A 62,500-nucleotide genomic window follows, 5' to 3' on the forward strand; every position below is an offset into this window, starting at 1 on the left:
TTATTAGACTTTTTTTTTTTTTTTTTTTATTAACCAGCAATAAGTTAATGTAGGGCTTTTTAATGTCGTGAACTAGGAGATTAATCGTCTGCGATCTCTTTGCACGTGTCCCTCGTGGTACATTAAATGACGCTGATGTTTTTATGTATAGCTTCATTTGAAGTGTAAACTGCTTCAAAAGCAAGTTGTTCGAGAATAATATAGAATATTAAATCTAATATTAATATTAAGAATAATTAAAAAAATTGTTAAAAGCATAAAAAAGGAACAAAGGTAAACATCCGTCAGAGCATATAGATTCAATTCATAATTAATAAGTCACATCGTTATTTACCTGGGATTGATGATGAATGTTCATTGGACCAGTAACCGTAAGTTCCATTATACCTCGGAGTTACTGAAAAAAAGAAAAAACGCCCCGGAACTCCGAAGTTGGGAGGTTGAAAAAAAAAATCACTGCCACGATTTCGGAGTTCCGAGGTATAATGGAATTACATATCTGACTTTACCCCTTAAGGTTAAGACAGTGACATAAATTGCAAAATACACCCACACACACACACACACACACACACACACACACACACACACACACACACACACACACACACACACATTTACAATAGCAAACACATCATTCAAATAATCTTTTTCAAAATCAGCAGACACAGTTATGCAGTTATGCTGTACGCGATTCATCAGACTTGTAGGGGGAGGGGCGGTAGGACCCAGTGCATTCAGGTGTGCGAGGAGGCCCGACCCAACGGGTTCTATTGGACGCAGGTCGACCCGGTGTGGGTCCGACCTGACGGCGCCACCCCATCATCATGAATGTTGGTTGCCCAGCTGCGCCACCTTTAGCTCTTCCGTCTGGCAACGCTGTCGGCTCAAGCTCGCTCGCATCTTTGTGTTTGCAAGCGGTCATCTCCAACGTCGTGACGGGTGGTTTCTCTCGGGCGCGTGGGAGTTTTTCCCTCTGGAGTTCTTCTAATGACCGCGGACGTGCCGTTTTTTGGGGTCGGCCGATATTCAGGTCGTGGTTTTGTGTGGGGGTTTTTTGTGTGAAAAAGTTATGCATAAATACAATATGTGTGTGTATGTGTGTGTGTGTGTGTGTGTGTGTGTGTGTGTGTGTGTGTGTGTGTATGTGTGTGTGTGTGTGAGAAAGAGTTCAGTGTAAAGATGACAGGTTGTGCACTGTAGAAAGGTCACACAGGCAATACAGCTGGTAAAAGATGGCTGGATGGATTGAAGGGAGAAGCTCAGGAGGCCGTTGGAGGGTGTGTGTGTGTGTGTGTGTGTGTGTGTGTGTGTGTGTGTGTGTGTGTGTGTGTGTGTGTGTGTGTTGTCTCCTCTCTCTACACACAAACACGCTTCACCGCATGAAAACTGACATTACAGATCACATGTTGATCCTGTTTGTGTGTCAGTGACTTCCTTTCTTTTATAATCTGAGCTCGGCAAACAAACCTCGCGCCGAGTAAACACTTGTGCTCGCGCCCATTTTTCAATTTGCATAATTCGACACTGTACGAATGTGGCTGACGTTGCACTCTGCGGGCGATTCCTCGCCCTTCTAATCAGAGGACGGACACGCGGCTGTTCGTGCCCACAAGCCGGTGACCTTTTTGTTTTCCGCAGCAGCAGCAGCCGCCGCCGCCGCCGCCGCCTCTCGATGCTCGTGCTATCAGCGCCCTGCAGAAGAACGGCGCTGTTTGTCGGTGACACTATAGCGGCGTGTACGAATATGTTTAATGATTTTTTTCCGTGTACTCGACAGATCCGAGCCGCGTCCCAGTCGCAGGCGATACTAATGTGTCGAACAGGTTAGGCGAGTGAATTTAAAGAGTCCGATTTATTGGTTCGGGCTGAAACCATATTCAAATCTGAGTCACTGCAAAGATTTTGATAATATAATAATGATCAAAAATAGCGGTTGAAGTATGGCTATGAAAAAAGTTCCATCATGCATGACAAAATTGCTAGTGCAGAAAAAGAAGCTGACACAACAACGTGAGAGATTTCGTTTGGTGGAGGATTTCCTGGCAGTTCTGGAGTTATTAAGATTTTTCTTCCTTAATACATACTTGTATGGATGAATATGATGTCGCATGGATTGGAACGCACACTGTATAGGTCAGTGTGCGGCATGGGAAGTAAAGCTAAAATTATACGAGACGTAGAAGCTATTGGCAGATGCACAGTACGTGTTACAACAAACACTGTATATACTGCAAGACCATAATGCTCTGAATTATATTTCTAACATTGGGACAGAATTGTTTTTCTGCTCCAAAAGAAGTTGTGCCGCTTCAAACACACGACTAGACGACATTCGGTGGAAGTGACTGACTGACATCGTGATTCCCGGAGACGCAGCAGCAGCAACAAAAAACAACTGCATGTAAATGTCAGCGAACTTCTCCGTCGATCCCTCAAAGAAACGACTTTTGCAGACACATGCCCTTTTTTTATTCGTATTTTTCGTTTGCCGCGATAATATGCAGCACCACCCCAAACTCCAGGATTATTGTTCGCAGAGAGAAATGTGCCTCCCGGTTATCACAAAGGCAGCATGCTGAATGTTGGACTGTACGTTCGCCCGCATGTTTTTTAGAATTGAGGGACTTTAAAAGGAGGCAGAGAGTGAACAGGTACAGAGGAGGGAGAGCACAAAGGAGGGGGGGGGTGGGGGGTGCAACCTGTTTGTGCTCGTGTATGTGGCTTCGCCTCGAAACGCATCAATATCCCACGCAGTGCGCCTCGGCTGCGAGGGTCAAAGGTCACGTTGCGCCGGCACAAAAGAGAAAATCCTGCAGGACCAAGGAACATGGTCAACAGTATAGTCTCAGTTGCCCCCTTTTTTTTTTTCTTCTCGTTTTGTGGCAGAGAGATGGCGGCTGCACGGTGCAAAGGTGCTCGCAGCAAGAAGGTGCCGGGTTCGAGTCCCGGTTCAAACCAACCAGGGCCTTTCTTTCTGTGTGGAGTTTGCACGTTCTCCCCGTGTATGCGTGGGTTCTCTCCAGGTTCTCCGGCTTCCTCCCACAGTCCAGAGACATGCAGAACGGGGTCAGGTTCATTGGAGACTCTGAAGTGACCGTAGGTGTGAATGTGAGAGTGAATGGTTGTCTGTCTCTGTATGTGGCCCTGTGATAGGCTGGCGACCTGTCCAGGGTGAACCCCGCCTCTCGCCCAATGGCAGCTGGGATTGGGATTAAACCGACTCGGCCTTCTGCTGAGTGGAGTCTCCCGTCCTTTTGGAAAAGGGGAGATTGAACTATTTGAACTCACCGTGATAGCCCGCAGTGCGCCACCCTGCGGCAGCTCTGGCTGGCGGCGTACACGTGCTCACGCGGGGAAAAAAGAAAAATCTGCCACAGCCCGACGACACGCGGGAAGAAGCGGCTCACGTCCCACGGAATCGCGACGTGACACAAATGTTCCGTCGGCCGAAAGAGGTGTCAACAGAGACGAGTGGGCTTGGAGCGCAGTGATGTACAAAATGTGTGTGTGTGTGTGTTTGTGTGTACCTACAGTGGTGGGGGGGGGTGGATGCCAGTTTGCATGGCTGAAGGTGACTGTGACAGTTTTATCCTCGGGGCATCATTCTCCTGACACAAAGTCTGTCTGCGGCTACAGTCGAAGGTTGATGTGTGTAGCTGTGGCTGTGAATGCACAAATACTCTCACACACACACACACACACACACACACACACACACACACACACACACACAGAACACGTACACAAAGCTTCCTGTGACGATGTGGGGAAAGTGTGAACTCACATAATCGGTTCAGTTTCACGTACGGGGGCAGACGGGAGTTATGCACAAACTCATATTTGACTTTTTAGGCCGCGCAAACCTTCGTTGTTATTTCCCGTCAACAGATACTTCAGTCTTTGACTGTAGAGTGAGTAATGCACTTCATAACACCGCAACGTTGCCTGACGTCACTGTCTCATCGCGTGCGTCACCGTGAACGTCGGAGGCTCTGAACCCAGTCGTCTCTCTGCCGGCGAAGGGGACGCAGATTGCCGACTGTACCTTCACTGTAAATAGCCCACGGAGGAAGCTGCCTCCTAATCCTGCACACGCGCATGTTTGTGGCCCCACTTTTGACTCAAACAATGACGTTATATTCTTCTACGGGATCGGCTGCCACACACACACTTCATGTAGACACATGAGACACATCCCCCGACTCCTCAACACAAATACATATCATTTTTTCGTGTGCATACATTAATTGTGTGTGTGTGTGTGTAGTGTGTGGTTATCGTCTCCAACCACACGTCACCTTGGCTCCATAGGCAGCGTCCGTTGACAAAAGCCGAATAATTATCTGCCTTTTTTCCTCCTCCTCCTCCTCCTCCCATCTCTCATCTCTGCTCTTTTATTTTGTTTGTTGCCTTTTCGCTCTCTCTCTCACACACACACACACACACACACGAACACACACACACACACACACACACACACACACATCGCTCTCTCCGTTATAATTATTTCCACAACAATGATTGGACCAGTTGATTAAAAATGGTCTTGTGGGAGCTGTTTTCGGGCTAATGGCATCTCTGTTCTACACAATGAGTTCACACACTATACAAAACAGGCACACGCACACAAATACACGTTGTGCAAGCCTACACAAACGACACAAACACTTGCCAACTCATGGCGTCTGAGTTGCGCAGAATTCGTTTCCAGCGCGGACAAAAAAACGCGCGCGCACGCGATTTTTCTTGCTTATTACATACTTGTATGGATGAATATTATGTCGCATGGACATATCGGGAACGCACACTGTGTAGGTCAGTGTGTGCCGTGGGAAGTGTTTAGTATTTCTGCGGGTTACACTGTAAAAAATGTCAGGTCGATGACCGTGGACTCCGGGTGGAGGCGTTTGATACCAGAGTTTGCACGGCATTGATCTGATTGATCTGGTTTCGTCATCTTGTCCTTTTAACACGCAAATTCCTTTTATACGTGCATATAGAAAAAATGACATGAAACAATAAGACATTGTGTGTAAATATACAATAAAAAACAAGGCAATTTAAAATGCTTTAATACATTAGTGCTCCGCTTACTTTAAAGTACTTCATATTGCTTGTCTTTATGCCTCGAGGACACACACACACACACACACACACACACACACACACACACACGTGTTGTTCTTATTCCCTCTTTAGCCGGTTTATGAGTCCTCTGCGCCGCCCTTTTGTGTTCCCGCTGTCTCTCTTTATGTTTTCCGCAGCGCTCATCTCTCCGCGTTCCTCCTACGAAAACTCCGTCGACACATAGACGTTCGGGTGGAGGTGGTGTCCTGCTGAGCAACTGATTTAAGGAGGAAAAGAGGCGAACACCTCCTCCCATTCTTCCCCGATGCTGGATGTAGGGCTTTTTCCGATTCCTCAACTGCATTCCCTGTTTCTTCCAGATTTTGTATCCTTTAAGCGTCTACCAGATTCTTTTTCCCCCTCAGTTTTTTTTCCCTCTAATCTTTATTCATCTTCCCTCCTTATGTTTTTCTGATACACCCCCATGGAAGCCATCACTCCACAGTGCGCAGTGCTGCACTTGCACTTCCTTCGGTCATCATGGCGCTGCTGACTTGCATACCGTACATCGGATTATTACTTGCGAGAAAAGGAAAGAAGAGCAAAGCAGAAAAAGAAAATAGATAAATGAAACAATAGGGGAAATAAATATAGCGAAAAAAACCCTGCAGGAAGTGCAGAGTGATGACCAAGCGCAGGCATCCGCGCAGATTTGGTTTGGGTGTTTGCTCAGATTTGCGATTCAAATTCGGCTCAACGTTTGCATTTCTGCTTCCGATTCTCGGCAGGCGTTGAGAGCGATGCCGATATCAGGCGTCCATACATTTATGCATACAAATTAAGATGGCACGGTGGACACCGGGCGTAAATGCACGAGCCGTCGCCGCATAACAAGGAGGCTGTGATTAATATTTACCCTGTCTCCAATTTACATGAAATTCATTAATGTGCTTATTATGCAAATTGAGGCGGGTCATGTCGTCCGTGTGCTCGGCCGCATTATTTTCAATTTGACTGCGTAAAACGGATCATATTTATTAAATTACCTTTTCATTCTTTTTTCCCCCTCTTTATTCTAAATCATGATCATCTCCAAATGATCATCTATTCAATTTTACAGTGATAATGCATGGAGCTATCTCTCTGTCCACCGCCCGATATTGCAGTTTTTTGTCTGTGCAGCCCAGGTTTGCTTTGGTCCTTTAATTTATTCATCTATTTTATTATTTGTTCGCACTTTTTTCTGTGGATGCGTATTGGGCCCGAATTTCGGATCTCGCTTCCCATAAACTTTAGGGGATAAAAAAAAAGTTTAAGCTTGAGTTTCCTTCCCCTCCTCTTCTAATCAGCACTTTTAACAGTAGTAGCTCTGATTTGACTCTCATTTCCTCCGAATTAAACTCTTGCAGGGACATGAATTCCAATTCGTTTTTAGATAGAAGACCAATTCGGAGGTATCGGGCGGGGGGAATTCATCCCAACACTAAAGCACATGAGCAATCTTTTGACCCTCCGTCCAGTCCAGATTGGCAGTTAAAGAAAAAACCTTCAGAATGTTTTGGAGACTGTACTCTCCAGAAAAAGGTATTTATTATTGTTTGTTGAGACGTGGAGTTATGTGACTATTGATTCTCCGTAGTAAAGCCTGCACTCTTGCTATGTCACCCCATCACTTCACAGGAGGAGGGCGGTGTGAATGGTTTGGCATACACAGTGTTTACTTGCACTGGCATGCTGTGGCTCATGACCTTTTCTTCTTCTTCCAATAGTCAAACATGATTTTTATTTCGGGGGCTCGTGAAGGTACTATTTCACCGACAGTGATGTAGAACTGGTTGCCTAAACTGAATTCTTACTTCACCGTTACGGTGGTCGATCGGAAAAAGACTCTTATGACTTGGATTAATAACAGTCAGACAGCTCTGGGTGATTTATTCTACAGCTACTAGTCCAAAAAAGACAACAACAACAAACAAAAAGACATCACAGTAACACTGTGTTCTGTTTCTCGGTGTGCAACATCTTGAATAGGGCCTTTTTAGATGCTAATATTTCCACCTACCCTTTGAAAAACCGACCAAAACACCCATTAATAATGCACAGTAAATAACAGTGCGCCAGTATGAATATCAACCAGTTATTTTCTCAGTATCTGAGGTGTTTACTTGTAGAAAATGAAAGGTTGGATTCTGATGCACTTTGAGTTTCATTTAGGAGAGCGCTTCAAAGTACACGCTGCAGAAAATAGCCGGCTTAATGATGAGTAAAACACAGTGGGCGATGCAGTGAGATCAGAAGAGGCCTGGTGTCAAAGTCGTACGGGTAGACATTCTGAAGAACACTTGCACATACGTGCATATTTGCACCTTCGACAGCAGTCTTGGCTGAAAGGGGGGGGCGGGGGGGGGGGAGAAAGTAAACAGCAGGAGACGAGGAGATAAAGAAAATGAGAGGGTTATTCAAAATGGCTACCCGAGTGCCACTCTGACTGATCCACTCTCTGTGACACTCAAAGGTCAATCAATTTGAACTTTGACATTGTTTCTGAAAGCTTCCAGTGCGATGGCACCAGACCTCGATGTGACCTGAGAGTGATTGTGAGGGGGAAGAAAAAATTCTGTTTTCTTCGACGCGGTGTCATGCACCCCAAGATATTTCCACGTCCACGTCCATTTTTTCCCCCTCAGATGAAAGTAAAGCATTTGAAATTTCCTTCACTTTCCTGCTACCAGGTGCCACAGATGTGTTCAAACCATAGACTGTCTATAAAAATTGGACGTAGTGTCCGGGTCCGGAGAGTGAAAGCCAATGCGGAAGTGCCCAAAGCCTGTACTCTCTGGAATCACCACCAGAGGGCGACTCCACTGGCTGCAGAAAGAAGTGAGTTTCTTTAGAAGTCTATGAGAAAAAACGACTGTGTAGCGTCAGTGAACATTTTCCTGAGGAGTTCATGGACCAATCTCTAGTTTCAAGTCAGCCGGTACTGTCCAATCGGTGCATGGTTGCAGGTGTAGGTGGGCGCGCAGTGGACGAGTTCTCAGTCAGACCCACCCACAATTTTACGTCTGCTTAAAAAAAAAATGGCGCTGGTCAAAATGCTAAACTCGAGACTTCAAAACTGCAGCTCGCAAAACAAGGGGTGGGCTAGCTTGCTAGCCTAGGTATCATGGAAATCAAATACCTATGTAATTGATGTAACAAATTCAATCTCCAAATCTAAATTAATTCATTTATTATTAAATGAATGTTTAGTTCTATCTTGCACGTAAAATGTGTGTCTCTCCTATAGCCAGCGTCATAAGAGCGAAGATATTTTATCATACACTAGAAACCTAGGAGTCACTATTACCTGAAATAACAGGTTTGGGGGGGAACGCTAAGGAGTCGAGAACCAACTGAAGGTCAAGGGATTACGGTGTGTGAGTGTTTCTTCTCATTGTGTGTATGACTCCTCTCCATGGAGAGATATTTGAGAGTGTTAGAGACCACGGCCGAGTTATGAGATATAGAAGAGGAGGCTACGTTACGTTAGTGTAAGTAATAAACTGGTGATAATAGTTTGAAACGAATTACGTATATATTAATGATTGAGAAAAAGGAGAGTGCGTAAATACAAGAAAGAGGAAGATGAAGAGGGCAGATGCAGAATAAAGTTGCATCTTGGGAGCTCGCTCATCAGCTGGGACAAAGGGGAGAGGTAAATGAAGGTCGCACAGGAAAACGGGGTCGAGCACACAAGTGTGAGAGAGCAACTGAGATGAAACCCCTTCAAATTAAGGAGTACAGATGAGCGCATACAGAGGGAGAGCGGGGGTACGGCAGCGCACATTAGAGAGCAATCGAATGCTGGTTTGACATTACCCGAATCCCTAATGAAGGTGAGAGGAGACGATTGGCTTGGCGCACATTCCGATGAGGTCTGCCGCGGCGATAGTTGCCGGGGTGACCTCGGCCCCCAAAGGACAGACGCCGACTCATCCGGCATTTCAAATTGGTTGCATGGACGGCGGCCAGGTAGAGTCGCTCATGTATAGATGTGGTGACGTGCGGTGTTCATCAGGGTGAAAAGGACAAGAAACTAGAGGAGGGTTTGCGCGGGAAGATCGGGAAAAGTTAAGACGGACAAGTGAAAGAGTTGAAGTTAGATGTAACAAGCAAAATAAAACGCTGTAGATGAAGATGTATTTCCTTGTTTTCATATGTTTTGTTTTCATATGTAAAACTTCCCCTTCTTCCAGATTTCTGAATTGGTCAGGTGTTGATGACCGTTCCACACAATGGAGCCAATCGGAGAGTTGTAGGTGAGATTTAAAACTTTATAGTTATTATAGTCCGGGGCCAGAGCTAGAATAAATTCACAACTACATTATCTATCGCCAATCAATTGTTGTACTTCCTTTTAAGGGAATAGTTTGACTTTTGGGGAATACTCTTTGCTTTGTTGCTTAGAGTCTTTATAATTTAAATCAATAGGACGCTACTGCCAGCCGACAGGCAGCTTACCTCCGCATGAAGAATGGAAACGGGAGAATGTCAGTCAGCATTGACTACCTGGGCCAAAATAACCGTACCACCCTGAACATATCATGGCTCAAAATGGCAATTCTTTTTTGTTATTAGGGCTTTCTGGTTTGCAAAGATTGAAGAATTCAGCACAGAAGAAAGATTTTTCTTTGCCGAACATCAATTTTTCTGATGAAATTCACTGCTAACTATTATTTATAAATTTTTGGAGTCTGACACATGAAAGGTCAAGAGAAGTTTTCTCATACACAATTTGCGAAAAAACGGATCGTGGCGAAAGTTTTCCCGACGAATGTGTTCGCTGAAACATTAGTTTCTCCAGTCACTTGGATTCTATGGGAAGAGAATATACTTAATAGAAGAGCGGGAAAGTCCAAAGCTGAGCAAGAACAGTTCAAGTGCAAGAGTTGAAACCAGCTAATCACTTCTACAGACCACGAATGAATTTGGCTCAACCAGTGTTTTTTTTGGTTTTTTTTGTCAATTTTCACTTTCACCTCCGCTGAGTTCTCGTCTCCCGTGGCTCAGTCCTGTCACATAAGTAGCAGAGCAGAGGCCTTCTCCTCATCCCTGACCAATTAAAAGAGCAATTCTTTGGTCTGTAATTCACTAACAAGAGCTCGACTGGCTGATGATAATGATGAAACACCCCGGCTCTTTCGCAAGTTTTCACTTCTAATTTTTCAAAAGGAACGTGTTGGATTAAACTGTCAAAGTAAAGATCCCGGGCGGACGAGTTTCCCAGCTCGTTCTGGGCATTGAAACTTACAAAACACTCTCACTCGGTGAGACTTTTAGACTTGGGAGAGTCGGGTCTCTGAGTTTTGGTGGCTGTCAGTGTAAGCTCAAGAATTTCTCTGTCTCACGATAAAAAACAGTCACGATTCCCTGTCCTGGGAAACTTTTATCAAGGAAAGCCATGTAATATATATATATATATATATATATATATATCTTTTCTTTTGGATGTATTAAAGGTTGATTCCTATTTTTTGCTACGGGTAAATGATGCCATGAAATATGCTGCGCACAATTCTTCCTAGAAGATTAAGCCACAGGTTTTTATCTACAGCTTTACACTGACTCTAAAGCTGTAGATGCCTCAGTTCAGGGGCCACATCCTTCCCAGGACTTGGGTCTACCCGATCTTCGAAGGCCAGACCAAAGCGAGACGGTCTTACCATGGCATTAGCTACTTTGAGGTGCTGCACTCGCGGCAGCTCGGCTGCCCGCGTAGCTAGCACTTGAGCTTCGTCGTTGGCTCGCAATAAATGAGGATCCACCCATTGGTGCCTTCGTTGCTCAGGGGTGGAAGGACGCATTTGTTGGCTGCATTTAAAAGGAGACATATTATTCTTTTGTTTTCCCTTTTCTTTAAGAAACACCTTAAAGCATGCCTAGCGGCTAGTCTGACAAGCCCCCGACAAAGCCGAGTAAAGCGAGAGCGAGAAATCTTCCTGTACGCGCTGGACGCTGTTGACCAATCGGAGCAGACTGAGCTTTATCGGGAGGTGGGCCTTAAAGGGACAAGCGCTAAAACCAAGCGTTTCAGACGGAGGCTGGTAAGAGCAGATGCAATACGAGGAAACTGATGTGTTTACTGAACATAAGATCATGTAAACCTTTTCAAGTAGTCATCCAAATTAAAACCACAAACCTGAATATGAGAATCAATTGTCTCCTTTAAGAAGTATTTGAAATGGGACAGGCTAATCCTGCCGATTTGACCGATTCGATCAGCCTTCAAATGCAGCCTCCGAAGGATCAGGCTGGCGAAGGCCCTCTTGCTAGTTAGTATTGTACTTCCTGTTTGCTCCATTCAACACGTTTCATCCCCTAGCCGCTGCAGGCAGAGCCGGAGACGGGGGAAAAGGCGGCTCGCAGACACGGGGCCGCCAGTTAAGTCTGGGCTTTTCTTGGCAAAGTTGAAAAGGTAGACGGAGGGGGAAAAGTGAGGGACTCCGACAAAGAGACGGAAATGAAGAAAGGCAGGAGTGACTGCATCTTGTCAGTCACTCTCATATGGTCTGACCCCGGAGGAAGAGAGAGAGAGAGAGAGAGAGACACTGTTTCCATGTGTTGGCCAGTTCACCCTTAATTCTCCCCTCGGGAGTCTGCAGAGAAGAAAGCTCCCGACTCGACTTGAATGCCCGATGGCCCCGTCCCACTCCTGATCTCTCCGTCCCGATCTCTTCCCCCTTTTTTTCACCGTCGATTTGACCATGACACAGAGGTTTTGTTATTTCCCTCTTCAGTCTTTTCTTCCCCCTCTCTTTTGCCCTCTTCCCTCCTTTGTTTTTCCTTTGGTGGTTGTCCGGCCAGGAAATGAGCGGATGATAAACCGGATATCCTGCACTGTTTAATGGTCATATACATTCATGGCAACCAGCGATGAACACCGCGAAAGCACACAGTGCCTCACGTCATGCATGAAGATGGAGAGGAAGGGAAGAGAGGAGAGAAAACAGTCCTTTAACCCGACGCAGATGTACAACGCTTCCTTTACGTGTGGTCACTTCCACGGATTTTCAAGACCCCAGGAGACGTGAGGCGCTTGAAGTAGAGATATTTATATGTGGAGTCACAGTTTGTATTCAATATTTGCCTGCCGGGGTAATTGTGAACATAGACAGGTCACAAAACTTAAACCACGGGAAAAGGGATAGCTGCCTCATTTCTAAAGGCAGATCTGAAGACAATAAGAAAACCAGAAAAAGAAATTGATTTCCATCTGTCAAACCTTTCAAAAGCAAAGTGTGAATTGTTATTTAAGATACAGTGGAGGAATTTAAAGGTTGTACTTTCCACTCTAGGGTTTCTAGAGTGTCGCAGAACAACTCTAATTACCCTTAAAGGGTCTTATTAAGGTTTTTGCGTCATTGATTAAAACAAGTTTTTGAATGTTAATCTGCCCTCCAACTGACCTTTGCCTAAAATGGCACTTCATATATATATATATTTTATTTTTCATTCTTTCTTTCCAGAGAATTGGAAATATATAGTAATGACACTCACTTATATTTTAATTTCATGGTCCAAGTAACCCCAATATATTTTAAATGGGAGAGACAGAAGGAAGGAGGACAGGGCTGAGGGAGAGAGGAGAGGAGAGAAGAAAAGGGAGGCCGGAGACAGAGAGAGAGAGAGAAAGTAATGGATGGAGAAAGAAAGGAAGGCTGAGACAAAAAGGGATGGAGGGATACGGTGAGTGAATGGAGTGAAGAAGGAACGGGGAGAATGGAAGGCAAGAGGGCGGAGAGAGATGGAGAAGAAAGAGAGTGGGACAGAAAGAAAGAGTGAATAGGTTCCATTAGCTTTGCTTAGTTGAGCCCAAAACAGTGCTAATTAATCTGGAACTTTCTTTTCAAAGTTTTTTTTTCTTTCTTCTTATTATTACTTCATCACCACCTTGTCTCTTGACATTGACTTGCAGGCTTTATCCCTGACTCACCTCCACCGACTCTCTTGTCCTCAGTAATCCCAGCGAATGATTTACTCATTATGTATTAATGTGGTTTACACTGCGTGAGCGTCCTGTACTTTAGGTCTGTTTGAAACCTTTTTATTGCTTTTGAACTGTTTCCATTCACTGCTGTGACATGTGGTTGTCATGTGTCCTGCATTAAACAAGCACTTTACTTTTCCCCTTTTGTTTTTTAAAGACTTTCTTTAAGTTATTTCTCTAATTTTTTAAATACAAATGCCCAATGAAAATAGCATAAAAGTGTATGCAAATTGTTTTATTAAATTGTCTGAGATTCAAAACAACTATAATTTGTCTGAAGTCTTGCATGTTAAATTCTGACCACAGTAAACATTTTAATCAAGAGATATTCATAAGGAGTTAGTAAATTAGAAATAAATTAGATGTATCGTGAGCAGGAGCAATAGACTTTGGTGCTTAGACCCTGGCAGGAAGTCAAAAACCATGGAAGCTGTCCTATGCATGAGGTGCCTCAGATATGCAGGGGACCCCTGTCTATTCCTATGTAGATGGTTTTCTCCAGACATATGGAACATACCTTACCGGATTTCATGCTAAAAGACAAGTGACGTAATAGTCGGACAACGGTTCAGTCAAAGTCCTAGTCAGCTACTTCATAGCTCCACGTCTTATTTGTATCTTTCCTTCATTTTCTTCTTTCGGCCATCGAGAACAGATGGGCCACTCCGGAAAACCTGTGTCTGACACTTCCAGTGTGTTCGCCGGCTAAACGGAACAGCAGGTCCGCGTGCACGGGAGTACAGCAGCCAGATTCTGTTCAGTCTGGTCGCGGGCCAACTCCACAGTATGTAGGGGAGCTGATGTGTTGTCGGGAGCTGGTGCTGGCTCCACACACCGTCCATCTGTCTACCCCCCCCCCCCCCCTTTTTTTTTTCTGCACGGCGTCAGGATTCAGACAAATCTGTGGAGGACACACGGACGGAGATCCATGACCGCGCTCCGTCCAGCCAACAGGCATAAAGCAAAGATACCACACCGCGACGCTTCTCGGTGTCTGTCTCCCCCTCCTCTCACTTTGCTTCTACGGGGAGAGAAAAGAAAAAAAACAGAAGCAGAGTTGTTTATCTCATGCAGACATATATTTACAGCTCCACTGAAGTTGTTGTCTGTTTATAAGATTCCGGGATGTATTTACAGCCGCACTGATGTCGTTCTCTGCCTGAGTGCTCCGCTGACAGGTATACTGCAAGACTCTATTGTGACGCCATAAAACATATCCTGCATCGCCGCAGGCTGCGCCGGTCAATATGTGAATACACACACACACACACACACACACACACACACACACACAAAGAAAGCCCCATCACAGCACCGAAGCTAATACGGTGCTAAAATTATAACTCCTCCATACCCAGATGATATTGGGTTTCTCTGCTAATGGACCAGGTGCCTATTACTGAGATCAAATCACATGGAATTTAACCGCAATCACTATTTCCTAACTTGGAAATATCATTCACATGAGCATCCATCACGACAAGGGATGATTAAACTCCGAGGCGTTCAATTTTGGCCGAAAAAATAATGCGATATGTAAAGCGTGTTAAAAAAAAAAAGAGTACGGGCAAATATGGATGCTGAAGGTCAGTTTCTTTAGTATGCGCCCTGTGTTCCAGCCCCCAAAAGACCAATTCTACCTATCGCAACAGTTGAAGCCCAGATCTAGATTATTCTTTTATTATGCAAATTTACATTGAGGCAATCACCGGCTCAAGCTGTCCAATCACACGGACACTTAAAAGTCAAAAACCATGGGAATTTTTCGCCGCCGCTCCGTGTGGCCTGAATGCGGATTGATGTGTATCGGTCCAGTGGAGTGACTTCTTTTATTAAAAAAAAAAACAAAACGCTCCTGTCGTCCTGCACATTGACATCAGAATAGTTTCGATCTAACTTATTCAGAGTTCACTGGTCGTTTTGGTGAAAACACTTCTATCAGTATAATGTGCATATAAACTGTCATAATTTGCTGCGTGTTCGTTTTTTTGCTGTACATGTTTATGTGCTTTTATTGGGGTTGGGTACAGAACTCGGTGCTTTCAAGGGTACAGATGGAATTACGTCGGTACGACCAAGTACCAATTCACGTTAAATTAAACACTACCAAATTTCAGTGGGTGAGAAAGTACCAGATTGCGGAGAGCAATTTTTGCGATTGCAAAGCGGGCCAGCGCAACTTATCTAACCCAAACGAAAGACAGCGGCCGCGAGCTAACGTAGCCAGCGCATAAAATCGAACCTTCCATCGGAGGGTGAAGTATTGAGTAAGTCCTTAACAGCTTCATCACCATCTTCCGGTAATGAATTAGCTGTTTGGATTGACTTGTTGTTGATGCATTTTTATCTTTGGTTTCACGGTTGTCATTGGCTTAGCATTTGTACTGGCATCTTTGGATAACTGCATTCAAAATTCCATTCTTTGTAATTGTATGCGGCCTGCTTAAACCGTGACTAGAAACAATAGTATGAAGACAAATAGAATATGAATTGTATACTATTTAGAGGGAAATGGTACAGTATGAACAACAAAACAATAAAATGCAAGTGTGATATCAACAGAGAGGTTAAAGTACCGGTGGACACCAGCACTGATTCCGAAGGTTCTGTTACCGGTACCATATCGGTTCACGTGTGAACTATACTCAACCCGATAGCTTGAACATGTGCAGTAACACGCAGTGACTACTACAAAACGTTCACTTGTTCAGACGCTCTTGGGGGGAATGCGTTTCACGTGGGCGCTCGAGCGCTGCTCTTCGGGGTGCCAAAGTGTGTTATGCCACAAGGCTCTTCCCTTTCGCGAACATGTTGAATGATGATGATATAACATTCAGGCCAAGCTCAAGGGCTCCTCGGAGAGGACACACGGTTTTGACACTGGCCAGCATTTTCTGGGCTTCGGAAAATGAAAAACGCCAGCAGCCGAATGGGCAGAGGCGGGAGTTTGGTCAGACCCGTCTGACCCCGGTGACCCTATGCAGTGCTGAAGTTTGGCGAACATTTGCCAAGCAACAAAAGTTTTTGGGGGAAGTTTAGACTTAAACTCCAACTGGTTTAAAGATTACAGGTAGAACCGACCTGCCGCTGCTGACCACAGCAGTTTTCAAAAATGATATTTAAGGTCTGTGTTGAAGTGACATCATATTTTTTTTAACAGCCAAAGCCAGATTGCAGGTTCATCTAGTGAAATGTTCCCACATTCTACATCTTTAAACTAGTACTACTTCGCTATATTATTCCAACAATCATTGTTGGACTGAAGCTGGATTGAAGGATTGAAGCGCAAACCAATCCCCTCGCTCTTTCTCGGTGTCAAACTGTCTGTTTCCATTTCAGCCCTTTACATAATCATGTAAAAAAATATCTCCATTATTTCCCTTGGTAGAGCACATATCTGCTTGTGAAAAAAAAAAAAATAGAAAGTTCATTACACATAAAAATGAGGGGACTAGGTTTTCCCATCTGCTTGTGAAATATGGACAGTGTTGAGTCACGCTTTCCCTGACAAACATTACCAATATTCTGTCCGCCAAGTCCGATTTGGAGACTTTATATTCCACAGCGACGGAGAAATAAATCAGCAGGCTGCGGGTGTATATATATATATATATATATCAGTTTATTTTTCGTATTTTGTTTTATTCAGCTCAACAGAAGCCATAAAACTTTCTGCACAAATAGCCCATCTTCCTTAAAACGCCACGAAAACACTAGCAGCTGAACATACAATAGAGATGTATAGTGGCGAAAATTATTTTCATCAGAATTATTAGTGGCACATATTCCGCTCCACTCCCAAAATGAATCTCATGTTCTTCGGATGCCCCAGGATATCCGTTATACTTCATCAAACCAACTTCAGACCTCAAAATTATCCCAGTATTGATGTTATGTCAGAGGGTATTAACAGTCTATATCTACATTTTGCCACAGCTACGTTGCCCCAGTTGTGTGAGGTGCGCAGTCCAGTGCGGCTGCCAGAAGATGCACAACATCGCCCGGATGTCCAACCTTTGACACGAGTTGCACCCACGTGAAGGTAACTGAACAACACTCTGTACATATGCGGCAAAGCGCTTTATTCCGTCTTCTTTTTTGAAATCTTGAACGTTTGCCGTGAGCCTCTATCCAAACAAACGAAAATCAAACAGCTTTGCCCCGTCTCTGCCTGTCTGGAATTTGAAAAAGAGAATATAAAAAGTAAAAATAAAGACACCAGCGGCCGGCAGCCTTCCTCTCTTCGCTTCCTCTGCATGTTTTTGCCTCTCCCCTCTCCTCCGGAGGTCAGACAAAGGGCAGTCACTTGTTTCAGTTTGGAACCACCTGCCATGTTCGGCCCGTTAGAGCTCGGTGTGTTTTGTCTGCGTCCAACACAGTGTCTGTCCTCTGTAATGTGTATGTGTGTGTCGGAGCGTGAACGGCCGTGTGCTCCGGGCATTATTTTGTGTAAGTCTCTCAGTGTGTGTGTGTGTGTGTGTGTGTGTGTGTGTGTGTGTGTGTGTGTGTGTGTGTGTGTGTGTGGAGGTGAAACCATCACCAGTGTGTCATGCCTTCCAGTTTTCTTCACAGAGATAGATATTGCGTGTCAAAGGGCCAAAATCCCTCAACGGTAGTTCTGTTCCTCTTCGCTTCAGTTTCATCTTTTGTTCTCATTCCCTGCCTCCATCCCGTCCACTCCGTCTGTCTTTCCTGTTTCTTTCCCCTTATATTATTACATTTTTCCTCTGCAGACACATCCCCTGTTTCCACTCCTTTCACCTCTTTATGTTTACGCTCGAATAAGTCCATGCAACCGCTTGCACAAAGAAACAATTATGTTCTACATAAAACATATTTTTAAGGGGTCTCTGTTATGGGCATCCAGGCGTGCATTGATTATTGAACGGCCACAAGGGGTCAAGTTGCCCTTGACTGTTTTCCCTCTGTTTCAATTGGTTTCATGTTTTATTTCTTCATTGTTCTTTCAAACAGAAAAAAAAAATCAAAGCTTTGCGGCAAAGAAACGCGTTGGAACGGTCACAAGATGCTGTGAAATTAGATAAACCTGAAGTAAATGCCAAGTGTTTTTAATATAGATGTCTTTGAATGTTTAATATCATATACTTTTACTTTCTGAACTAGATGTTTGTTTGGTCAATTCAATTACATTGGGGTATATTAAAAAAAAGTGCTACAATTCAGTGTTTTATGTTTTTGTGTTTGTGCCACGTTGGGGAACTTAAATAGTCTTGGTCCTAGATATCACAGAAAGATGATACTGTCTGCTACAATAAATGCTAATTATGATGATGCTAATGGATGCAATGATTCTCCGGCTGGTGCTCAATCTTCCTCGGAGCAGGCCACAAGGTTTTTTTCTTTTTCCCGCTGGCCAAGCTGAGCCGCAGCTTGTGATTGCTCCATCTCCTCCAGGACGGTGGTTTTCCTCTCGGTCGTGATCGGGAGACAGTTGCTCCCCGAGCATTTCTTTCTCTTCGTGTAGCGATGCTGTGAGCTGGTTGCTCCCCTGTCTCAGCTTTTAAAGGCGAGCCACGTTGGACGCTCCGGAACTCTCCATTTCAATCCGACAGGGAGGTTTTTCTACCCGCGGCCGCTGGAGACGCGGGTCGCCCTCCACCTGCTCTTCGACCTTCGTCAGCGACGCCCTCAAACTTGTTTTTCCACTGTGTCCCCCATCTCCCACTGGGCTACATGTGTGCCTGGGTAAAAAGAACTATCCTCCTGCTACTTGAGATCTGCAGTCCTCAACTGCTGCTGTGCCTCCTTCAGAGCTGCAATCAGCTTATTTATCTCATCTCTCTCAATGTCCAGTTGGATTTTTGGTCTCCAGCAGATCTTCTGCCTTTTTAAGTGCAGTTTGCTGGTTTCCTGTCCGTGTTCCTCCAGCTGGGCTCGATGGGACGCCCTGGGACATTCCCGCTGTCTTCTTGGCATCCTCCTTGTGCTTCTAAAGAGTTTCAACGTCCTCAGCAGCTTCCTCAGTTTGAGCTCTCTCAAATACAAGATCTGCCCGTGAACGAAACTCTGCGGCGTCTTTGTCCACACACCTTTAGGCAATGAGTGTTCGAGGTTGTTTTCCGGCCCCTTTGTGCGGCTGCTGTTGAGCTTCATTGCCTCCTTCATTTTGAAGGACCTCTGTCTCTCTGCGTCACCCCAAATTTGAATTGAAGGTGTCCGGTGTTGGATGTCTTTATTGCTCATGATTATTTCTGAACTCTCTGCCAATGTCATCCTGCTCTTTCTCAGCTGGCCTTCTGTGTGAGTCTGTGAAGAGTGGACATGATTCCGCCTCTGTATCAGCTCTGGCTCTGCACTTCTTATTCTCTTTCAGTTCTTAGAGCTGTTCGAAGAAAATTGGTCTCCAAATCCTTTCGGATTTCCAGCTGGACTCTCTCCCCTCAGATCTACTTCAGGTGAGTCGAGCCCCGCTGGCCTTTAGCCCGCACCTTGCTTGTACTTGAAGGATGCAGTAAATCACTGCCTCGTTGTTGTTTGTTAATAAAGGAGACACATTATGCAAACGTTTTCAGTATTTCTGCACATAAATGTGTGTATCTGTGGAGCCAGCTGGCCCACAAACTGTGAGAAAGACGACCCTGTCGTTTTCTTGTGAGCTGCTAAACCCTACAGCCTGAAGCTCTGAACAACTGGTTCAGATTTCTGGCCCACTGTGATGTCACAGTTGGACTCTTCTGAGTTAACCCCGCCTGCAATCTGAGAATCTCTGGTGAAGGGGCGTGACATTTCCTACGCATTTTTGAAATCGTTTGACCAAATCGCAACAGACTGGGCCACCTGGCCAATCAAAGCAGACTGGGGTTTACCAGGAGGGCGGGGCTAAACAGAAACCCTGCCGTTTTGGACAGAGGTTGAAAAGAGGAGCTGCAGGAATGGGCGGTATGAGAACACTGATGCCTTTTCTGAACATCAGAGCATGTCAACCTTTTCAAGCGGCAGCCGAGATTTAAAATGATGCACCTGAATATGAGCATAATATGTCACCTTTAAAAATGAATTGCCGTGGCCTGTCTGCACTACACTTTCCAGAGAGTTAACACCCAGACACTGGGTAGTTTTATTTAAAGGTCGTCAGCATTAGCAGAATACATCGAAAGCCGAAACATTTATCTACCTGAAATCCTTTCAATATCCACCGTACTGTATATTTTGGGCAAAGCCAAAAAAAAAATAAAAAATCATGCAGCAAGTCATGTCAGTTTCTTTACGAAAGGGAAAGAGCAGGGAGGTGGGATGTAAAGCGAGCGATAAGGTGCAGATGGAGGACGGTTTAGAGAAGCCGGCAGCCGCTCAGTCAGAAATGTATGTGACAGATTGCACCTCTGCTCAATGCTGAATTACCACCCTGAATTATTGCAGCTTCTCACTTTTCTGTTCTAATCTCTTTATCTGCCTTTCAGCCTAAACCCCTTTCGTTTTTCTCATTTCTTTTCCGGCTCCTTCTTCTTCATTGCTCCATCAGCTTCATGCAGTTTGAATTCTCCCCCTGCCATTCGTCCACGCCTCCTCCGTTTCTCCCTCTCCCTCGCTTTCCTGCAGCCGTTACTGTAAGTTGCTGGATGTCAACAGAAGTTCTTTATTTTTCACTAATTTTACCCGTCAATTTTTTTCCATCCTTCATTATCTCTAACTGTCATAAAAATAAATTAATGTTATTTAAAAAGAACGCGTAATCAATAATTTTAATTTGGGTTATTTCTCTTTGATTATTATCATTTGTTACGGGTCGAACTTCACTCCTCAAAGCAATGAGATGAAAAAAATCATCTTTCAACTCATGCGCACACTTCTTCAATAATCATCATGACCAATGAATATGAAAATCTTAATCACCCTGAATGTTTTAAAGGGTCAGGAACAACTGCTGAAAATGTGTTATTTCTGACCGTTGTCATTGTCAAGTCATTGTTATTCTTACGTTTCCACATTCTCCAGCTCACAAATCTCTCTTTGTCTTTTGATTTACTAAAAGAATTATGAGTTGCGGTATAATTCATTGATTCGCAGAGTGGCGTATCAAATCATTTCCCCCCATAATTACCACCTTTGGTTCTTCCCATTAAGTAGTTAAGCTCCATTTACTCAGATGATTGAATTTCTGATACAGATAGTTTTCTTAAGTTGTAGTTTTCCGTGTGTGCGTGTGTGTTTTCAAGTCATTACGTCCCCACACATTGATTTTCTCTTTTTTAAATTCCCCTGGTGTGTGTGTGTGTGTGTGTGTGTGTGTGTGTGTGTGTGTGTGTGTGTGTGTGTGTGTGTGTGTGTGTGTGTGTGTGTGTGTGTGGAACACGATCTCAGACTTGGAATGAGCCTTATAACAACTATATCTCACCACTATATGAATGTGATTTTGGATTATAACTTTTGAAGTAACCAAGTGCTGCGTAATGTCTGTAAGCCTGAGTTGGCAGTAAAATATGGCAATGGGCAGATGCTTCATCCCGAGATTCTGCCAGGATCATTAAGTGCATTTCTTTTACCTCTAGTCATATGGCTCTGGCTCGTTTTGTACTTGTTTTACTTTTGGACGGCGAACATAAGTTTCTCCCATAACGATGATAATGTGATGAAGTTGATCAGTCAGTTACGACTGCGGCGTGATCTGCAGTGACTCGTTCGTCTTGAAGGGGAGTCGAGGAAAATGGAACCAAACTCTGTCGGGAACAAAGTCGCTCACAGCTCCCAACAGAGCTGAGAGATGGCTCACCTTGGGTATCAGGCATGCAGGCCTTTGCACTGTCATACGTGCGTAATAGGACACCCTCAGCTGTCAGAGTCGGGTCTCCGGTGTCAGATGTAAAAGCACCAGGGAAAAGGAAAACCTTTGTCGAGCCGGTGGAATTGCACGGTCCAACGTGACACGGAACGGCCTCCGACAAAAATGCTCTCAGACAGAATGGCCTCAGGTTAAACCAAAAAAGTGCAGACCAAAGATTGTGCTGTATTTAAAAATGGACGCTGTCGCCAGGTCCAGAAAATGAAGCCATTTGCAGAAGTGCCTGTAAGCGGCCGGTATACTCTGGGATGACCAGCAGAGGGCGACTCCACTGGTTCGAAATCTTACGCATAAGAAATGTGTTTCTATACAAGTCTATGAGAAAGTGACTCTCACTTCTCACGTGATTTATAGCAACTTAGAAAATGAGTTCATATCATCTCCTCGCGTCTCTATTACAGAAATGAATCATGGAGAGGATCTGCCAAACAGCCAAGGAAATACGGCCGACGTGGATGATGAGACGGAGTCTGAAAAATGCTAACCGTCAGAAATGAGCCTGATCACTGACGAGCGAAAAGGAGAGTGTGACTGATGTAGAGGCGCCCTCCACGTATTACCGTATTTCATGTTTCACTTCTACGAGAGAGCGGCGTCGTGATAAGGACTATTTTTACCCCTCAGATTAATGATGTCTCGGAGAAACTTTCGCAACAGGACGAGTGCGAGACATTGCAGTGCTTATTATCTGCGTATCACCTACTTATTATTTCCTCTTGAGGCAAAATAGAGGTCTGTTCGTCTCGTTTTGTGGCACGGTAATTGTTTAATTGCATTATGTACCACACTTATATGGAAGTATGCAATCAAATTCAAGCGATGCATTCGCTGTCCATTCTTGCCAATTCCTGTTTTTGTAGGTGTAATAAACCAATATTTTATATATCTGTATTTTGAAATTGTGATATAAATAAATGAAATAAAAAATAATAATAATAAATATATATAGAGATTTTTTATTTTTTCTATTGACCTGGGCCAACCTTTGTCCCCCCTTTTCCATCATTCTAATCAATTCCAGCCCAAATCTCATAACTTGCTTCAGTGAAGACATGTTGCAAGGCTGAGTGCAGCTCTCCGTTACAGGAGAGCAGAGGACACCACCACCCCCCAAAATCCCCAAAAGTATATTGATGGCACATGCTGAGTGAACATGACCTGGATGCTTTTTAACCATCTCCCTGCCACGTGTGCCTTTGCTCCGAAACTTTTTCTCGGGCTTTTCGTTGGATGGTTGCTTTTGCCACACATCTCGCGTGGTTATAATGCGTCTCGGTGAGTTAGAAACATGAGAACAGTCAAAGATCAAACTAAATGTGAGAAATTGTGTCTCTATTGAACAGTAAGGAAGCCAGAGATCCATAACATACGCATGTATCTGATTTATAGAAGGACGGATTGGATGGACGATTCAGTTGCAACATGTGATTGTGCCGATAGAAAATCTTGTCTAATAAAAATGTATTCACTGTTGCAAATTACATATACATTTAATTTAATAAGAAAAAGTTGAGTAGGAGGATTTAAAATATGATTAAGACCCATGACCAATCAGATATTAATACAGGAATATCAATAAAGTTCCACGTAACAAATATACAATCCCAAATAGAAAAACAAAAAATCATAAGTATGTGACTTTATGACTCTTATATTTTAGCACTTTGAGATTGCTTTTAGCAATGAAAAGTGCTCTATGAATGAAATTTATTATTATTATTACTTTATTACTGTTATGAAGAGCGCTACAGTGATGATATATTTAGGCATCAAAAAACTAAACTTGTTATTTTTATGATGTGTCTATGCTTTGTTTGGCAAAATAATCGTCACAAATGATAACCAGGTTAATGATTAATTGTAGTCTTAATGCTAACAATTCATCAGCAACAAAAAGCTAACGCTAGCTTAGTGACAAGTGAGTCGATAGGTTCATATGGTCGATATGTATTTTATTGCATATAATCCAAAAATTCAAATGCCTTTAGTCCAACCACCGGCCTCATTTCAGGCATCTAACCAGAAACCTGTTTTAAAAAACCCAAAGCAAGCAGAACTTATATCCAGGTTGAAGGACTAATCCCTGCCGCTCTCAGATCACAAATACTCGCAAATGAGGACTCGATCTCTCAGACAGGCGTGAATCAAGGACGTGGGAGCACACAGTGGGCTGTTTTTCATTTCAACACAGAGCTCACACAAACCTGCAAAGTACCAAATTGATTTGAGGTGCGCACAATAATACACTTCATAATGACAATTTAGTTTAAAATATCCAAAGAGCCAGGCGGTCTGTTCGGAGTTTGACAGGACACGTCAAACCCGTGCGTTTGTAATTCAAGTGTCGGAGGCGGCGGGTTCATGCAAACAAAGACGGAAGGGGTGAACTCACACGGCTGATTTGAAGAGGGGTTCGCTGGAGGAGTTCAGCGGCAGTTTCCTCCAACCTATTTTTAACAAATTTAACAAGGACAAAAAAAAGCAAACGCTCCTGACGCTTGTAATCAGTGACATTGGCTTCGAAACAGCAAGACGTTCTCCCCGACATGTACGTGTGTTCCCCGGAGAAGCTGCTGATACAGGGTTTTTTGTACAGAAGGCCAGAAAAGATGTCGGACAAAGATGTGGCAACATTTCCCTCACGTTTGTGTGTCTTTGTCAACTCACGATCATAATGCAGGTGAAGGGAACCTACATCCCTGAAATCACTTGGAGGGGATTATTAAAAAATGAAGTAAGAGTAAGGGGGGAGAAGTGGAGACACTGAGATGATTTTAAATTTCTCCACAGGTCCGGCACTTACTGCAGGCGTGAATTAATCAGGCTGAGGCTGGGAGACTGGGAAGAGGCGGTGGAGAAGATAAGTTGAGTCAATTATCGTCCAATAACAATGTGGAAGGAATAACATTGTCGTCCCCCCTAAACCAGAACAACCACCCGGTAGAGATTAGTGTATCGATAAGGAAGGACCACAAGCCGAACCTGAAGATGGGGCGGGACGGAGCAGAGGAGGGGGAATGAATACAGCACAATCCATGTTCTTCATTCTTTCCTCGGAAGAAAGGAAAATGAGAGGCCGAGAAATGTGGGAAAGGGGACGACACGGAGACAAACTTAAAATTGTGGCGTTCATTAATTCCAGCAATAGATACGGTGGTATTTTTCCATAATCAGATAATAATGGAGGCAATACTATAAAACAAAAACAAGACAATCTATGATCTCTGTCTGCGTAAGAGTTAAGATGGAGGGATGTCTTGTGCAGCTGAAGTGTGTCACAGATTTAGCGGTTATTTAAAATTGACCTAAGTTAGAATCTGGTAGAGATCGGGCAGAATACGGGCAGCCGATGAAACTGCAGTGTTTCCCAAAGAAAAAAGAGACTGGTTACACATGTCGTAGCTGGTTTTGGACAGGACGAACCACGCGCACCAGATGGTTCGTTACACCGAACCACCGGGGACGGTTTCGTTAAGAACTGTTTGGAAAGGGGGCAGGCGCCTTTTCCAGAAATTCCTTGGCAGGTGATTGGAGGAACCATCTGTCTATCAGCGTCCACCAGCGACTGCAGCCAATCGGGAGACGGGCGAGATCATCTTCTCCAAAAAGCCACTTTCGTTCTTTGCTCTTCTTTCACCGTAGGAACGCTGCTCCGTTCTGATGTCGCCGTTGCCATAGCGGCATCTACGCTAACCACTAACCACCGTTGTTGACGGACAGTTGGCCGCATTGCTGCCAGCAGTTCCTCCCTCGAAGGACGATGATTGGTCCAAACCGATCCACTACACGCAAAGAGCGTGGCGCCTGATAAAAATGGATTGTCGCTCGTGATCAAATCCAGTCGCAAGGTTTGGACGGGGACATAACCGGAGAGAGCGAGAACGGAGAGAAGGTAAAGTACCGCTTGTCAATATCACAACCTGATGTTTAATTTAAGGGAGAGAAGAAGAGGAGGAAGATGGGAGAGTTAATTAATGTCCACAGATCGCGCTGCGGGATAACACTGACTTTGTTTCCCATTAGTTTGGAGAATATGGATGGATGAATTAAGCCTCTCCAGTTTTTTCTGTTGTTCGAGACGAAACGTGACTCGATTTTTTAATTTGAAGTTGAGGGGAAACGGTGGGGAAGAGAAGGAGATAAAGGACAGATGGAGTCATGGATAAGTAATGAGCTTTTAGAAAAAAACTCCTTGGTGAGACAAGAAACAGATAAAGGATAATAATCGTCATAAAGTTAGTTGAAGTCTACGTCGATTTTAATATGCAGTGAACGGCGAGAACCGATAAGGTGACTCTTTCCCCGGTGAGCTGCTGAAATTCTTCCTCTTATGAATTAAAAAAGACCTAAAAGAGAGAGAGAGAGAGTCTGGAGAAGAAATAAGATATATTAAGCCAATATCAGGATAAGATGGCTACACTTATTTCAATAGATGGAAATGGACCAAACAATAGAAAGGAGAAGACAGAAGAGCAGTCCCGACAGAAACGGTTGATTTTAGTTAGACGTCAATTTTATGAGGGCGGTGAGGGAGGGAGGGATGGACGGGGGCAGAGGGAAAGATGAAAGAGAGTGATGGGAAACAGCTAGAGGAAGAAGAAGAAGAAGAAGAAGACAGGAGCGTGTGAATAAATCTTAGATTAGGGAGAGGAGACAGTAGGAAATGAGGAGGGAGGGAGCGCCAGACGCTGGCTGAAGATACAAAATAAAAGGTATATATTTGGTGGGCAAATCTCATTATAATATATTTATAGAGGTTAAAAGAAGAAGGGAGGCTGGAGGGGAGGGACGGGAACATTATCGGCTAAATGTTCACCCGAGTAGATAAACAGAACTTTAAATCCCATCTGGGGAAAACTCGACACTTTAATTTCCACCTAATTTTTCTTCAGCGGAGTCCCGGATATATCTGTAAGAGCAGGGAGATGATAGCAGGGAAACTGCAACAACAAAAACGACAACTCGAGGTGCACGTTACGTCTTTAAAGACTCTCCTGACATTGCAGCGCGTTGCTTAATAACTGCCTTTTCCGAGATTATCGCTTCATTACTTTCACGTGACGTGATCCCCGAACGCGCTCCTGCAAGAGAGCAGCGTGGGAGACGAGACCGGCGGGGGAAGCGGCGCGCCTAGAACCTCACGAGCGTTCGCTTTCGGAACGAAGGCGGCGTCCATCGGTCCAACAGAGCACGTCCTTTAATTCCCTTTTATCGCCCGCAAGAGTTGGCAACGTGGAAAGTGGTTTGATTGCTCCTCTACCCAGTGACAAACATGTCAATCTCCCGTGACGGCTGTGCACGGGGTGGGGCGAAAGTAAGAGGGTGATGCGACTGGACAGGTGAGCAAACTGCAGGAAGATACCAAAAGAAAATACAGAATAAATACGATGCGTCTGGACTCCCCGCCGGATGAAAGGCACCGCAGTTGGACGTCGTCCGCAGAATTTGTTTGTGCGCAGAAAACCTCCTCTTGGGAGTTCTTCCATTTAAACAAGTTAGGTGAGACTAGCAGAGATAATAAATTGTGACAATAAGTGGGAACATTGTTAATTAATGCAGGTTCCTATCAATTCCCATCATTTTTTTTATAACATCCTTACATTTTTATAGCATCCTTAAAAGGGCCATATGTTTACTGGATGCCTCTATCACAACAATCTCTCTGGTACGACGGCCGACACCGTTTCTCTTTGGCGATGCATCTGATGTCAGATGGCGGTGATGATGATGTTGCTTCTGACAGTCGGTTTCCCGGGTTTGGGTCAGTCGGTGTGTCTTGTCTTTGCAATGAGTATTCACAGGCACGCACATCCAAACTTGACAAGCACTATAGGTGCTGGACAGAAGTAAAGGGGAAAAGAAGATGATTAGAATTGTCCACGCACCAGTTGATGTTCCCACAAAAGGTTTGAACAATGGGACATACGTACATACAGTCGGTAGACCTCGATGGAATCTTTAGCTGGTTTCACGTTAAACGGATTAACACTTTCTTCTGTTTTCTTTTCATGTTCGATGGACCAAAAAAAATAACATTGTCATCGGCCCATTACATAACTTTTTGTGTATCACAAAAGTGTGTGGGCAGATTTTTTGGGGGAGTTATCCTGCTAAGTAACAGGAAAACAAACAGGCTCAACATCTTGACCCTCCCCTTCGAGTTAAGTCAGTGTTTACGAGTCCTGGTTCACTTGTAAAAGGTTGGTGGGACCCAAAGGGGGGAAGAGAAGTTTGAAAAATACAACAAACCTTCCCCACAAACCCAACTCCAGGTGTGATTGAACACCCGGCTCAGTTACAGAAGTAGAGGAATCTCAGGAAGATCTTCTGCTTAACTTTAACCTTGATCGGCCCTCGCTCTGTTCCGCCGTCTTCCTCCCTCAACCGCCAATTTATAAGTTTCCTTCCTCTGCACTTTACCCGCGACCTCTGGAGGCGTCGCTGTGGACGACTCCTCGGGCCAAACAACTTCAACAGTTTGGCTGGAGTGAAGTCGGTCAAAGAAAGAAAACACCATCGTGTTCGTGTGTGTGTGTGTGTCCGTACCCACGGCTTTGTCTCCGTGGGAAAACCAATATCCGATTTTAAAGTGTACGTAAGAGTATTGTTTTCGTGTCGCTGGCCTTCCTCAGCACATTATTCCATTAGAAGCCACTATTCGTTACCTTCACACCGTTGCCTGAGGTGAAGCTGCATATTGTTTTGATGCTGCAAGTACACACAGAAAAACCCCCACCAAATGAGATCATCTTGGTCTAATCTGCAGTGTTTGTTGGCGCTACCAGGAAAGGAAAAGGAGGAGGGAGACGTACAGTAGAAGTCTGATCAATTTCAGAAACAAGGAAGTTTGAAGTTTGGTTTTTAACAAAAACCCCACCAGACTCATCAAGCTCCATCATTTTGATTCAGCTGGGGTTGCCATGGAGACATTAGGGGTGCAAAGCTTCACGCCACTGTCATCTTGGCTTGGATTTATTGGAGGTGTGCTGTGACGTCCAGACGATGAAAGCCATCTCTCCTGTTTTATAGCAGACTGCTCTAAGCCTGGATGCCTGAAGATGAATTTAGATTGACTTCACTCTTCGTCTCATATGGGAGCTTGTTGAATTTGATACTCAAGTCTTGCTGATGTTTCGCCACCACCAGGTTGTTATTCGGTGGCAAGGTTTCAAAGTATAAAGCCTCGAGTTTAGCATCTTGGCCGGCGCCATCTTGGTTGTTTTGAAACCTGACGGAGAGCTCGTCTACCTACACCTGCAGCCTTCACCCATTGGATGGTACTAGGTGCCACGTACAGGGCGCGGAGTCCTCATCCATCATCCATAAGGAATTGAAGTCCACGATCCAATCACAGGGCACTGCTCCTCCACAAGCAGTGGACGACGTGTGACTCATGCACAGAAGAAGCAGTCACCGCGCAGCGTCTCCGCCGCAACGCGCCGCGTGTTGACATCATCGCGCCTCTCTCTCTCTCTCTCTCTCTGTCGGTGACGTCCCAAAATAGTTATCAATTCTCGTTTTGCCTCCGCTGCGCCTGTGGCTTCGGAGATTTGTAAACAACAGAATCAGATGGATTTCAGCCAGGGAGGAGATGTGCACACGGGCCAGAAATCAATACAGAATTACAAAGTGGACTCTAAAAGATGTTATGGAAGCTGGAAAAACTGTGTATTCAACGAGGCCGTATTGACGGCGTGATCATAATTTCAAAGTACCAATTATACAGTGGGGGTTAAAAAAAACACTAATGTTCTGGAGCTAGTTATTGATGGACCTTTTTTTATGTACATTTCACTGTCCATAAATATACTTAATGTACCTATACTGTGTGTGTGTGTGTGTGTGTGTGTGTGTGTGTGTGTGTGTGTGTGTGTGTGTGTGTGTGTGTGTGTGTGTGTGTGTGTGTGTGTGAAAGCCCAACAAACAGACTAATAATGTTACCTGCAACACTCGACAGCATCAACGAGGTTGTACGTCTCTCTAGCACAAACACGCACTCCATCTTGCCTGTTTATAGCAGAATGGGGCTTGGTGAATTAATCGAGACACACACACACACACACTCGAACTCACACACACACACACAAACACACACACACTCACGAACGAACACACACTCACTCACACACATCACTCTCGAGTCAGACTCAATAACGCGGTAACCCAACAGCTCTTTTTCACCACTCAGGAAATGGAATATAAATCCGAGCTCGGAATACAAGATTCCACGTTTTAATTCATCGCGCCTGCCTCCGATGCCCACCCCCACCCACCAATGGCTAACATAACACACATGTACATCCTCGTTTTAAAGCAGTAATCTTTCAGAGGCAATTTGGCCCTATGTCCGGCCAGCCACCGCCGCGCCCTGTGCCACCTGGAAACAGCCTCTCCCCGGCTCTCTGATAGGCCAAGATGCCAAGATGGCTAACAATGATGGATAGTTTATTCACTGAGCCGAAACAAGGTTGTGAGAAGATGTGGAGGAGGGGGGGGGGGGGAAATAAACCAAACGATTTCTCCCCGCAAGGCGGTGACGGCCGTCTTTGGTTTTTCTCGTGTCCTTGCTTGTTGGATTGCTTCATGTTTGGTTTTTGGTTGAATTCATTTGCTCAGTAATTTTCTGTCTTTCTTTCAAATGTTATTTTTTGGCATTTTTCTGCTTTTTCAGACTTTTTCATCGATGGCAAATATTTTTTCAGAGCTGTCCAACCTGCATCTTGACGTCCTTACATCTGGAAAACATTTTTCGATCATCTTTCAAATTGTTCCGTTTGAATCCCACATACATTTTTTGGACAGCAGCTTTATCCTTCACCCACCGTGACGTCACCCGTTGCTTTGTGAGCTGCCGTTTTGAAGCCTCGAGTTTCGTGTTTTGACCCGCGTCATGTTGTCGGGGGTTTGTTCTGCAACCGGATGTAGAATTGGGGGTGTGGTCTGACTACGACCGCACCCGCAACCATTCATCGATTGGACGGACCAGCTGTCAATCACGCTGGATCCACGTTCCAATGTCTAGCGTGCTTTAAAATGAACATCGTATTCTATTGAAGAAGACTTGAAACTTCTAAGGAAAATGTTTGCTGACGATAGATTTAACAAGGAGTCTTTTTCCTTCCTTCTGCTAACGTCCTTTGTTAGGTTCGTGTCTCAGGAGCGTCGTGGAATTCTCGGTTGGGCATAAAACGGAAACACTCAAAAGTTGTAATTACTCCAGTAAATGCGCTCGGTTACTTCCCAGCACCGCTCGTTGGCTGCTAATTAGTTTGCGTCTCATTAATGGCAATCACAAAAACAAAATACAAAAGTTAATTATCTGCAGTTGGTCATCTGCGCAGTTGTTTTTTCTTGTTGTTCTCCGAAATGAATTTTTATCTACTGCACAATTGGAAAGGAAATGACTTTGGCTCAGTAACTTTATGCCCATTTCCCCGTAGTCAGATGATGCAGTCTGCATAAATTATCTCCACGACGACGACGACGACGCGACCATGGGCTTGTACACAAGACAAGAAAGAGAGAAGAAAGAGAGGGAAAACAAACCAAGGGAAGACAGCATTTACCACCTGAATACAGTAGGAGTTAGTCAGCTAGTCACTATTGCAACACACAGAATCATAAATGAATCAGCATCATAGCAGCGGGGGGGGGGGGGCACGGAGACTGCTCATGTATAGGGCCCAGAATTTGGTGCTACGCCCCTGTGATCTGAGGGTGACGGACCCAAAGGCCTTTAAAAACGCAGTGAATGGTGCGTTTCGTGTGCACCTGCAGCAACGCCGGTCTCTGCTCATCCAGATGCAGATCACACACTAATTAACGGCGCAAGTGGCCTCCGACCAAAACTGCTCAATGCCGATGGGAAAGGCGCAGGACAGTAAGGGGGGGTGATGGGGAGAGGGGGAGAGAGAGAGAGAGAGAGGGGGGAAAAGAGAGAGAGTGGTGCTGTCGTGCAGCGGCCAATTGGGTTAAAAACAAAAACAAACCAAAAACATGGCGACCGCTGATTACCACTCACAAACTCTCACACACAGCGACACACAGCGACACAGCGAGGGCCTCAGGTAGTGACAAGACACCAGGACAAATCTGCACACAAGTCCGCTGGGACTAATATGAAAGCTCTACCATGTCAACCTGTCTCTCTCACTCTCACACACACACACACACACACACGCACGCTCGCTCATCCGCTCACAGACACCCCGTGTGCGGGACTTAATTGGGTCCTCTCAGTTTACCACTGAGTTGACAGCTCAGAGCAATTACACACACAGACGGTCCCCGGCGCACCACTGAGGAGCGCTTGATTCTCTTTCCGACAGACCCACATGAGGGCTACTTGTCGCCCATAACCCCAGCGGCGGAGGGGCGCCTGTTTTGTTGACAGGCGCCTCTGTCGAGCCACTTGTTTTACAAAACACTCCGTGAGAGTGTGTGTGTGTGTGTGTGTGTGGGGGGGGGGGGGGGGGGGGGGGGGGGGAACAGAGAACCCTTTGTTCTCTGTCCATGTAGAACCGCCGTGGGACAGTTGGAGTTTCAGTTTGAAGGGGCGTTTATTAATAACAATAATAATAATAATTTGATTTATAAAGCACCTTTTAGAAGTAGCTTCACAAAAACATAAATCACAGACAATTAAGATCAGTGGTCCAACAATGATACGGTTTTCAGGTCACATATCTGAATAAAAATATATATATACTGTATATATAGTTACATATATTGTTCTATATCGGCCACTGCAGGTTGAATTTTTTAAGCCACTGCTCGTAAAAACGTATATTTTTTCCTATGTTGGAAGGCGTAATCCAATTTTCAGTCGCGAGGGAAAAGCCGCGAGCGTGCAGGTAACGTTTCCTTCTGAGGAGAGAGAGGAAACTCCCGAATGTCAGCGGTGGGCGTCGTGCGACGTGAGCGCAATGGCGACGGCGGCGAGAGAACGGAGAAGGAGGAGCCGGAAAGCTGCACCGTCCAAGTGAAGTATCGCCGTAGACGTCTCTGGACGGGTACGACCGAGGGAGCGCTCGATGTGTGGAATCAGTTGTTGGACTCATATAATTAATTATATAACTTAAATAAAAATATAATAATCATCGTGCATGTTGTAAATTGACCGGTCTCCACTGGTTTTGTTGGACCCACTTAGCACGCAGGCTACTTGGGAAAGACCGACATTTGAAAACAGAAATGGTTGAGAAACGTTGCAACAGTCATTCTCATACAAGCCTTCTGACTGCAGGTGGGAACAACAATGAACACACTGATTTATACAAAAAAATTAATATATATATATATATATATATATATATATATATATATATATATATATAAGCATCATTTCGTACCAGGGTCGTTCTCGCTTGCCCTGTGCCAACACTTCATGTGCTCGGCCGTAAAAGGTTTTGTTCCTCGACTGCTCATTTCTCCGCCGCACCCGAGGAATGTCGGGCAGTAAAACTCCGCCGACGGTGTCCCGCGGCGTCCCATTATCGCTAACGACGCCTGCGGCACACACGTCGGACCCCTCAAGTCGCTGCGATGCGTCCGTCAGGGGAGGTGAAATCGAATGACATAGGTGGTGATGCTGTACCTGCGTGGGCCACAGTGTGGGGCCTTACACACAGTGCATTGACCAAAGATAGTGTTGCGGTCACTTGACCCTCACGGATGACACAGGTGTTTTGTACGTTTGCCACGCCAGATCAGCATTTTCCTTTCCCTTCCACAGCGGCTATGGCTACAGACGAGTCGGTGAAAGGTTTCGGAGTCCGCCCCTGCGAGTGTTGCGGTACGCTCCGAGAGCCCCGGCCGTCACTTTCAGCGGCTTCTCTGTGGATCAAGAAGAAGAGGAAAAAAAACCTTTGTCCCCGAGATAATGGCCGTGCCGCACGCCGCGCCGGGGGCGCCACCGCGGCCACAAAGACTCATTGACGGGAGCCGAGTGCGGGGGCTCGGCCCCCCTGAAATGAAAACCTTAATGTAAAAGGATTACCTCTCTAATATTTATCAATACAGCACGGGGGGGCCATGCATCAGCGGGGAAAGCCCGGCTCTGCGGCACTTTGTCAGGGTTTCACGAGCGTTGGTCGGCCTTCCAGCGACAGCCTCCACCGTCCCACAGCCGATTTAACTCCCAGTGGAGATGCAGTCTGCTGCACACACACACACACACACACACACACACACACACACACACACACACACACACACACACACACACACACACACACACACACACACACACACACACACACACACACACACACACACACACACACACTACCTCGAGGCCTTGCGCTCGTTCCTCTTTTCATCATTCCCCTCCCATCTCGTTTTCCCCAAAGTGCTGATGGACAGAAAAACCCAAGCTAGGCCTGAGGGGAGGGCTGTGAGGCAAGGCAGGAATTGGGAGCCGCCGCGGAGCGAAAGACGGAGAGAGAGAGAGAGAGACACATTGGCGGAGACGCTCCCCCCCCAAAAAAAGGCGAATGAAAGGGCAGAGTGCGAGAGAGGCTGCGGAGAATGGAGATGGACAGAGTGTTAGATTGACTGATGGCCTGAGAAAGAAAAAAAAAGTTCTGCTGGAACGAGATTGACAGAGGAACACAATGGGGGCAAAGACAGATATTGTCCAAGAGCAAGAGGGAAAAAAAAGAAAGACGGCGGGTCTCATTTGACAGGGCGGCACGGCGGTGCAGTAGTTAGCACCGTCAGCGTTCCCCGGTTGGAGCCGGCCGGGTCCGTTCTCCGTGGAGTTTACATACTAGCAGGTGCGCGAGGAGGCACGCTGTGCGGCAGGGCGGACGGATCAGCGGCACCTCGTCCCCGCGGGCCGCACCACTGCAGCCGCTCGTGTCCGGGCCGCGTAATCGATGGATTTTCATTTCGCCTGCACAACGCGGAATGCCGGAACATTTTCCCGTTGGGGTTGGAATTCAGCGGCGGCCAGCGAAGCAGTGTCCTTGATCAAACCGCGACAGGACCGGGCGACTATACACGCCTAATAAATAGCGTGACATTTAAAAGTGGATGGTGTAGTCAAGGGGGCAGCGTCCTCTCGACATTTTCCTTTGTGATACAGATGTAAATCCTTCGAAAGAAGGATATGAAAGAAAGACAGGCAAGAGTTTTGCATTGCGGCGCCCTTTCTACGTTGCCACATTTCTAAGATTTCTTTCAAAATTAGGCCCCTTGTTCCCACATTTCCTTTTTTCATAAATTTGTATCAGATTTGATCCCCCATCCTCCCACTTTGTTACCCAATTACACCCAACCTATTATCCAGTAGCCCTAACCCTAACCCTGGTTTTGAAAATGTCCTAGACATGTGGGAACATAGGGCTGACCCCCCTCAACCAGCCTTTTTTGGTTTATCCGGTTCTCCTTCCCCACTCCTTCTCTCCGCCCGCTCTTGACCCTTCCATCGATCTGCCCCTGCAACATTCACCCCACGTCCCGGAATCCCCCCTTTATCCTAAATCTTACTTACATGTGTCCCCTGCTCCACTTATTCCCCCTCTTTGTCTTGCTCTCCGGGGCCAGAGGAGCGTGTGTGTGTGTGTGTGTGTGTGTGTGTGTGTGTGTGTGTGTGTGTGTGTGTTATAGGGGGTTTAATGTCCACCCAAGTAATAAATTCTGGAGCAGCCGACTAGTCAATTATTCAATTAGAGGACTGCCATTCCGGGGCCGGGAGAAGGGAGAAGGGAGAAGGGAGAGAGACAGTTGAAGGTGAATGCAGGAAGAAATACACAGGACTGAGAGAGAAAACGAGTCGAGACGGACGTCGTAAACCTACATGGTCCGCATTAGACAACATGTTGCATCTGTGAAACGTGTCCTGTTTCCCTGGCACACACTCGTCCTCAACACGCTGCGATGACGCCAGACGCCATCATGAAACAAAAGAAAGTTTTACTGGCTGAAGAAATACCTGGTTGGCTACTTGAAAAGAGGTTTAAAGTCCCTTCGCTGCTTGAACACAACTTGAATGAACAGACTGTTCTCTTGGCCAGGACACCCCCCCCCCCTCCCCCGTCGAAGGGGCCTTGAGCAAGACCCAAAATGGAACTTACTGTGGGGATCGATGCGGTGCCACATTATCGCCGACACTCATTGCTTCAGGATGTTTGGATGAGGGACGGTGCTGCGAGCATATTCCACGACACTTATTATTTACATTCCATATTGAGGCCTGAAATTATGCCACTGATTACACACTGACGCACAAAATGGCGGGATAACATTTGCCACGGAGAGGAAATGGGTTACACACACACACACACACACACACACACACACACACACACACACGACTTCAAAATGACTTATTAGCTCCAGAGAAGAAAACAATTAAGTCGTCTCACACCTTCCCGGTGAAGCTGCTGTCAGCTCCTCGTCGCCCTCATTCCACCTCCACTATCACAAACAGACACGCAAATATCGCAGGCACACACACACACACACACACACACTCACACACACTCATCCCGGAACCAAACCATCCCACACCACCCGAGCCCTGACACACACACACACACACACACACACACACACACACACACACACACACACACTCGCTCACACACACACACTCGCTCACAAATAGAGGATATTGCAATGATGGACACCAAAGCTGGACGGTGAAAATTGAGGCCAGACGTCACGTCAAACCGAGGACTCATAACAGCTCAATACATCAGCCGGTGTCGTGTGTGTGTGTGTGTGTGTGTGTGTGTGTGTGTGTGTGATGACACTATCCACACACAAACACACACTGACTAACAACTGCACTCCCCATCATAGGCTCCTGCACTTGGTAAACACACAATCCAACACACGCTCCGTCCCAGATTGCACCTGACGAAAGAGGCACTTTCTAGATGCGGCGGTGAAATATGGCGAGGCGGCGTGATCGCTGTCACGCTCATGTACTGATGCGCCTCCGTCAATCCCAGAGCTGCTGTCCGTCGTTGCAGAGATTCAGCGCGAGATGGAGGTGTGACCTCTCTCCGATTCTCTTTTTTTCCAACCCGCCTCCCCATGCAACCGTCTGCCTTCTCCGCTCTCTCACTTCGACTTCCCTTTTCCTGTCCCCTCCCTCCTTGTGTTTCTACCTCTCCCGCCTCGTCTCCTGTACTCTCCCCCTTTGTCGCGTCGTTGACGCAACACTCCTGAGCGGCGGCGCAAGGCCTTTTTTTTCCCGCGCCGCGGGCTTCGGCTGTGCAGGGGAGCGCCGCCCCCTCTGAACCCCCAGCGCAAAGCGACATAGTAGACACGCAATGCAGAGGGCTCCCGCGTCACTTTGAGATGTAGTGAACAGGTAACCCGGGAGAACCCGTCACAGCTGGAGAGGTCTCGAGCGGCGCCGCGTGAGCTCACCAGCTCGGGCTGGTTTTTTCGTTGGCACCGTATGAAAAATTGAAAAGGAGTGAACGGCTGCGGAATTTCACAGCGTCGAAGGCGCCTGTGAGGCTGGTTGGAAGGTTCAAAGATGATGAACAAGGTACCAGCAAGATTTGTCCTTGGAACAATTGTATAGCTCGGTTCCGCTGGGATACACCACAACACATCTTTGGTGTGGTTTGAACAAGATCATCTGTGCTCCGTACTGCACTGCATATGCGCAGAACTGCATATATGTGGTATGAACAGAAGTACAGTCATGGGGATTGAACCACATTTCGCATGAATTCTTTGCAGGATGAAGACGCTGTGGTGGGCATCGCTGCGGCGTAGCCAGACTGATGCCTCGGGCGTTGCCAACGGGCGCAGGCCAAAACGCCTCCGGACGCAATCGGATAGACCTGCGACCAATAGGAGCAGCGAATCGCGTGGCGTCTGCCGAGGGAGGCGAGACTGTCGACAGATCTAGAGCAGAGAGGAGACGTCTGTGATGAGGATTCCGCAACGTCTGTGGTTCATCCGCGGCGGCCATCTCGGGTGTTCACAAAAGTCGCTTCTCTGCGCCTCACCGCGTAAACCCCGCCCATCATCTGATAATAACAAGACTTATTGAGGACAGGATTGCCAAATGAAACTGAGAAGTTGGAATGGCAGGTGCCTGTTGTGAGCGCATCGGACTCAAACGTCGTCCTGCTGCCATCGTCATACGTGAACGGCAAAACTTCGGAAAATGTCCGGACGCAGCGTTGCGGACGTTTTTTTCCCGAGGTCGTGTCTGAAAACACCTTCACTGAATCAGCCGGTGCTGTCGTGTTTTTTTCTGGGCGTGACAGTCGCGTTAACACGTGCGGGAAACTCCCCGGCGAAGCAGCGGTGTCAAACACGGGATGTCCAGCACTCCGGGTTTGCGTGCGTCACCCCCTTTTTGCAAGTGTAACAATAGTTTTGCAAGAAACTGGCTGCGCCGCGCCCCTGCTCCACGGCTCGGCTCGGCTCGGGCTTCTCAGCTCGACTGTGGCGTCGGCGCGAAAGCGTGCGCCCTGCACACATCGATGCAAACTGACAGAGAGCTTGTTGAATTTACATAGTCGGGACCGAGCACGGAATCCAGTTTGACTCGCCGACAATCCCGGCGAGCGCCAGCGTACGTGCGAGATCTGACCGTGTGGTATATTTGCCGGTTGGTATTGAACTCACATGTCTCTCGGCCACTTCTTCATGAAGCAAAGGAGACGCAACAATGTACCACCCTCCAAATGTGATTTGTTACACATGATCAAAAGCCTTCCTCTCTCTCTCTCTGTCCGAACCATCTCTCTACATCCCTCCGTCCAGTTCCTCTCCTCCTCCTTCTGTTCCTCCCTCACATTGATTCAGTGTATCCCTCCTTTCTTCTTTCTCTCCCGCCGCCTTTCCTTAAACTCTCCCGCCGCCTTCAGAGATGCTAATCTGCCCCGTGGTGTGGTATTGTCAGACTTTGATCAGAAAGCCGGCCGGTCTCATATCACTCCCTGCTTCCCCTCAGACCCTCTCCTCCTTCGTGCTGTTCACGAAATACTCTGTGGACTTAATGAGTACTACTACTGCTGCGCACACACACACACACACACACACACACACACACCACGCGTCTGCACGGGGATATGGTGACGCAAGAATAAAGTGCTGACTTTTTCTTTCAGAAGAGAAGTGAGGCAACAATTAGCGGCCTGTTTCAGTGTCAAGGAAAGATGATGTAGCCGAGCATCGTCGGCATCGTCAGCATCGTCGTCGCCGTCGTCTCACAGGCACAACAGCACCCATCACATTTGATTTGCAATGAAAATCAGACTTATGTGTGTGTGTGTGTGTGTATGATAGGGCCGGGCGATAAAACGATAATCAATATCAATAGAAAATGTTTCAATAATTTTTTTTTCCTCGTTGGAAGAAACCGGAGCAAAGAGTCGAGCTACGCCGCCACTCGTCCTCTGGTACCTAGCAACGTATATGGAGTGACACGCCTGATAGCCAATCATGTACCAGTATCACGTTTGGTTGCGCCATCTCGTTGGCTCGTGTTTGTGTTTCTTAGGTCATGAAAATTATCAATAATCATCGATATCGACCGATATGAAACACTCATATCGTGATACAGTTTTCCGCCATATCGCCCAGCCCTAGTGTATGAATATATTCTGCCCCGTAGAACATTGGAACTCGTGTGAGGCGGAGGCAACACTGTGCAGGCTTCGTTCGTCCCGTCGCGCCTCACTCCGCGGGTGTCTGAAGGTTCATTTTTTTATTTGAATGTATTTTTGAGGAATAGCAAACCGCATTACGATTCTGCCACACAGGAAATGTGAAGAAGTTGTGACCCTCGGGGCTCATTTACCTCGCTTCGGGCACAAACTCATGAATAGAATATTAAATAAATATCCGTGGCTAAGTTAGATTGTGATTTATTAATGCTGTCACGATTGGCTTTGAGTATTTTTGCAAAACTTCAAGAACAGGGGAACAAACTAGTGCCTGTGCGTCGGACGACTCCGTCGGACGTCTGTCCGGCCGGTGCCCTCCGTGTGTCCAGGCCCCAGCCAATCAGCTGACCCTGCTGACACACCCATCCCTCATCCCCGGTGTGATGCCCAGCCACTTGCCCTCTCCTCCTCTGGCTCCTATTGCAGCCTCTTCGCCCTTCACGGGGGCTGAATACTTTTTCGATTCGGCTGATTCAGCTCTCATGGCTGCTAATATTCTAAGTTCTCTACCCGAATGGGAGATGGCGTGATTGTCGGAAGTTCCTCACATCCGCCGCGAAGCTCGGCTTTCCAGTATACCGTCGACACGTTTGATATCGCTCGGTGTACTCTGGCGCGAGGAGACGCCCGCGTGGGCTGCGCCCTGCGAAGCGCGTGACACACCGCCGCGTTGTTAGGAGCCACATCGCGGGGCGGCGCCGTCGCTACGTGACTCGGGTAAACATGTCGAGCTCAAGACACAGGCAGGGAGGACGGCAGACCCCAGCCACGGCAAACAGGCCCCGGCGCAGCGGGGGAAGCTATGGATCAGTGAGGTGAGGCCTGCGTGCCGACGGCACGAACGCAGGCGGGTGGACGCAACAGGATGCAGCACACGCGGAGAACGCACACGGGAACACGGGCCGACGGTCCGACAGAGGCGGGTCTATTTACAGACTGGGGAAGATGGGCTCGTGCGTGTGTGTGTGTGTGTGTGTGTGTGTGTGTGTGTGTGTGTGTGCGGGAGTACGACGAGCATGTGGAAGGGACGTCGGCGAGACAGCTGGAGGCACGTGCGGCGAGATGTGGGGGAGATCATGACTTGGTATAATTTAGCGCGAGCTGCAGGGAACTGGAAAACAGAGCTCTGGCAAAATATACATTGGGAAAAAACAAAACCTGTAGTTTCTGTAGCTTCGCAGAAACTACTTTAGCTTGCAGTGTGACATATGTACAGTGTTGGAAGTAAATCCTCAAATTTTCAATTGCCCCCTCGCCCACAGGATCCACTCTTCACCTTATCACACTTACTCAGACCCCCCACCCCAAACTCATACTTTTCATCAATCCATCCCCAGCTGTGTAAGTGTGTATTGATTTGCCAGAGGTATCTGACCCATTGATTGCTGGTCGGTCACACACACACACACACACACACACACACACACACACACACACACACACACACACACACACACACACACTTTCCAGCTGTGATTTGCACAGGATTTGAGACCACCAACCCTCTTTTTCCTTTCGGGGGGGGGGGGGGGGGGGTTCTCTTCAGAAATTGGTTCCTTTGTTTCACTGCTTCTTGCTCTCCGGTTCTGGTGAAATCAAATAAAAAAACCCTCCATTGGTGTTTGCTTTCTGTACTTAGTCTCCATCTTTCTCACTGGCCAGTTTCTCACAATCTGTGAGACGAGAACGTTCCCGACAGCGTCCACTGGAAAACGACTGAGACATTATCAGCTGGGTGTGTGTGTGTGTGTGTGTGTGTGTGTGTGTGTGTGTCTGTCACTGACATTACAATCCAAAGCCTGGTAAAGTACATAAGCAATTCTGTATCTGTCTCTCTCTTCTGCTTCTGTTCTATCGGGAAATGGGGATCTACGAAGAAAAAAATAGTTTGGTGAATAAAACATTATGCTGTCACAATCCAGAGCCAAATTAGAAAGCCCCCTTTTGACACCCTGTGTAAAGTTAGTTATAGTTCGCTTCATGCGCGATCCTTGGTGTGTGTGTGTGTGTGTGTGTGTGTGTGTGTGTGTGTGTGTGCTCCTACGCTGCGCTCACCTCGACGTCCCTGCCTCCACGAGCAGCTACTTGTGACACCACAAAGCAGCCCCTGTTTATTTATTTATTTTTTATTTTTTTTAAGCAACGGCACGAATCGAGTCGATGTCATTAAAAATGACAGGATTTCAGTTAGAGCGTTGAAGACGTGCGCTTGTGTGACTTTGCGTTTTGTGTCTCAAATTCAAAAGGAGCATGATGAGTGTGTGTTCTCTCTGAAGGGGCTTATATATATATATATATATATTTATATATATATATATATACACAGCATTTAATCTTTTTTGAAATTTTACATATCCTTTATTTAACTGCGAACGTCCGACCGAGATACAATATCTCGTCTGCCGGGATCCGGCTCAAGATTGGCAGCAATGAAATAAAAAAAAACAATGACATTCCATGAGTTATACTTTCTTGCAGCTTATTTACACATTCTCCCCTGACCTTGATTCATACTGTCCCCCGAACATCGACCAGGACCGCAGGGAGGATTCTTCGCCTCGTTGGTTCCGCGCTTTGGTTCCCATGAGGACGACAGGTCCCGACAAGGTCGGTGTGGAAATCGGTCCCAAGTAGGTAACAGAAATGTGTACACACACACACACACACACACACACACACACACACACACACACAGCAGGCCTTCAGCTGTTGGCTGTCAACTGAGCTGGAGAGGAAATGTTAAAGACTGTTGGCATTGAACACAGCTTGTCCTTTCGTACTGACACACACACACACACACACACACACACACACACACACACACACACACGTAGAAACACACACACAAGTTGGCATCCGGTTGAGAGATGTCATGTGACGTAAGGGTTAAGAGTTAAAGCAATAGTCTTCTGACACGCGTGGTTACTTAGGAACACACACGGATGACTGCGCGCGCGCACACACACACACACACACACACACAGTACAGTAATCTCTGATTCATTAGAGATCTGCTGACAGGTCTCAAGCAGCACAAGTGAGACGACTGCAGCCACTGACATCCTAAACAGCCCTGAACACACACACACACACACACACACACACACACACACACACACACACACTTTGTATACATAGGCTGACTCGTGCACACGATAAAGTCTGTTAGATGTCTGTCAAAATGCCTAGAGGAGACGCCTGCACACACACACACACACACACACACACACACACACACAGATGCTGACAAAGATTGATGGTAGAACAGGAGGAAGTGTGTTACACTCAAGATCACCTAGGAGACTATACGCGCGCGCACGCACACACGCACACGCACACACACTAACACACACACACACACACACACAGATTGACAAGAACCAGAGCAGAGCCATGCCAGAGCAAATGAACCCATCTGAAATGCAATCCCCGTGGTCTTATAAACACACACGTACACACGCAGGCCAGCTGAGCAGTCCCCGCTTTCTCATTACCGCAGATGGATCGAGAGATATACTGTAGACGGAGGAAGGGTGAGAGGGAAGGAGGAATGGAAGTGATGGGGCGGGGGCGGGGGGGACTAAATAAAAGAGGGGAACGATGAAAGGAAAGGTGGAGGAAAATAAGGAGGAGCGGGAGGTGGGAAGGGAGGAGAGCGAAGTGAGGGGGAGGGATGAGAGGATGATGTGAGATTGTGTTGAGAGCTATATTAGACAGAGCAGGTTGGGTGGCTATATGGCAGGGGAAATTGGTGTGTGTGTGTGTGTGTGTGTGTGTGTGTGTGTGTGTGTGTGTCACTCTGGTGGTGGAAATTGGTGTCGGCAGGACCCCAAATGGCTGTTTTCCTGCCTGACAGAAGATAAGAGAGGGAGAAAAATATAAACAAGGTGCCGAGATCACAGGAGGGAAGGAGGGGAGAGAGGCAGCGGAGGAGAGGAGATAAGAGGACGCCGAGGGAGAGGAGGAGTGGCAGAGAGAGAGGGAGGCGGGCGAGTGAAGGAGAAGGAGAGGAGAATTCAAAAAGCCCCTGGTTGAACGTCGCCGTGAATCGTACGTCGTACGAGAGACAAACACGACCGCTCCCGCACTAACGTTAATCAATAATACATTATTCCAGCAATCAGAGTCGATCGATTGTCCATCATCTCCCTGCGAGGGAGCTCCTCAGCCAGTCTCTCCACTGTCTCCGTCCGGCCCCGAGGCGAGGTGCGACGAGGCCGTCGGTCGTCTCCCACCACGTCCACTCCTTTCCCCCCGGAAACGCCAGCCAGCGTAGGGGCGGGGCCTTATCTCGTCTGACGGAGCTCTTGGGTTCCAAACACACAGGACACCCTTACCTGGAACCGGGTCCAAGCGTCACCCCCACCCTGCTCAGGAAAAAACTCCAACACTTCGCGCAAAAGTCCGGGCCGCAGTCCCTGCCGCCTCGACTCCTCCATCGCCGCCAGTGTGTTTGCGGATTGAACACTTTAACGCAGATCGTTTTTTTTCCCCCGAAGATGTCAACTTGTCCGAGGTGAGCGATGAGCTCTGGCACCCGTCCTCCCACTGGCCAGACCGAGTGCACTCTCCTCCGCCACAGCTCTCAGCTGCCGGTGTCAAAAAACCAAGATGGTTGGAAATTGAAATCTAAGATAACACCTTCATTAGTCTCGCGGGGAAAATTTGCAAAAACCACGTGAGATAAACAATGTTTCCCAGTTGGATTTTTTAAGGCCTCTGACCTACACGTTGACCGCGCGGGTTGCACAGCTCTGACTTTGCCTCCGCGCGCCGATGAGACGGCAAACGCCCGGAGGGAGAGAAGGTGGTCGGTGACAGCGGTCAGGGGTCGGATCCGATCCCAAGATGCTCTGTGGCATGAGGCACAAGGAAAGCTGCCCCCGTGTTTTTCCTCTGTCAGCCTCTGTCCGGCTTCAGTCTCACCTTACAAGTTGACCCTTGTCTCGGCGCAGTGATGGCACAGACACACAGACGGAGACACACACACACACACACACACACACACACACACACAGATGGACACACACACCATGAAAGGTGAATTAAACAGCAGCTACTCACGCGGCCACGCGTGCATGTGGGGCTGGTTTGTCACGCGAGTAAAGGCTCTTGTTCAGCACCTTTCAAGAGCAGACGTCGCACAGTGCTTCAAAAAGTGCGGCAAAAAGGAATCAGACAAAGCAAGTGCGAACTAATCTTGAGCTGCTTTTTGAAGATGTGTCCGCGGAAATTGTAAATCCAGTTCCAAAGTGCGGGAGCTAATCTCAAAAAGCGCACAGTCTCCGTTTGTCTGGAGCCTGGAGCGACAACAAACACCCCCCCCCCCCCCCCCCCCCCCAATCAGAGGACCTCAGATTTTATAATTCTGTTACAGTACATGGCTGCGGTAGCGCCTCAATGTGCGCAGGTAGCCGCCCCACGCAAGGCCGCGAACGCGATGACAAGAGGCCTTCCACCGGATTCCGAACCGGATGAGGAGCCGGAGTGAAGGCATGTCAGTTGTTCAGGGATGACTTGCTTAGAAAAGTCACAGTAATCCACTAATCCGCTAAACTACTATTTGGTTGGTTTGGGCAACGGTCCTAGTTTGGGTCAAATACAATGAGGACTTGGTTAAAAGTTTAGCAAACACGATTTGGGTTTAATCGACGATTTGGTCTTTACTGTTAATATCCATTTGACCCCGAGTAAGAAGCCGGTAGGGGAAATTAATGAATTGATATTTAGGCGTCCACCTCCTGTCAGTTGACGTACTGGGAAGAAACGGAACACCTGAGATAATTCAGATTGTTACTTCAGCAGCAACTCACACTCCCAACCGTGTTATTGTCAGCACTCGTCTTCCTCACGCCGCCAAGCTAAGTCATCCGAATCAATTTGGTCCCAGCCAACATTCCCCGCCTCTCCCGAAAGCAACACAGCACCAACTTTGAAAAGGAAAAAAAAACAGACCTCCGTATGTTATTGCTGTGAGGCGGAGGAAGGAGAGGGGGGGGGGATTGGTGCTTTCCGTCTCTTTCCACGGTGGTTAGATTGCCCTTCACAGTCTAATGAGTTCTGAAGGAGTTGAGCGTAAAATGGAGGAAGAGACATTCACAGGCCAGCAGGCTGACTCATAAATAACACACCTGAGAGCGGAGGGGGGGTGAGATGGAGGGGCGGGGGGTTGGGGCGGTGGTCGGCCACAGACAGGGAACCTTTCAAAGAAGTGAAATATATAAATCAATGGCCTCAAAAGCAAAGGGGCCGGCCGGCGTAGAGTGCAAAAAATAAAGAGGGCGGAGTGAAACACCTTCAGCAAACAGAAAGAACAGTTTTTCAAAATTGTGAGCGACCTGGAGCGAGAGATCGACGGAGCCAGATTTACCGTAGAGGTTCATGTACGGACGACCGGACACGTGATTAGGACCGGCTGTAACTAAACTAGCAAAGAGACAGTTGTGGCCACTGGGAGGAAGAGGAGACCCAGCGGAGAGATGAAACAGACACAGCTGTGATACGTTTTCACCTCATGTGGTTCCCATTCCTAAAATGAACCCTCTTTTTAAAATCATGTTTCTCTCCAACTGAAGTATTGAAATAACTATTCACTCTGCTTTTAGCTCTATTTTGGTTTCCACCAGTTACTAAATTTGTCTGTCGTGTGGCGCTAAGCCACTATACTATGAGTCTGTATATATCCTGCCATTTCAAACACGGACTGTATTGATGTTCAGGGAATAATGTGGAGGGGGACTGCGCACGTATACTGTACACGCATCCAATGCATTCAGATGGAAGAAGAACGACAGCATGCTGGGTAGTTTACATCGAGGGAGGAGGGGAGGAAGTGGGAGTCACTGAGGCAGAGAGAGAGAGAGAGAGAGCATGATCAGCAAAGAATAAAAGAAGGTAGGGGGACTGGTTGGACGAGCTTTCAGTCGTATGACGGGAGACAGTTTTCACATTTACACCATCAATATTTCAACGCAGTGATGTAGTACAGTGCAGCGTGGTGTTTGTATTTCAAATGTGACTTTGTTTTCTCCTAAAACACTCGCAGTCAACTCTGGCTTCTTCATTTGCATTCCAATTCACTGAATCCAATCAATTCATCATTCAGTGTGCGTGTGTGTGTGTGTGTGTATGTGTGTGTGTGTCTTCTTAACAGTATACAGGGCTGCCAATATTGGGTCATTTGTCCCAGGGGGCTAGATAAAGAGAGCGCCCAAAATTGGGTTTATAAACTTTTGAAAAAAGAAAAAAAAACACCACTGCAACTAAAATACACTGTAAATTCTGTGCTGATTTTATATCGGCGGTAAACTCCGGCTAAGCTTTTTTTCTGAAGACTTTTTTTTTTTTTTTTTACCGGCCTTTCTGATGCTGCGTGATAGTGTGAGTGAAAATATGAAAAAAAAATCTACCTGCCCTCATCATCATCCCTCCTTTTCATTCCTCTCCAGTGAAAAGAAAGCGGATAATGACCTTTCCATCGTCCTTTTCCTTTTTTCCCTCTTGCCGTCAGGTTCAGACACACGCACGCACGCACAAACACACGCACACACACACACACACAAAAAAGGTTAGACGAGAGAAGAGAATCAGCACTCAGATGCGTTCTTTCTTTTTTTTCCCCCTCTCCACAAAAGGCCTGTGTGACATGAATGAAGGCCTGAATTGAGACGGAAAAGGTGTAAATGGCCCCGAAGAGAAAGGGAGAAATTCAAAGTGAATTACAGACGGGGCAGTGAAAAGGACAACTCCGACTCTCGGCTGGTGGCCGAGGGTGCACCTGTCGGCTGCTCGGTCAGGTTTGCACAAAGGTACGTGTGAATTATGAAAAACAAAATGGAGACGCAGCGGATGACACGTCGGTGCGGCTGGCTTTTTCTTGTGCCTGTTTGCATTCGCGTAAATTCCATTGACAAGGGTCTAGGAGCAGTTTTGGGAACGGCACGGGAGGTAGGACGTCCTGCTAGTAATCGGGGGGTTACCGGCCCTCCAGAGAGTATTCTGAAGTGTCCTTGAGCAAGACACTGAACCCCCTAACGGCTCCAGACGCTTCGTCATCAGTGTATGCGAAGACCTCTTGTGAAACGCCGTACCCATGTGGTTCACCTGAGCAACTGTCCAGGACTCTTGCACCAGGTCTTGAAAAAGACCGGCCCGCCGAAAATGTTACAACTCTCTCGCTCTTCAGTTCTAACGGCCAGTCACGCGAATACAACCGTAGGTTTTTGTTAGTGACACGTACAATGGAATCATCACAGGTGTGTGGGTAGTAGGCACATAATGCTCAACATTTGGTATTCCTGTCTTTACTACAAACTCCGCAGCCCCACAAATAAATCATTTAAGCCCCCAACTTGATCCAGTCAGTGCAACGGAGTCCTCGCAGACCGAGACGCAACTAAACTGACCAGCTGGCGGCGTCAACCGTCGACTGATTCGACTCGACCAGTGGCCTGTAAGAAGAAAAGGTTAAGGCGCAGTGGTGGAAGTAGGTCAGGCGGACTGACAGGTGTGTGTGTGTGTGTGTGTGTGGATGACAGTACAGGCTGGCTGACCGCCTGATTAAAAAAGAGGGAGGAGTAAGAGGAGCAATTGAAGACGGAGGATGGATTTGCAGGATTCAGTGTAAGTGGGTCACGTAAGGAGGTGGATTGACAGCAGAAGGCAGGGGGGGGGGGGGGTGACGGGTGGGGAGGGGGCAGAGAAACGAGAGAGGAGAGGGGAGGGAAGGTGAAGTGACAGGCAGGGGTTTGCGTGGCTGTAAGAGAGGGGTTATATAGGAAGGAGAGAGGGGAGGCTTGAGGGATGACAGCGGTTAGGGAGGAGAGAGGAGATGGAAAGGTGACAGGAATACTTGGGGTGACAACAGTGGAGGAGGGGGCGAGGGACGGGGGGGTGACAGAAAGGGGCTACAGGGGGTGTAGCTGCAAGAGGGCGAGCTGAAGGGAAGGAGGCGAGGGAGAGTAGCAGGTGGGAGGCTTACGGGAGGTCAGGAGGAAAGGTCGGAAGAAAAGGTCGAGGCGGAGGGGAAACTGTAGGCGAGAGTGACTGGGGGAGAAAGAGAGAGCGAGTGGAAGGGGGATGCTCCGGCTCCAGCTGCGACAGCGCTCGCCTCCTGTGATCTCTTGTTTCTCCCTCAGCGAGCAGGTATGTTTGCCCGTATATGCCTGTGCTCCGAAGCCTCCCGGGACGCCTGCCCTATTGTGGCGCTGATGGCTTTCAGGTGGTGCGGAGCTGGGAGGCCTCTCCCAGAGCGACGGGCCTCCACAGTAACCTTTTACCCCCGCGCCGCCTGTCACTCGGCGTTATCTCTTGCCACTGACGCCACGAGGAAGACTCGGAAAGCAGCGAGCCTCCTTTACTGGGTGCAAACGCGACGAGTGTCTCCTTCCTTTCTGTTCTGATCCGCGGCGCCCGACCCGAAGGGGAGTGGGACGTTTGCGGAGTATCTTTCGACAGTTTTTCACGTGGGGGCACCGAATGAGGGGGGCCAGATCTGGCCCAGATGCGCCTTCGAATTGGCCAATAATAAATCATATTGATCGGGCCCCCTGGTGGCTGGCCGCAGTACAGGTCATAAGCCCATGTGAGCAGATGAGGCATGGACAAAACTGAAAACAGATCACAGTATAGGTCAAATAAATGTTCTCTAAAAGATGATTTTTGTCATTTTAAAAAGTTGTTCTAATCACACTGATGCATGTTTAAGTGTTAATGTTTGCGGCAAGTTTGATTTTAAAATCGTTACTTGAGGCCGATGTCAGTGACGTCAAAGGCACAAATGGCGGCACCCGTATCCGGGATGGTTAAGCTTGATTTTTTTTGTACGACGGGACTAGAAAAAGTGTTCATATACAGTCTATTGTTGTTATTCAACCAAACTTGACACGACGACAGAATCACGCGGTCTCCAGACATTGACCAGGAAACGGTTTGGAGGTTTCATGAATTTGAAGATGAGTCTGCAGTCGTGCTGTAGCTCCCCAAACAGACCAGCATCCGCCAAGACACAGCACTTGCATGGATCTCAGTATCTATAAGGAATTATTCTTCATCTTGAAAATGGAAAAAATGTAGGTTGTGGATATTTTTGGGACATTTGCCACATGTACTTCCTTGTCAGTCCGTCTGAATTTCAACTTTCAAATATCACTGTCACCATTTATAAGTATGAAGGAGTTTTCTGTTTTTAATCACTGTTTGTGTATTCACACGTTTGATCACGACACGTCGCCTCTCGCTGATCAAATGAGCTTTTCAAAAAGATCTCTGAGATTTAAATGTTGTCTCTGTGGGATTTGACTGTTTGCGGACAAGTGCATACATCGGCGCAGCAATCGTGTGTCTTCTGCGTCGCGGTACTTTGCATATTTGTTTTCCTCCGGTCTGATGAATACTGTACACGGGGGAAGCACGGTCTCGGCGACGGTCTTTCCCTTTTGCCAAGAGGGTAACACACCTCTCTCCCTGCTCGTCTGCCGTTATATTTTCCCCTCTCCATTCCAGCTGGTTCGCTTGCTCCCCTGCGACAGTCCTCCTGCAGCTCTCCTCAACTTCTCCCCGGCCTTTCCTGATTGGCTCCACTTTGTCCTGGGACGGTGCATGTTTAGTTAATACGCACACGGCCTCCCGTATTTGCACTCGCTTGATCCGAGGAGTCTCTCGGCTTGCGTGCTCGATTCTCTCTCGTCTCTCTTTGTCGCTGCAGATCAACATGCGGGCGCATGCCCTCAGAACATGTGCAAATACACGTTTGCGTTTGTGATGTGCAGAGTTTCGCGTATTTGTTCGCGGAGCGCAGGGCCGACCGCCGCATACACATGCGACGTCAGAGGGCGCCGGACGTGGCGGACGATGCCGATTAAAGCCGACGGTACGAAGATAAGCTTGATTAGTTCTGCCGCCCAAACTAAGGGGGTTGACAAATACCGCCGGTTCATTATGAAACGCCGCCAAGAGGCAGAAGCTCTGCACCTCCGATCCACGGTTGATTCATTCTGCTCAGAAGAGAGAAAGAAAGAATGGACTCCCATTGTGGATACATGTAGATTCCCCGATAAAACATTCATCATTTCAACTTAAACTACTTCACACCATGTTATTTACTTTGAAAAAAAAATGTGGGCTTTTCCTCCCCCCCCCCCTTTCTCTTGTCTTTTTTCTTCTTCTAATAAAGCAGCCTTATAGCACCACAGGTACCAGAGGCCCTCAGGTAAACAGCTAATGAAATCCCTCTCTCCCTCTCGGACTAAATCATCCAAATAGCAACTGGTACCTCGGGCACAGAGGCAGACGGATGGCGGAGAAGCAGGCGGAGACGGAGGGCGAGAGAGATGTGGAATGAAAAGGGGGAGCAGCGGAGGGGAGAGGGCGAGATGGAGGTGGGGGGGGGAGAGAGAAACTGAAAGGTACGGTGCATGGAGAAACTAAATGTGTGTGTGTGTGTGTGTGTGTGTGTTCTGTATTGCGCAGCACCATGGAACCGTTACATTATACTGTGTACCTTACACATCTCGAGCGCCATAAATCACGGGCTCCTATCAAACCCCCGACTCTTGAGGACGCAGCGGGTGGTGCGACCGCCGTTACGAATCAAGCCTTTGAGTCGAAATAGCTTTTTCCCCCACGTACGACATGTGTCAGCCGCTGCAGCTTCTGCTTTGCGTCCTCGCTAATAAGGAAGCCTGATTGAATAAAAAAAAGGAAAAAAATAGGGAAATGTCACTTCACATTGATCATGAGTTTGATTTCTAATTTGAGTCAAGGTAATTTTTGTACTTTTGCTGGCGGCATCTGGTGGTAAAGTTGCAAACCGCAACCAACTGAGCGACCGACAGGGGACACTTTATGGCGGCGCACCGCTAATTCCATCGCCGGTTTCCGACAGCGCGAACGCGACGCATTCTGGGCCGTTTAGTTCAACAACCGTATTCAACAAGACGTAGCAAACATGGCGACTCACACGGAGGTCGGGTCCACCTCATGTTACTATATTTGCTGAAAAAACATCTGTTCTTAGTCGCTGGTGACTAAACATATGTGAACACATAGTTATGGACAATATATTAAATTTCTCTGAATTGGTTCTTCTAAATATTGCACACTGTAGCTTTAAATGAATGGTTAGTACTTGGGAATATGTTCACTTGTTTGTAACCATGTCAGTAGATAAGTCCATGGATGAACAACAAGACCCTGGGGTCATTCCTGGTCCCCAGAGGATGATTCATTAAGTTACATTCTGTTAGCTGACGATCTTGTCCAAAGCGACTTACAATAAGTGAAGATATTACCCAAAAAGTGCAAGAATCATGTGAGTACTATGAGTGAGTAATATCAAAATGGCCAAGTGGAGGTTCCATCTCTTACAACTATTTCCACTGGGTTTTTTTCCTGTCCGACAAATCCTTTCTCCAAGACTAACGCACGATCTGACCTTTCGTGCAAATAGTTGTGATTGTGTTTCGTTTTTGTACTTTATTTATTGCACTTGTCTTGTTTTCGGCTGATACGCGGCCTGCCAGAGGTCAGATGTGACGAAAGGCTAAGACCGGCGAGCTCACGCATGGGCAGCCAATACACCGAACCGCAAAGCGATTCGATCGACTTCTAAGTTCGATCAACAGTGGACGGTTAAATACCGAAGTAGATTGAATCCAAGAGTGTGTTCTCGTACTCACGATTCATTTTAACCTACAGCGATGCTCGCCATGAAACTTCCTCATGACGTCGATATGGTCTTTTTTCCTGGAGCTTCCGCTCCCGCCACACTCGTCTTCCTCGGCAGATCTCCGTCGACCTCGAGCTCACGTGACTCTACACTGGCCTCGGCTCGAGTTTTTCTTTCCTTTCTCCGACGCCTGAAGCCATTTGTGGAGGGGGGAGAAGTGGTCCCGCCCCTGCCACGTGGGGACCGTTTGTCGGCCCACAACCCATTGTGTTTACTGACCTATGGAATAAGGACCCTCTTAGCAGAGAACAGGGGGGAAAACAACCAGGCAGGACCTTGGACTGTGGGAAGCACAATGCTGGCCGCGAACCATCAACGAAGGCCTCACTTAATGTCACAGTTTATCACTTATACTCCGTCTACTTTGTTCATCAGAGGAGCCGGGGCTCTTCAAAGCCTTTCAGCTTTTTTTCCGAAAACCAGGCCTGCACGAACTTTTATTTAAGTGCAAACAGATAACGTCTGCAAATCTGAATCCGCCGGTAAAGAGGAAGGCGGGGGGGGGGCGACTCGAGTGGCCTTGTGGGGAGGATGCAGACAAAGACAGGAAATTGTCTTCGCGCCGGAGTGCATCGGAGAAGCCACGGCGACTTATCCCGAAGGCCGACATTTCGTATGTAGAGAACTTTCTCTTTTCATGAATCATTCATAGTGAAAGTTACCGTAGCTCGCGTGCTGCATTAAAGCCTCACGCGATCAAATAATCACTCGGTGTTCATTCAATCCATAATCATGTGTTTCCGTGATAAAAAAAAACGATTTGATTCTTAAATATAAGGAGAATTGCTCAACAGCGAAATAATCTTACCGCTCAAAGACCCACTCGCCGGCTTTCGGGAGCTCTTAACCACACCTCGCTGTCTTCTTCAGCAGCTCCGACATCGGCTCGGCCCACGCGTTGAACAAAGATGCTCTCTGGCGTCGGATGTGCCACTTTGATTTTTTTCTCTCTCTCCCCTCGGTTGCTGTGGCGATTTGTGGCGATTCACTTACTGTGTGACATTTGATATTACTCCTTCTGACTAATCAGATTTCAATTCATCTTTTTATACCCAGCCCCCCCCCCCCCCCTCCCTCGGTCGAAGGTGCACTCATCACAGAAATCAGCGGCCGCGGTTGTTGTTGTTGTTGTTGTTGCTAGGGGGACGAAATGGCGGCGGCGTACTCTCGGGAGCGAGTCACATAGACGACGTGCCAGCCTCGGAAAAGCACCAAAACAGCCAACGCGCCCAACAAAGCCCCCATTTAATGGTCTGTTCTGGACCGAGCGGGAAGAAATAACACAAACGAAACAGGGCAGCTACATTTCAAATATCCTGTGATTTCATTTTTTTTTTAAATTTGTTGGACACTACAGATGCTTATGGAAAAAACAAAAAGAAAAAAAAAAGGCCCGGACCAGAAGAGGGCAAAGGAGAGATCTTTGGCTTCCAGGAAGAAGGCCCACTGCCCGCTCCAGTAAAACCTTGCCGGGGGCGAGGAAGTGCAGCATGCCGGCGAATGCCAGCTCGTAATGTGCCACCTGTTCAGGGCCGCAGATCTTTCGACACCGGCCAATCCCCCTTTGATCCACAGGAAAACCTCCAGCTCACAGTGGCAGAGGCTGGCCACGGACGAGACGGGCGCCCGGGCCAGAAAGCAGGTTACACTCCTCTTCCGTCTGTTTGTGTCTCCTAACCGCCAGTGGGGGGGTTATTCTTTACAGCCGCTCTTCACTGGATCGTGCACAGACGCTCGGTTGAGGCCGTCCGGCTCGCCGAACGGAGCGGGGGCCATTACATCTTCATCCGTATGCTTCTCTTTCTCTCTCGCAAACTCTGTTCTTTTAACAGAACTGCACAACCCCTGTCTCGGTTTATCTCAGCAAACAACATCTGATTGTATGTTTTGGACCAATCACTCAGATAAAGTGATAATTCATTATTGTTAAATTAAAACTCCCTCTCTTTTTGCCTCTCTCCCTTCTACGGTGGCCCTGAGGGTCAAAGCATAAGGGAAAAATTGGATCTGGCAACACCAGCAGAGGGCGACTCGACTCGCTGCAAAAAGGAAAGTCAGCTGCCGTAGAAGAAAAATGTCTCGACTTCTCACTTGAATTTTGACGCCACGAAACAGTTTCCCGATCAGGCTGAGGTTGAATCTGTCGATTCTATAGATACTATACAATGGGGCGTGGCCACTGTGGGATTGACAGCTGGTACCGTCCAATGGGCGCATGGTCGCAGGTGCAGGTGGACGAGCTGTCAGTCAGGCCCCCCCCCCCCCCCCGGCTCCTCCTAATATGGTTTGTTAAAAAAACAAAATGGCGCTGGTCAAAATGCTACAACCTCCAAAACGGCAGCTCACAAACCAAACGTTGGCGTCACAGGTGGGGTCGCCACGTGGTCGCCACGATTTTCCCACTCGCTCGCTGTGAATTTTCCTAAGATTCTACTAGCGGACTGGCAGGAACAGTTCTGGCAACCGGGCCAACATTTGCGGGACATTTGCGTTCCACCCTCCGGAGGAAAAAAGTTGAGGAAAAACGTCTGGAAGCAGCTCTCGCTGGCTGAACGCGCAGAACCTACGTCGCCGACGACAGCCCAACGCTATTTCCTGTTTCCGTCCCCTTGACTGAATGGAGGAGGAGTCTGAAGTCAAACATTTTTGAAATGTCAGTGTGTTCTGATCCTCGGGGGCCACCGTAGCTCTCCGCCAAATTCAAAAAGAAATCACTATTGCGACAGTAAAATATTTCTGCGTAACTGCATCTCCTCCGTTCTCCTCCAGCTCCACAATCTCTCCCCCGTCGCCACTTTCATCTCCTCGTCCTCCTCCTCCTCCTCCTCCTCCTCCTCCTCTGCTTCCATCCCTTATAGGCTGCCTCTTGCCTCAGCAGGGGGACTATCGGCAGATCGAGCGAGGCAGGATTAATCGTAATTCAATGTCTATTACTGCCAGAGCTGTATAGGTGGGGGGGGGGGGGAGAAAACAGAAAGAGGAAGGGAGGGGAGAGAAAAGGGATGGAAGGAAGGAGATAGAGGGGCTGGGGACGGATGATGAAGCTGAAGGAAGAGGCGAGGAGACATGGAGGAGACAGGATAATTTGACAAGCACCAAAAACAGACTGCACCCCGCTGTCAGCGAGGATGTCCGGACTGTCTGTGCCCCTGACATTTCCCCCTTGTCTCAGCACAATCGCAGGCCTCCTGCTGAACTACAGACAAACACACACACACACACACACACACACACACACACACACACACACACCAGCATGAGGAGGGTTACACACCGGGGGTGAAACATTGAAACATCCGAGTCCTCTAGAGTCCAATCGAGACAAGCCCTCATCTGCTTGAAACTACCTGAAGTTGTTTGTGTGTGTATAGACGGATTACCTGTAGAGATACATGAGGATTTATATTTTACAGTGTTGAATTTGTCACACATTTGATGTTTTATCTCTCGGTATTGCACATCAAATACGGATGAACAACTATCGCGACTATTAAGCTGGTCGGAGAAGTTTGTTTACCATAGAAGAAGAGGAAGAAGATGAAAATCACCGGGTCTGTAAAGTGTCTGTATTCTCTGGCAACACCAGCAGAGGGCGACTCGACTCGCTGCAAAAAGAAAGTCAGCTGCTGTGGAAGAAAAAATGTCTCGACTTCTCACTTGATATTTTGACGTCAGTAAACAGTTTCCAGAGCAGGTTAAGGTTGAATCTCTCGTTTCTATAGATACCATACAATGGGGCGTGGCTACTGTGGGATTGACAGCTGGTACCGTCCAATGGGCGCATGGTCGCCGGTGTCGGTGGACGAGCTGTCCGTCAGGCCCCGCCCCCCTCTGCTCCCTCCAAATATGGTTACAGGTGGTTCCAAAAAAAAACAAAATGGCGTTCACAAACCAACAGGTGGCGTCACAGGTGGGGTCGCCACTTGGTTTACCCAAGTAATGGCCTTCTAATGAACGGTAACTCTATTATCATCAACGCCGGTGGCGTTTCGCCGTGTTGTTTTATTAATACAAGTTTGTCCTAGATTGATTCGTCATGTAGTTTCTTGACATGCATCACTACGAACTGGATGTTGGTGGGGAAAAAATGTGTTTTTTTCCTCCTCAAGGCGGCAGATTAGAACTGATTGATTTGACAGAGAGAGAGAGAGGGAGGGAGAGAGACAGAGACGTAGAGATAAACGGTGAGAGGAGAAAAGGAGGTGAAAGAGGATGGAGAGGAAGGGAGAGGAGGTAGAACACAAAGAGAGAAATAAAACAAAAGAAGAGGAAGAGGTGGGAAAGGTAGAAAAGGGAAAAGAGAGATTGAAAGAGGAGTGCGAGATCGAGGGGTGCGGGGAGAGATCAGAAAACGGAGGCACAGCGGAGGCGGCGCGGCCCGCGGGCTGCCCGGAGTCTGCGGTTTTTTTAAATAGCTTTCTGATGGAATTGGTAAAGGCGGTGAGGCCTGTGACGCTGTCAGCCGGCACACCGCAGAGAGGAGAGAGAGAGAGAGAGACGAGGGAGAGGAGAGAGGAGAGAGGAGAGAGGTCAACGGCACGAAAGCCAGGAAGAAAGAAAGAGAACAACGGATGCAGGTCAAAGGTATAGAAATAAAGAAAGAAGAAAACAAATCATTTGGAATGAAAGTGAAGGAGGGAAAAAAGACCAAAGCGGGGAATTTTTCTCCCGCTGTTTGACGTGGAGTCATTCTGCCCTCAAGAGGTGATGGAGGTAACTGCAGCTCTGACGGACCGCAGTGTCCACGACAGTGTGTGTGCGTGTGTGTGTGTGCGTGTGCGTGTGTGTGTGTGTGTGTTAGCTGACTGGTAGTTTGTGTCACTGAGCATCAGTTTGTGGGGATTCGGGGGTTGGGACGTTCAGCCTCAGGTTCCCTGTCAGTTCCTGTTGTCATACGTTTCGACTCACATACAAGGAAACAACGCAGTTTCTCATAGACCAGAGCAAAACACGGCTCCAAAAAACAAGTGGAGAACAATAAATAGGTGCAAAATAATCTTCCTTTTTTATCTGTCTAATTCCTATGATGCATAGGTTTTTCGAATTATATTTCCCGTTCCAATAAAATGAGTAGTCTTTTTTTTTTCATTTTACTGCATCTTTTCCTGAGGCATCATTGACATCTCTGTATATAGTATTTATATACTCCTTTGTTTTTTTCATTTAATGTCTGTTTTTTTGTTAAATTTTGTACATACTAACCCTTTTTTGTAAATTTCTGATATTTTCTTCTGTCCACTTTGCTGCTGTAATGCCCGAATTTCCCCATTGTGGGACGATTAAAGGTTTATCTTATCTTATCTTATCATGTCCCTGTGACACTTGACAGATCCTAGTCAAACGATGCCTGTGGCTCTGAACATTACACACTGAACCACGTGTGACAAAAGCTACAGAAGTCATATTATTACAGGGAGACACACGCGCGCACTCCCTCCGAGGATATCGCTGGGGGGGGAACTAAGACGACCAGTATGTCTGTGCCGTCTACGAAGCTGCCACTCGTACAAAGCACTGAGGAGACGCTGAACTTCAAGAGCCATGAAACAACAACCATGAAAAAAAACAACATAAGTATGAATGATATCTAAGGATGGATGGCAAATAAGTGTCTTGGGCTGACTGAAAATAAAACTGAGATCGTGTTGTTTAACCCCGAAAACTCTCGTCCAATCACATCACCGGAAATAATATTCAACAACACCCTGATATTGATATCGAAAGGACGGGCTTAACACGTCGTCACATCAAGCGCCATCCACTCCCTGTATTGTCGGTATACGTCACGCCCGTTGTGTGGTGCAGTCCGCACCAATTTTTTTTATTTTTGATTTACAGAGCCAAAAACCCAGATTTTCTTTTCTGTCAGCGCACACAGAACCGACAGCGAGGAAATATTTGCAGATTGTTACAAAACGTGTATTGCTTCAGAATCGCTTACTGCCCCCTTTAATGTCGTCATATTAGCTGCATTAATGGAATAAATATCCCTGTAAAACATAAGAGTTTTTAAAGGTTGCCTGAAGACGTAGTTTCTACTACTTTTCCCTACCTCGGCAAAAAAACCTTGAAATGAGTTGCATTCTATAATATTCAGTATAAATCTGCTCGTGCTTGTGTCCACCTGTGTCTTAACTACGTATATTTCTATATACTTAGTCACTCTGCCTCGGGCAAATCTTTTGCACAGTCACGTTTCTTTTGAAAGCCTTTGGCACAAACCTGGTTCGTCCTTTAGAAAAGGTCTCGACCTTGACCCTGATGTTTTGAGCAGTTGCGCGGATGAAACGTTTGACGCAGAGTTCTCTGTTTCTCGAGTCGTTCTTATATAATTGTAGAGGAGCCCTGAATGCAACACTGCACTGCTCGTGTAACTAATAGCTCCTTCCTGCTGCTTACTCACCATCACACACACACACACACACACACAAACACACTCACACAAAGTCACACACACACACACACAAACTCACACACACACACACACACACACACACACACACACACACACACATTTCAAAATTCACACATTCTTTTCTGCGCCAACGGGTGAACTTTGATTTCAGTCCCCAAAAAAATAAACGCCGCTGACCAAATGAACCCGTCGCAGCATCAAAACGCCATCAAGAGAGTCTATTCTTGTGATTTCTATTCATGTCTTCTCAACCCCATTCTGCCCCGCTCGCTCCTCCGCTGCAGATCGATTGGTCTCGTTGAAGGACGGATTGTGTGAGGAAAAAGGAGAACGGCTCGATCCATCATGGCGTCCGCCCCGGGGGGCCTCGCGCCATAAACAATCCATCAACTGAGGCGGTATCCGAGGGGCCTGCAGGGGCCCCGGCAACGGTTACAGAGCCAAAACTCGCATCCACCTCCGAGCGCACGCCTCTCGCCATCCCACCAGTCAGGGTCGCGCCGGAGAAGGCGTCTTTTTGTCTGACACCGTCAACGCTGCGGCGAGGAGCGGCTTAGTCAGCACTCGGTTCGGGGCGCGCCGGGAAAACAAGCCGCCGCCGCCGCCTCTCTGCTTCCTCCGTCGCAGCAGCGAACGACGACGGGGAAACGTAGCAGAACAAAACCGGGAGAGGGATGAAAGCCGGAGGATTACGGCTTCACAGATATTTTTCTGTTGATGTCGAGGCAGGGATAAACGGGAGTTATCCCCCCAAAAAAAGAAATCGGGAGATGGCAGATGCTTGAGAGCGACTTGAAAATGCTGCGGGGAAAAAACACTGTGGCCTGCGTCTTCGTGACCGACTCATCAAGTAGAAATTGCATTTGTAAATGAACAGTAAATCATTCCTTTTGAAAAAAACGATACTGTTGGTGGCGGCCGTGTTGGTTCAGGGAACATCTGACGTGGTGCACATTCAGACGCATAAATCCGGAAGCCGTTCGAAATTGTTCATTTGCTCGGAAGGTAGGTTGAGCTGGTAAAAGGTGATTGGACGGATGGAAAGGAACAGAGGAACAACACGACAAATCCAAATCCTCTCAAGCAACCAACGACACTGAAGGAATTTTCTCTCTCACTTCTCACGATTACAATCAAACTGCAGAGCAATGTTAACGTTCAAACAATACACGCCGCATGTTGCCAAATGAGCATTTTAAACTGTGAACTCGCGTCCGTTTGATTCCTTTGTTCTGCCCGAATTGTTTGGAGGGAAAACAGAAGGCCGGCGGGCCTGCAGGGCCGGATATGATAGTTTTAGGGGTGTGGTTAAAAGTGGGAGTGGCTGGCGGCAGGTAGGGCGGAGTCTTGGGATTTCAACAGCTTTTTTTGATTTATTGATTAATACCTGACTGAAATATCATTATTGATATAAATCTGTATGAGTTTCTTCAAATTGTGAGTATTTTCCGACCACGTTTTGAATCAGTTTCTGCAAACTCGTCCAGATTTTCTCGATGATTGACGAAGTGTCAGATTAAAGGAAACACCTACTGAAAAATTTCACTTTTTTCACATGACTCGATTTGTCACGCTCAGAGTTCGCTCTTGATGTTCTGTGAAATTCAAATGCGAGCCGAAATGAGAAATTAGACACAATATCAAAGGCGTCTCCGTCAAGTTGAGTCTTTTGATGAAACCGCGGATCGAATATCAATTTTAACGGTCTTTCGATGGATTATACTGCTCTTACACATCATAGTGTATTGAAGCACCTTATTTATACGCTGTGGAAAAGACAAAGTAGCAAATGGAGTGCATGACAGCGACATTATAGTCGACTAACCGAATTTAACTTGCTGTATATTTCAATACTTAAAGACTTTGCAGGTAACATTACTGTCAAAAAATTGATTTTTTTAAAAACCAACGCATTTGAGAAATTATTTTTAGACTTTTTTCCTCAAACACACAAAGGCAGCGTCCTGACACAAACACTTCTATGACTCATGGATGAAACACACCCATGAAACCTGTGAGTGCAACACAACTATCATCAGATTTAAAAAATCATATATGTATTTTTATATATATATATATATAATATATATATATATATGTCTAACGTGCTCAGACCTGGACGTCCCGCTGCAGAGGCCAAACCGAGAAGCATCCTCAGATGAATCCAAGGTTCTTCTGCGTCACAAGCAGTGAAACAACAACAACTCCCTCCTCCGCCTCCTTCCGCGTCGTCCGACCATTCAGATTTACATCAAACAACCATCTGCGTCCCCCCCCCCAAAAAAAAACCTGCACGATGGATGGGAGCACTTACGAGCTGTTGCCGAACTGAAGGCTCGGCGGTTTTAAATGAAAAAATAAGTATATATATATACATATATATATATATGTATATATATATCTATCTGTGCTGGCGGAGAAAATGACCCGCGCCGTCAGCTTCCTCGATGGTTAGCGACGACGGATAAAAAGACAAAAGAGTCTGGGGGGGGTCGGGGGCCTGTCCGCCGCCTCATTAACCAGCATCCATCCTGCCCTATTAGCTGTAATGGAAAAGGTCCCTGAAGGTGCGAGTCCTGTTACTCTCAAGTCCTGGCGACTAAAAAAGGCAAACTATTTTCAAACACACACACACACACACACACACACACACACTGCCAACTCCTTCGGCCTGGTTAGCTGGCACAGATGGAGGCCATTAGTGACGAGTGTGTTCTTTGAAGGGAACAAGGGGTTGGTCGTATCAGAGACAGGCACAGGGCCGGTGCTTGTTGTGGTTATTTATCAATTTTCTTTTGGGGGGGGGGGGGGGGGGGGGGGGGGGGGTTGTGGCAATGGGAAACATAATCACAAGCTTGGTTTTTTTAAAATTATTTTTAGAAGGTAACAGAATGCAGGTGATCTCAGGTCGTCTCTCTCTCGCCGCATGGGGAAATCAATGCGGCCGCACTTCTCAGGAAACCAGACATTGATTGTCTGTAGCCGACTGTACAGAGCGACACTTCAGATGGCTGAAGACATCCATTTTCAAACCCGCTGCACATAATTGAAAGCCTTTTGTTTTTGTTTTTGTTTTTGTTTTTTATGAATTGTTGATTTTTAGTTCTTTGGCCAAAACTCAAAACTTGTAAGCAGCCTTATACAACTTTAACTCCACAATGACCTCCAGTGTTGTACTGAAACATGTTGGATATGTTTAGTCTCGATCAGGAGCGATGATGAACGCCGTCGTGTGCTGACTGAGGACGTGATGGAAGTGTGGGTCGTTGGGTAAAGGCTGCAGAGGGACTGCATGAACAGAATAGTTTTCATTTCGTCCTCTTCATCGCACTCATCTCGTGGGTACAACGTCTGGATCACAACTGCAACTGCCCATAGAAAATATATATATATATATGGATATAGATATATAGATGTAGATGTAGATATAGATATAGATATATAGATGTAGATGTAGATATAGATATATAGATGTAGATATAGATATAGATATAGATATATAGATCTAGATGTAGATATAGATATAGATATATAGATGTAGATGTAGATATAGATATAGATATAGATATATAGATGTAGATTTAGATATAGATATAGATATAGATATATGTTGTTGTGGTTTGCTGTCTTTATGTTATTTTGGATTTTGAATCTTGACACTGGTTTTCATCTTTTGGTCCATGTGAGATAATAATAATAGTAATAGCAATAATAATAATAATAATAATAATAATAATAATAATAATAGTAATAATAATAATAATAATAATAAATGACCCTTTATAAAGAATCCAGATTTGAATCTGGCTCT

General features: G+C 46.8%; 1 long non-coding RNA gene across 1 annotated transcript; it reads left to right on the plus strand.

The window, feature by feature from the left end:
• The first annotated feature begins 7,808 nt into the window (after positions 1 to 7,808).
• Positions 7,809 to 22,764, plus strand: LOC118283859. Its single transcript, XR_007031583.1, has 4 exons — positions 7,809 to 7,950; positions 9,309 to 9,371; positions 17,036 to 17,141; positions 22,301 to 22,764. It is a non-coding gene; the product is annotated as an uncharacterized LOC118283859 (long non-coding RNA).
• Positions 22,765 to 62,500: the final 39,736 nt, after the last annotated feature.

This window comes from Scophthalmus maximus, chromosome 10 (genome assembly GCF_022379125.1).
Source record: "Scophthalmus maximus strain ysfricsl-2021 chromosome 10, ASM2237912v1, whole genome shotgun sequence".
Lineage (NCBI taxonomy): Eukaryota > Metazoa > Chordata > Actinopteri > Pleuronectiformes > Scophthalmidae > Scophthalmus > Scophthalmus maximus.